This window comes from Pelobates fuscus, chromosome 11 (assembly GCF_036172605.1).
Source record: "Pelobates fuscus isolate aPelFus1 chromosome 11, aPelFus1.pri, whole genome shotgun sequence".
NCBI lineage: Eukaryota > Metazoa > Chordata > Amphibia > Anura > Pelobatidae > Pelobates > Pelobates fuscus.
The window spans coordinates 118,654,368-118,726,456 of NC_086327.1; the positions used below are offsets into that span (position 1 = coordinate 118,654,368).

At 37.0% G+C, this 72,089-nt stretch overlaps 1 protein-coding gene across 1 annotated transcript; it reads right to left on the reverse strand.

Annotated features, from left to right (window-relative positions):
• Nucleotides 1-5,841: 5,841 nt before the first annotated feature.
• On the reverse strand, nucleotides 5,842-35,981 carry LOC134576962 (5-hydroxytryptamine receptor 3A-like). The gene is made up of 10 exons (XM_063435621.1): nucleotides 35,904-35,981; nucleotides 32,915-33,075; nucleotides 28,926-28,970; nucleotides 28,202-28,311; nucleotides 18,511-18,680; nucleotides 15,929-16,077; nucleotides 14,129-14,339; nucleotides 13,429-13,659; nucleotides 9,791-9,992; nucleotides 5,842-5,968 (listed from the first exon to the last, which is right to left on the reverse strand). The coding sequence occupies exons 1-10, from the start codon at nucleotides 35,962-35,964 to the stop codon at nucleotides 5,842-5,844; spliced, it is 1,467 nt and encodes a 488-aa protein (XP_063291691.1). The 5' UTR covers nucleotides 35,965-35,981.
• Nucleotides 35,982-72,089: the final 36,108 nt, after the last annotated feature.

The window sequence follows — 72,089 nt, forward strand, 5'->3', positions numbered from 1 at the left end:
GTTTTTCACTATACTGTAATGTTACATTTATCATTGCAGTTTAGCCTTTAAATGCAGATTCATGACAAATTTAAAGTCTGTTGGCAAGATTAAGGCCCACTTAACTGATCTTGAAATAGCTTAAACCCAGCTATAGACACAGCTTGTCTTTTGTTGCTTAACATTTGCAATTCAGTTTTCAAATCACCATAAAGAAAAAAAAATATTGTGCATTGTATGAACATACCAGTTCAGTCCTTCGATAAAAATACTGAACTTGGAGAGAGATATGTTAAAATATTTCTGGTAATACAAATTGCTAAAATAATACCGCATAGTAAAAAACAAAGATAGCAAATGTATACAAAACATTTGGGCAACTGAGAGATTCATATGAATCTAAATACTGTCCCTTGACTCCTAAATTGTTAAACAGTATGGCCCCTAAGACCTAGCCCCAATATATTTCCAATGGTCTCCACTTCCAAATGTACTCAATGCTCTCGCCAAGTTCTATCAATGACCCACCTGTAATACGTCCATAGATCTTCCCTTTTTGTTCCCATACTGCTGGAATGGGGCTGTGTACATTTGATACTTTGAGCAAATCGAGGGACTTAACTTTGTTAGACAAACTTGATTCACAGCAATTTCTTTACAAAGCAAAGAATCTTTTTATTATTACAAAAAGTGCCGATTTAGGAAGGGAAATAAATACACCTGACTCAGTTCCTGCTAATACATTGTGTGTCCACTGTGCACGTATTTTGGATTTTATTTAGAATGAAAAAGAATAATTTTATTATTACAAAACGTGTTGATAAGTAGTGTAAGGTGAAACCGAGACACACAAGATGCCAGTTTCGCCTAACGCGTTTCGTGCATCCACAGCTCACACGTTTGAACCGTGACAGCTTATCTAGAGTGTGGGAGGGGAAGTGCCAGGCTGATATTTATGATCTCTGCTCTTGACGCAGAGAGACTGACAAAAGCCCCAGCTAAGAAGTGCAAATTATCAGCACAGACCAGCACAGGAGTAAAGGGATAGGTAACTTTGGGGTTTTAGTTCAAGATTTTCCACAAAGATCTGTCTCAGCTGTAAAGTTTTCATTATGCAGATTAAGCAAGTTTCCCTTAGAGACGTAAATTTCCTAATATTTCAGGCAACTAAAATTAATTAAAATGTCCCATAATAAAAATCTGGCCCAGTGGTGCAGTTTTTTTTTTTGTTTTTTTTAATTTGAAAGTTAATGTTCCTCATCACAATGCTTGAAGGGTTATAACATATGCCAGCAATTAATGTGCTGTCTCTGATAACACCTGCGTGTTATAAGCAGTCTCATTACACTTAGTGCTAAGCTTTACTTCTAGTTTAATATGAAAACACCAATTACCATATTTTTTTTATCTGCACATTTTAGTTCACTTGTTTCGTTCTAAAAAAATTGAGTTGTCTCCACTGAGAGTTAACACACGATATTAGCAACATTTCACCTGTAAGTGACTTCAATTTTCACAGACATCATTAATAATCAGTCCCAAAAGGGCATTTCAATTTGTCCTTATCTATTATCAGTTTTTGGACTAGATTGATGGATGGATGAATGGATGGATAGATAGATAGATAGATAGATAGATGGACGGACAGACAGATGGATAACCCACAACGTCATTGGATTGTGTTCAATACTGTCTGTCAAATGTAGATTCGGATGCAAATGCGTACATACTGGCATCATGCAGCAAACTGAAAGAATGTCAGGACCATGAGAGAGTGTCCCGGCAATCCTAACAGTTGGCATAATGTTATAGTCATTAGTGAGCGCCTGCAATCCTTGACATATAACTAGTTTGAAGTCAAGAGTTCTGTATTTTGAGTAATAAATGCATGGCTTAAAATTAAACCAGGTGCTACTACCCAGTCCTTTAAAGTTACTCCCCATTGCAAGCCTGGAGGGCACATGTCACGCTCACAGGGGTGGATTTCTACTCTCCAGGACTGTATTTTCACTCACCACAGTAGCGAGTGGAATTTTTGAGCCCTGATGTCTATATATAATATGGACTTCAAAAAAAAGGATAAGGACACTCCAAAGGTTCAATTTCAGGCAATTTATTGTCAGCAGAATGTGCAAAACAACATTTCGACCAGTGTGGTCTTTATCAAGCTTGATAAAGACCACACTGGTCAAAACATTGTTTTGTTAAAGCTTGATAAAGACCACACTGGTCGAAACGTTGTTTCGCACATTCTGGTGACAATAAATTGCCTGAAATTGAACCTTTGGAGTGCCCTTATCCTTTATTTTTTAGTATTATATTTGGGATTTGGTGCTGAACCCGGATCTGGTTGCACCCTGGTTCTAAGGTTGGAAGATTGAGTGTAGTTCCTGTGTTGCATTATATATAATATGGAAACATGGAAAGCAGGGTTTAATACCAAACACAAAGTGAACTGAAAACAAAATTAGAAAGTATAGGCTACAATGCTAAAGTTGTGTCTGTAACTGAACGTAAGTTGTTTTTTTCAAAATCAGAACTTATGACTAAGGTGCAATTCGTTTTTTTATTGAACTATTATTTATTTAGTGAATATACCGTGTAGTGTTTATTATTATATTGGTAAAATATTGACATGTCATTTGTCTATCTAGCTAAAGAGTAATACAGACAAGGAAAGTGATCTCAAACAGGAAAAAGAACAATGAACAATATCCTTAAAATAAATGGACATAATGATTATTGTGAATGGAGGGATATTAGCTATAACGCAATAATGAAGCCCCCCTTAAAAACCTGCAATTTGTCTAGAATTGTTATATATTTTATTTAGTCAGCTGACTAATAGGCCAATGGGCAAAGCTTTGTACTGCCAAAATTATCTAAGTGAAGTGAGCTTTTGGCTCTCACAGTTCTGGAATGTTTTGACTGTTTTTTAATGAGGGACAATAATAACTAACATGGTTGTATTTTCCACAATATAACCTTAAAGAATGTCATAAAAAAAGTTTTGCTCATTTTAAAATGTGTTCCTGCAAACCCTATTTTAAAACCCATCTGGTTTTGTTTTTTTTCTCCAAATGGTAATCGTTTTTGATGGCAAACAGAAAGATCATCATTTTCATACAATGTCAACAGTGACAGCAGCTTATTACAAAACTGTATGTCCAGAGTTATCGATTAGCAAGAAAACATTTTACTACACAATTATGTTAGGCTCAATACAACAATTTTATTAATGGGAGTTAAAAGCAAGACAATCACTCTTGGAAAATATTATTGATCGGCTAGCTTACATCAGAGTGTGTGTATTTAAATATAAGTAACCCACTGATGCAAAGTGTGCTGCTTTCATATATGTTTGTTAATTGGTGAAGTATCTTACATTTCCAACACTTTCAGTCTCATCCTGTCTTGTGTTATATAAAAGCCTTCCAAATCTCAGATGAAATCACTGAGAAAAGGCATCAACAAATTTCCTGATAGGGTTACCTGTTAGACACATGGTAGATTTTTCTCCTCAAGTTAACACAAATGGCAGGCGCATATGGAATCATATCGGTAAGTATTGATGATGAGTATAGTTTTATGTTTCATGTGGGTAGACATTAAGCTGTATAGTGGTATTAAGGGTAAGTTAATTAACACAAAGGTCTCTATGATTCACACTTGGCCAGTGGAGATCCAACAATTCATGTGCATTACAGTGTGGGTATTATGGGTAATATGGTATTTCCCACATCCTATGTGTTTTGTAGTGTGGGTATTATGGGTAATATGGTAATTCACATATCCTATGTATATTGTAGTGTGGGTATTATGGGTAATATGGTAATTCCTACATCCAATGTGTATTGAAGTGTGGGTATTAAGGGTAATATGGTAATTACCATATCCTATGTGTATTGCAGTGTGGGTATTATGGGTAATATGGTAATTCCCACATCCTATGTGTATTGCAGTGTGGGTATTATGGGAAATATGGTAATTCCCACATCCTATGTGTTTTGTAGTGTGGGTATTATGGGTAATATGGTAATTCCCATATCCTATGTGTATTGCAGTGTTGGTAGTATGGGTAATATGGTAATTTCTACATCCTATGTGTATTGCAATGTGGGTATTATGGATAATATGGTAATTCCCACATCCTATGTGTTTTGTAGAGTGGGTATTATGGGTAATATGCTAATTCCCACATCCTATGTTTATTGCAGTGTAGGTATTATAGGTAATATGGTAATTCCCACATCCTATGTGTATTGCAATGTGGGTATTAGAGGTAATATGGTAATTCCCATATCCTATGTGTATTGCAGTGTGGGTATTATAATTATTCAGATATCTCATGTGCATCGCAATATGTGTAATGTAATGGTAGGACATTCACACTCTCCTTCTCTGCTTACAACTGAGGAAGGAATAATAAGATGGGCCTGATTCCTTGTACCACAGTATTCTATTTTTTATTTTGTTAATTTACATAATATATTTGGCAGCGGGCCCAATTATTTTAAATATTTCAGTTTGCCACAACAGCAAGCATACTGAAATCACCAAATCTGCCTCCTATATAAATTGCTTCAGAGCAGACCAGACCAGATCAAAATCTTATCTGAGAATTTTAAAATGAGTCATTTTCAGCCTTGTTGCATCCATCAAAAAAACAATATTCCATTTCATTTCTTGTGTACGATAACACAACAGGGATATCTGACATTTTGAAGAGAAGTCATTCTGTATAATAGCAGGTAGTGACTGGAGAGAATTCAGTTACATAGCGTATATAAAATCATGATATTCTGGTAGGTTGTATAGTTTGATAGGGACAGGGTTTCTTACGGGTACAAAATGATAATTATAATAGCGGTAAAAATGTAATAGTATTACTATTATTTATTGATGCTTTGTGCTCCTTGCCTACATATTCAGGAATAAAAAAACAAAATTACCAATCTAATGCCACATTGGTGAATGAAAGCCTAATAGGAGAGTGGCTTATACAGGGTGTGGGGGTAATTATTTAGTAACACACTCGGGATAAGACTGCCATATTGGACCTATTTAATAATTGAATAAATCTGAATAAATTGGAGACAGTCACAGTGGGTTTGAAGATGTTTCGAATAGACAGTAGAGAAGATGGAAGGCATGGTCAGAGATGCAGGAGATAAAGAAGAGCAATTAATGTGCATACATGGAATAAGGAAGGGGAGGTCACTCAAGATTCCAGATGAAGGATGGCCAAATTCTAAGCCAAGTGCACTACAGCCATGAACAAAAGTATCAATATCACAGGGAATTTGAATGAAGCTTACCTGCATTCAAGAAAGAGGTATAGCAGAGACACACCAAAATAGATTTGTCTGTTATAAGATTCTTGCCATGGTCAGAAACATGCTGAGCAAGGTGAGCATCCTGTTTGGGACAGAAATGACGAAGGGAGTGCTAGTGGGGTGAAGGTATACCTGGAAGCTTAAATAAAAAGTGCATAGTGTAAGAAGCTAAGGAGGACTAAAGAAACAAGTCAGAAATGTTCTACTGATAGAAGAGGTAAGTGATGTAGAAAAGAAGAGACAAAATCCACCAAACATGACCCAACTGTCCACATTAAGAAGATATGCTACACACCCCAGCATATTCAGGACAGCACTGGCAAGTAGAAAGGCCAATAACTGCTTAATCACATGTGTCCAGGGCTTGTAGACAGTAATATACCATTCTTAACATAAAAATATTATGCATGTAAAAAAAAAACATTGTATACAGAGTCCACAAGGAACAATCCGTCAGTAGGTTAGTGTCATGGATATGATAAAAATTCACCCAAGTCCTTCAATAGTGAGCTATTAGTTATGTCAGTTACAATCCATACCAAAACACTTCATCACAGAAGCTGTCTCCTTTGTCTGTAGCTCTAGTATACTGTTCATAAACCTCTCCTATACTTTCTGGCCACAGCATTCGGGAATCGGGGAAGCCACGGACCCTTAAGAGAATGCAGAGGCTGTCTTAAAATTATGCATATAAACTCTATTTTTCCATGGATTTGTTAAAGCAAGAATGTTTTGTTTGTTTTGACAAATTATGCTGAAGCATTGAATCATGATTAGTTTATTTCTCATAGAATTGAATAGATAACAAAAAGTTTAAGTGAATTAATCATAGTCCCACCAAATAATAAACAGAATAAATTAGCTCTCTAGCAAAAGTGGTATAAAGCACAAAGCAGGCTGATAATGTAACTTCAGCTTCATGAAAAAGATGTTGCCAATGGAGGAATACTTATCAAGAAGCATCAGGTGCTACATGATGACATTATTTGGAGAGCATTCACTCCGGTAATAAAATATTTATCATCAAGCTAAATTATATTTTAACCATAAGCATTAAATCACCAAAATTCAAGGATGCACTGTTTTGTTAAGTAAATCGCTTGTTCACCATACAGTGAGAGCATAAATGAGATTAGAGTGTTTTGTACAATTAACAATAGTACATTGTCACTAATACAGCTGTAAATACCATTCTAGGTAGCAGTGGAACGCTGTAGTGAGTGAGTGAGGGGGGATAGAGCCTGAGGTGGGTAAAGAGGACAATAGAGACTGTAGTAAGTGCAGTAATATTAAGGACTGTAGTGAATACAGGGGAAAGGGACTGTAGTCGGTGCAGGGGGATAGAGGTTGTAGTGGGTACAGGGGGTTAGGCTGTAATGGGTGCAGAGGATATTGGGTCTCTGGTGGGTATAGGTTGTACTGGTTACAGTTAAGGGATAGCAGCTGTAGTTGGTAAATGGAGCATAGGTGCTGTAGTGCATGCAGATGGAAATAGACTGTAGTGGGTGCAGGACGTATAGAGGCTATAGTGGGTGCAGAGGGATAGCAGTGGAACGCTGCAATTGTTTTGTGTCTGTGTGGACCGAATACGGGATGAGGTTTTTTTTTTTTATGTTGTTAAACGACTTTAAAAAATATTTGCTAGGTATGATTCAAAAATGTTTTTTCAGTCGATTTGTGTTTCGTATTGGGACGTTTCGGTTTGGATTAATTTTGACTGTGTGTGTATATAGTGGATGCAGTGTTTGTGTAGTGTATGCAGTGTGCCGTATGTGCAATAGGGAGCCCTTTTTACAAGTGCACTGATGGGGCATTTTTGTGAATTTGATTACAATAGAGTGAAAAAAAGAAGGACCAGTAAAAAAAAACTGTGAATCAAATATCACCAAACAAATTAAATGTCTCATTTATTCCTTGTTTCACTTGTTTTCCGATTCAGTTACATGGAAATTCGGAATTACAGATTTTAGACGAATCTAGTATCATTTAAAATTCGGACAAATCGCTATTCATTTAAAACGAAATGCACACGTCTATTGTTTACTTTATTGAGTTATATTTATGATATTTAACCCCTTATGGACAAAGGCAGTCGTACAAGTTCCAAACCAAAACCTGGAATTTGAGCTATATGTCTGTCCAACCATAATTTGCATAAAGTGCACCCACACTTGTTATATATCATATTGTTCAGAAGAAATAGGGCTTTCATTTATATATATATATATATATGGAACACAATTTAATATGAATAAGATCTAAAAACGTGTGAGAAATTAAGACATTTTATTATTTTCGAAGTGCTGCATGGCATTTTAACTGTGAATGTCATAAAATTGTTAGTTTTTCTGCAATGAAACACTCATATTGTTATGCTGAGATGTCCCACATGTACAATGTCCCCATGTACAGGTTTCATTATATTTTGGAAAGCTACAGGGTCAAATAAAGAGCTTGCCTATTTCAGTTTTTATACATTGAGATTTGTCAGGTTGGTTTGCTGGACCTATGTTGCCTTTGAGACCATATGGCAGCCCAGAAACTCCCCCTATTATGGCAAACCATTTGTAAAAGTAGCTAACCCTGTGTATTCCAAATTGGGTATATCCAGTCGTTTTAGTAGCCACTGAGTCATAAACCATGGCCAAAGTTAGTGTTCATATTTTTTTTTCATTTTTCACAAAAAAATTGTACTTTCACTGATGATATTATCATCATTATTCGTATCACTAATCTAAACCACTCATGTTTGTGTTCAGCAATGTCTCATGAGTACCACAGTACAGCCCATGTATGTATTGATTGTATGTGGTTTTGGAAAGTTACAGGGTCACATGTAGGCTTGTCCATTTCAGTTTGACAGATTGGTTCTCTGGACCCATGTTGCCTTTAAAACTGTATGACAGCCAGTAATGAAAATTAACCCCATCTGGGCATACACAATGTCCAGTCTTTTTTAGAAGCCACTTAATCACAAACCCTGGCCTCCTCTGCATCCACTAGAGTAGTGGTTGCAAGCAACCACTGCACCCACAACAGCCGTTATACCCACTGCACCCACTACTGCCCCTTTTTTCCCAGCATCTACAACAGCCTCTATCCCTCTGCACCCACTATAGCCTCTATATGTCCTGCACCCACTACAGTCTATTTCCATCTGCATGCACTACAGCACCTATGCTCCATTTACAAACTACAGCGGCTATCCCTTAACTGTAACCAGTACAACCTATACCCATTAGAGCCCCAATATCCTCTGCAACCATTACAGCCTAACCCCCTGTACCCACAACAACCTCTATCCCCCTGCACCTACTACAGTCCTTTTCCCCTGTATTCACTACAGTCCTTAATATTACTGCACTTACTACAGTCTATATTGTCCTCTTTACCACATTAATATTTGGTATGTTACAAATTAGATAACTCAAATGTTTTCATTTATTTGAACCATTTTGTTAAATTTAAGTGTATTGCTGTATGAGTGGCTTTCTGATAAGATTGTATTAGTTTTATTTCTACCAAACTGTATAACTATGGGTATGGCTTTCGTGTATAAGTATGTCATTCGTGTTACAAGCACATTCATCTGTATATAGATGCAAGCATTGATTTTGTTAGTTTACATTAGTTTTGTTGACATTAATACGTTCATTTGGTTTCTATCTAACCGAATAGTAGTAATTATTATTTTTTGGGCGCATGCGCTTGTTCCATTCTCTGGATTTAGCCAAACCAAATAACTGAGTGATGCCTTCAGGCATTTGCATGCATTTTGACAGTTATGGGAATTCCATTGTTTAAGATGGTGCTACCTACCATTAGCTATATGTTCGCACGTGTGAATTTGTGATAATTCATGGGGTATTTATTTCCTTACTTTTTAACGTCACAGTTTTTTTACAATTATTTAATTATGAGTTCTTTATAAATGTGATTTGAGGGATATTAGCCAAGCAATGTTGAGCATAATGATGTCATTCTCAGCCTCATTTGGTGGTTACTGTGATGGCCATCAGCTGAAAGGAGGGCTATTTAAAAAACTCCATGCAGGATTGGTAAATGTGATTATCCCTTGAGAAAGGCACTAGAAACTGTGCCGAAAAATTGGGGTCTGTTTGGTACATGTGCCCAGCCCTTTTGAGGTAATATGCTAGTGAGCTTCTTTGCCTTTAGTGAATTATGCTATATAGCCTCTACCACTGATTCTTAAAGGATTGTAATATTGTCATTACTGTTACTTGTTTTTGTCTTGTTTATTATGTGTATATAATAAAGCGATTTGACTTATTAACTAAGGTGTACATCTTTTTGTATATAGTTAAATGTATTAGCGTATACATTAATTTTAAGAATAATGGAATTCATGCAAGATATATTCTTAAGTCAGTTGATTCCCCGAATGTTAGGCCAGCTGCCATCGGGACCAAATTAATAACAAAGATAACAGATACGCTAACACAGCCAAAAGGTACACACGAAACATAAATACATCTAGGATATATGCAACCAGTAGCCACTCCCTGGTGACAGCATTTTTGTCTTTCTTCTCTAGGTTACTTCTGATGAATGCTATCTCTTTGAGGATTTTATCCAGAATTCCAGGATTTGCTTCTTTTTGCAGAATCTCTTCATTTGAATCTTCTGCATTCACTTCGTTAAGATTAGATAGTTTCTCTATATAAAGTAAAATCAGAATCGAATAATGAGCTTTCGAATATATTGGTATTGTGAAATTAGCCACACATTTTGATGTTTTTGACCTCTTTCAATTGACAAATAACAGCAAATTGATGGGCATAGTGTAGCATTTAAATGAGCAAGTTGGGATCAAAGGTAAAACTGTTGCTGATTGCCTTGGAAGTCCAAAATTGCTATTATGAATTGAACTTATGACAATTACAAAACATGCCCAAATTAGCTCTGAAATTGCTCAGCTATGCATTCTTAAACTAATCAGCTCTCTTCATTATAAAATCAATAAATACATAAATAAATGAATAAATAAATGAACAAATAAATACCGTATATACTCGAGTATAAGCCGACCCGAATATAAGCCGAGGCTCCTAATTTTACCCCCAAAAACTGGGAAAACTTATTGACTCGAGTATAAGACTAGGGTGGGAAATGCAGCAGCTACTGGTAAATTTCTAAATAAAATTAGATCCTAAAAAATTATATTAATTGAATATTTATTTACAGTGTGTGTATATAATGAATGCAGTGTGTGCGTATGAATGCAGTGTGTGCGTATGAGTGCAGTGTGTGTGTATGAGTGCAGTGTGAGTGCAGTGTGTGCAGTGTGTGTGTGTGTATGAGTGCAGTGTGAGTGCAGTGTGTGTGTGTGTGTGTGTGTGTGTGTGTGTGTGTGAGTGCAGTGTGTGTGTATGAGTGCATTGTGTGTGTATGAGTGCATTGTGTGTGTGTATATATTCATTGAATATTTATTTACAGTGTGTGTATATAATGAATGCAGTGTGTGCGTATGAATGCAGTGTGTGCGTATGAGTGCAGTGCGTGTATGAGTGCAGTGTGTATGAGTGCAGTGCGTGTATGTATGAGTGCAGTGTGTGTGTGTATGAGTGCAGTGTGTGTGTGTGTATGAGTGCAGTGTGTGTGTGTATGAGTGCAGTGTGTGTGTATGAGTGCAGTGTGTGTATGAATGCAGTGTGTGAGTGCAGTGTGTGTGTATGAGTGCAGTGTGTGTATGAGTGCAGTGTGTGTGTATGAGTGCAGTGTGTGTGTGTGTATGAGTGCAGTGTTTGTATGAGTGCAGTGTGTGTATGAGTGCAGTGTGTATGAGTGCAGTGTGTGTGTATGAATGCAGTGTGTGAGTGCAGTGTGTGTGAGTGCAGTGTGTGTATATGAATGAAGTGTGAGTGTGTGTGATGCAGTGTGTGTATGTGTATGTGTTGGTGGGGGTGGGTATTTTGATTGTTATATTATTAATTATTTTATTAATTATTATTTTATTTTTTTATATTATTATTTTTTTTATTATTATAATTTTTTTCGTCCCCCCTCCCTGTTTGCTAGCTGGCCAGGGAGGGGGGCTCTTACTCCCTGGTGGTCCAGTGGCATTGGCAGCTCAGTGGGGGCTGTGGGGGCTGTCAGAGCTGTAACTTACCTGTCCTGCAGCTCCTGTCAGCTCCCTCCTCCTCCGCTCCGTCCGGTCAGCTCTTCTGTCAGCTCCCACTGTAAGTCTCGCGAGAGCCACGGCTCCCGCGAGATTTACACTGGGAGCTGACCGAGGTGCTGAACCGACGGAGCGGAGGAGGAGGGAGCTGACAGGAGCTGCAGGACAGGTAAGTTACAGCTCTGACAGCCCCCACAGCCCCCCAGTCTGTATTATGGCAATGCAAATTGCCATAATACAGACTATTGACTCGAGTATAAGCCAAGTTGGGGTTTTTCAGCACAAAAAATGTGCTGAAAAACTCGGCTTATACTCGAGTATATACGGTAAATATGTATTTTAAAATATTGTAGGGTTATTGGGATCCCCCAAAAAGCTAGGAGTGGCCCAGTATGTGTCCCTTTATCCTTCTCCACCCTATGGGCTTTGGGGTGGAGAGGAATGCAATATGAGGGCCAAGAGGTTGCCTGGTCTCCTAAGCCCAGTATTCTTTTTATTTTATTTATTTGTTTGACAATTTTTATATACCACCTTATTGACAGTGCTTTACATAGATTAACAAATTATACATTGAGCGAAAATAACACTTTCATACATTCATAGCGTTGCTATATAGCTAGGTATAATACTTAGAGGATAAATCATGTTAGACACAAAAACAAATGTGAGGAAGGCTGGATAGTAAGTAGTGGTTAGCTGGTGGAATATAGATGCTGCACGGTTTGGCAGCCTTAGAGCCAAAAGTAAAATGAGGTCAAGGGTGCCACCATGGAGGAGATCAGCAGGAGGGGTCAATAATTAACAATTTTATAGCTAGTGGGCTAGAGAAAGAGAAGATGTGGGCATCAAAGGATGAGAAACAATGCGAGGGTATGGTGGTTAAGTGCAGCAGTCCAGGAGGAAGATGTCAGAACACCAACTTCACTTCCAGATCCAGTTAGGCATGGAGTGTGAAAAAGGAGGAACGTGAGGTGTGAGTTTCAGGTGTTGCAGTATTAATGGGACGAGGTTGTGTTTTGGTTGTTGCCATAAATGCAAGCTGATCATAAAGGAAAAAGTCTAAAGTGAGACTGGTCTTATTGCACAAGGATCTTGCATTCAAAAGCAAGAAGTCCAACTCTACAGTATTAGGGGAGGGACAGGGAGTGGGTCTATGGGAGCTGAAGCTGGAAGAGGTGAAGAAATATTTGGAGGATAAATTAGGATGTTGTAATTAATGTGGTGATATGTAGTGAATGTTTTGGAGAATGTATGGCTAAGATTGAGAGAGATAAACACTGGACTAGAGAATGATGTAAGGATCATGACAGAAGCACTTGGAAATAGATGAGGATTTTTTTATTATTTTTCTTTCTATATTTAAATTTATTACAGTCAGGATAAAAGTGCTAAATGTGTTCTGAGAGGATGAAAGATTTAAACTGTGGTGGAAGTGGGCATTGACATCCTAAGGGATTACTACCCATAACATAAATATGGAGACTGGGATCCCAGGAGATGACCAGCCTCAAGGACACATTATGCAGCTCCAAGAGGTTAAAACCCTGTTTTGGGCATTAAATCATTTAATGATTGGGAGCCCAGGAGACGTGCAGACTTCTGGATTTTGAAGGGGTGAAATGCTTAAAGAATTTAACCTCTTAAATGTCAAAAAGGTGGTCGGGTGTTTCCAAGCCCTTAGCCAACCCCATATCTAACTTTACCTACCTCCTTCCTGACCTTACAATAATGTTTAATTTTTTTTATATGTAAAAAATCCATTTAGAATACACATGTTGGTGTCCTGATTTGAAATATTATTTTCTTCCATCTCTTTCTTTGACCAAAAAAAAAAAAAAAAATCATACATGGACATTGACTATTGATGCCAGGGCATACTGGCATTTTCTTTTTTTTTATAAAAAAGAATATTTAGATATTAATTTCCCTAGTATATATCAGCAAATATAACATCATGCTGTACAGAGACCTTACCGGTAGAAGCGATACCAATTTTCCAGGATACATGGGAGCTGTTATAACATGATTCCACATGTTTTCTAAACTTCTGCCTACACAGCATAGCTGCCATCTTCTCCAGAACTAATTTCTTCACCCAATCAGGAACTTCAGGGTGGATCCTTTCTTCAAAAACTATTCGGACTATGAAAATACTTTCTGCGATGCTGAACAGAAGCAGTGCCATACAGACTATAAAATATACACCTATAAAAAGAAAGGACATTGATGGTATTTTAAAGGACAAAAAACATAAAGATGGACCAAAAATACAAATATTATTTATATATGATTTACAATTTATCTTTTGCAATTTTGAATTTTTTTGAATTTTTTATTTTTTTTCCCTATGACACTATGGCTTCAGCTCAATATTATTGGTGAAATCCAGTGAAACAATATCTGGATTTAGCCAATATTATTTATCAAATTTTGACTGTATTTAACGATGCCAGTGGGTCTAGTGACTGGCACAGCTATTGCTGTTAACTAGCTAGTAACATAAAGTGGGTACCTGTTATATATGTCCCGCAGGTGAAACTTGCAATGGAATATTGTTACATAAAAAAAATACCAAATCTTGGCTTAACTTGTTCCCAACTAAACAACATGGACATAGCAGTCTAGCACCGTTGACCACAAGATCTACATGACATGCATACATTTGTAGTGTTACCTATCAATGGAGTTCCACTAGAAGTTGCAGGCATGTGATCTGAAACGATGATAAGAAATACAGAGTACCCCAAGAGGATTGTAATCTTGCAAGAGATCCTTTCTCCACTCTCCGGTGGCACATAAAAGGCAATGATATCCATAATTATGAGAAACATACTTGGCAAGATCAAATGCACAATGTAGAAGATAGGTCTTCTTTTAAAACATATCTGTAAATGGATACACATAGTCACATGTAATGAAATGCTCAATAATATCAGTATCTCATAGATTTTAAACATTAATTTACAGACACATAGTATGTTCCTTAGTACATTCTCTATTTACAATATCGTTCGTCCCACGTTTGTACCATTCCTTTTTGTTTATGTTGTTTATTTCTAGGACAGGGACATGCATCACATGACAAAAAGATTTTAAACCAGCATGCAAACATTTTTAAAACAAACATACACAGGAAACTAAAGCCCCAAAAACTCATAAACATCTATAAACTTACAATAAACCTGGTCAGATTGCATTGTCGGGCATGCCTCTCTGCAATGGGGAGTTTCTTCAGAGCTGGACTCTGAGTGAGAGTGAATCAAGTGTATGTGTGTGTGTAAAACACCACAATCTACAAAAAATAAAAACTCAAAATAGTGTAACTCTTTTACATAAAAAACTTGATGGGCTTTTATCTAACAGGGTTATAGTATTCTGAGTTTTTATTTTTTGTAGATTGTGGTGTTTTATATGTTTTATGAAGACGAAGAGGAGCCTTTTTTTTTCATCTACAATAGAATAAGGGTTATTACAATTTTTACCCTTGTTTTCTTCCACAGGTGCATTTACAATTTTCTACTTGGTGTGTTTTTTTGTGTGTTTTGTATATGTGTGTGTGTTGTGTGCATATGGTCAGTGTTTGTGTATCTGTATGTGTGGATCTGTGCCTGTATGTCAGTGCATGCATCTGTGCATGTATGTGTATATGTGTGTCAGTGTGCATCTCTTACAGCGTACCTGTGTATGCCATGGTAGTCCCCCCCCCTCCTCAAATACACACACACACACTTTACATTCTGTTCATCCATTCATTCTGCTTTAGAAGTTGTATGAATATATACTCTGTTAGTGTTATTATGTCCCTATTCTGACTTTACAATCTCTAGACTGGTTTGTTTATCCTACCCTCTATTAAGACAGCCCTTTCATCCCTATTTAGGATATTTAATACACCTTCTTGCCAATTGGCTTTTGTTTAATGGACATATTCATGTTTGCTTATTCACAGTTTGTAGGTGGTTTATGTATGTTATGTATATATTTGTTCTTTTCTTTTACTGTGTCATCAATACAGTTTGTTACTTTTAAGTCTTTTATGCAGCTCTGTTCCTTTTCCTTTTCTGCTCCTTAATAGTATATGGTTTTTAGCTAAGTCCTGTCTGCCTTTGATACTCAAATATTCACGGTTACCCACTTCCTACTCTATACAACCCCACCCAAGGCTGTAACTCTCAAATTGAGAGAGAGAGTGTCTTAGCAGATTGGAGGTGGGACATCTGAAATCTCTGTCCAGAAGAGTGCAGTTTAAGGAACAGTTAAGATACTGTTCACAGCCTTCAGAGTCCTAGGTCCGAGAATGAGGAATACACAAAATGCCACCCAAAAAGCATTGTTTTTATTATTATTTTTATATATAGAACTATTTATTATTAATTGAGCATCACAGCCTATTTCAATTATTATTAAACACAATGAAGCATGATGAGCTGACTCCACGTACTGTAAGAGTATTAGGAGAACAACTTTAACTTACATTAATCTTTATCTCAGAATATTTTATTTTGAATGTGTTGTAGTAGGGAAACAATTCCAGAAGATCCCATTCTCCATCACTATGGAAAAAGCTTATGTTCTTATTCATCTCCTCGGGAGTTCTATGTAGGGATACATTAATGTCCTTCACTAGAAACCAGAAAGTTACATAAAGGAAATGCATTAATTGCTGACATATGGAGGAGAAAACCTGCATGCTTCAAAAAATAAATCTGATTTAATATTTAAAATGGTTGTAAACTATCATTATAAGTTGCATTTCCCGTTGAATTTGGGGAAACCACTTGAAGCATTTGTTGTGTTGAGCTATTTCAATTGCTTTAGTTTGATTTGTTCATTGCAAACAGCTGAAGGTCTGTCAATTTTGACAATAAACCTGATTTTCAACAGAGGTTGAATAATTTTGACTACAACTGTAGGTAAAACAAGACAAACAATTCTAATAAAACCCATTAGATATTTGGGAACAGTGGAAGAACTATACAACTATCTTGCAATCTAATATATCTATGTATTAAGCCAATTTATTTTAGACTTGTGACCTCTAATCTTTGCAAATAAATGCAAATTAAATTATATTTTAAAAAAATCTATAATTTTTTGTCTTAAAATAATTAATCAAATCTTATTTTTAGTTCCTATGAAGGTAAAAGGGGTAGTCCTCCTTCCATAGAGTAAGAAATATATTTTTAGGTGAAAGTAGATAAGAATGGGACAGGAAAAAAAAAAAAAGAAATATTGTAAACCATCCAATTTATTAAAAGAGAAAAACGTAGGCTGTGTAGTCCTAAGTTACATAGATATTACAGGAGTTACACTCTGTTTATTGGGTAAAATCACTAAATAGAGCTGCCTGCCAGAAAAGGTTCTGAGCCCACCAATGTTAATTTGTTATTTAAAAACATACAGGTCCACTTACTAAAGTGAATTTTAAAGTAGCCAAACAGAAAGCAAACTGAGTTATAGATGTTTTCCAGTTTGGCTATTTGAGTCTTGAATTTGAAATTAATTTTGGATTCTCACTTTAGCAAATTACACTAAATGTGTAGCATTTGTTATAGTATTTGTTATATTTGATGCAAAGCTGGCACAAGACAAAAAGTACATTTTCATATAGATTGAATCTACAAGAAATTTAAATTAAGCGAATTTAGACATTTTTGCCTAGTGATCCTTTCACAGCATTTTTGGGGGATAACAACATTGAGAAACAATATGGTATCCCTGTGTTTGCTATTATTAAATAAGTAACAACATAAAAGCAGAAATATTTTATAACCTTTACCTACAGTAATAGAGTTAGCCCCATACCTAATGGGGTAAAACCATTGGGGTGCATATGAGGCCATTCGGACTGCAAACTCTGGACATTAGCTGCACTTGAACTAGTGCCAATCCACGCATTGCCTTTTTGGGTTTTTTGGTCCCTATACAAATGGACAGTAGGGAGGATTAGCTATGCACCTTGAAGAAGACCGTAAGGCTGAAACGCGTTGTGCTATTAATTTTGAACTTTTATGCACTGCTTTGTCGCTGCTGTTTCCTGTATTTTGCACTTTATTCTGAAGTTATATACTTCAGATTTCCCTAGCAAGTTGGGAGATGGAGCTACAGGTTCTGAAACTGCAGCAAAACAGCTTTATTTATTGACAAGCCAGCACAGCCAGAGCCTGCTATACATGTCTCTGGGAAGTGTGAGTGACCCATTAACCTCTGTTTCTTATTTTTTTTTTTGCATGATAAAACAGTATTATGCTATGTAAGCTTTTCTGTTTTTCAGAGTGATCAGAGGTATATCATATGTACCAGCAGAAATTTGCTTTAATAAGTATATTTCACCGTGTGTTGGTGGTTATTATTGCGCACCCTGTATCTTGTATTTGTAAACTCTGGATATTGTTCACACAGCAGTGGTGTATTTTGGATTTGTGCTGCCCTAGGCACTACTAAATTCGGGCACCCCCAAAATCTAAATTTGCCCCCCTAATTTGTGTCAAAGCCATTTTTATGGCTGACAGACACATGCCCTCATTGATGCATGCACTGATATACACTCACTGACAGATACACAGTCATTGCCATACACATACAGTCCTTGGCACACACTGTTTAACCAACACACACTTTCACTGACAGACACACACTGACACACCCACTCACTGACAGGCACACACTCTCAGATACACATAAAATGACATACACACACTGACACAAACTCACAGGCACACCCATTCTCACTCATAGACACACACTGACAGCTACACTCACTCACAGTAAGGTGGACAGCCCCAGAACACAAGGCAAGCAAGGCATTTGTCTGGGAGCTTGGGGTGGCATTTTTTGGCATCCCCCCCCTTTCCCCCCTGAAAGTACCGCCCTAGGCAAATGCCTTGTTTGCCTTGTGATAAATACATCCCTGTCACACAGGCAGATTGTTTACCAATCTGAAGAAAGCATTTTTAAGAAGAAGGCACACTGAATCATTGAACAGTAGGCACAAACAACAAAACGGTAAAAAATATATATACAACAAAACGGTTAATATATATATATTTAACATACTTTTGTGAATCCAGCTGGTGAAGGTAAACGTACAGTTTTGCACATCAAACGGGAAGTAGTAGATATTAAGGTTACAGGTGGTCACTATTTGCATGGGTTTGCTATTGAGGACTCTGCCTTCATTGTTGACTGCAACATAAGGGGCTGTTGGGGCCTTTTCAATATCCACACTAAAAACAGAAATCATCATTTTTAAAATATATTTATTCTCTTTATTTTCAACTATAACCACATTGCCAACAATAAACGTGATACATCTATAAGCGAGAATTTAATAAATTGTGTTATTAAGTGCATGAAAGGCAGATAAGAGAGTATCAGCACAGTATTGTTGTAGTTTTGTGGCAAATACAAAAACAAAAACAAATACAAACACAGACATAAAGACGGACTGCAGTACCCAGGGCCCAATGTTGAGTATGGGGAAATAAGTACCCAAGGTTTTTTTTGTCATAGAGTATATTTTACTCATTTTAATAAATAAGCCAAGGATTCCATGCATCTCGGTAAGAGAGACATTTTCCAGAGGAAGCTATAAAATGACTTTCCATTGTATATTGATAATCCAGTTGATTAATTATTTCTTGCCATAATGAAGGATAGCTGGATTTTCAATTACGAGCTATAGATAGCTATAGATATCTTAAGAGCATAGAGAATATGTGTAATTGATATTTATATTTTTTTCTCCATTATAGGGAAAGCAAGATTAAATAGGAAAAGGGAAAGAGTAAGTAATATGGTACCTGGAATTTGACCTGAGATCGGGGAGGATATACAGACTTTAATATAATATCTTTTAATATATGACAGCTATACCATATATGGAGTATCGTGTCAGTCTCTTTTTTACATCTCCGACAAGGAGGTTAATATATTTCATACATTTTATAAAGCTTAGAAGGAACCAAGTACCATCTATATATAATCTTTAAATGTAGTTCCAACAAAGAGATACAATGAATATTTTTTTTAATTGGATAGTAGTTTGGTACCATTTGAAAGGGGTATAAGATAAATTGAGATCCTTTTCCCATTTGACAAAGGAAGGATTTTTTGAATGTCAAACTCTCCTTCCAACAGCTTAGAAGATCTAGTGATTAAAAATATATATTTTTTTGCATTTTTATAATTATTATATGTTTATTTATGCTCAAATATATATTTACATGAATGCAATAGCAGAAAACAATACTCAGTTACAACATTAAAACCACTGACAGGTGAAGTGAATAACATTAATTATATCATTACAATGGCACATGTCAAGGGTGAGATATATTAGGCAGCAAGTGAACAGTCAGTTCTTGAATTTCATGTGTTGGAAACAGGGAAAATAGGCAAGCGAAAAAATTTGATTGACTTTGACAAGGGCCATATAGTGATGACTAGACGTCTGAGTCAGAGCTTCTATTAAACGGCAAGTCTTATGGGGTGTTCCTGGTATGCAGTCGTTATTCCTACTAAAAGTGGTGCAAGGAAGAACAACTGGTCATGGGCCATGGGCACTTAAGGCTCATTGATGCACGTCAGGAGCCAAAGCTAGCCCATCAGGTCTGATCACACAAAATAACTACTGTAGCTAAAATTTCTGAAAAACCTAATTCGGGTCATGATAGAATGGTGTCAGAACATACAACGTGCATGTGGAGCTGCGTAGCCGCAGACCGGTCAGAGTGCCTATGATGACCCCGGTGTATTACCAATAGCGCATTCAATGGAAATATGAGTGTCAGAAATGGACCAAGAAGCAATAGAGGAAGGTTGCCTGATAAATCACATTTTCTTTTAGATCATGTAAATGGCCAGGTGTGTGTTGTTTACCTAAGGAAGAGATAACAGCAGGAAACATGTCAGACTTACAGAGACTGTCTTATGCTGTGGGCAATGTTCTGCTGGGGAACTTTGGGCCCTAGCATTCATGTGGATGTTGATTTGACACATAACGCCTACTTAGGGATTGTTGCAGACCACATACACACCTTCATAACAATGGTGTTCACTGATGGCAGTGGCCTCTTTCAACAAGATAATGCACCCAGCCATGCTGCTAAAATTGTTCAAGAATGGTTTGAGGAACATGACAAAGAGTTCAAGGTGTGGCCTTGGCCTCCAAATTCCCTAGATCTCAATCTGATTGAGCATCTGTGGAATGTGCTGGAACACCAAATCTGATTCAGAGGTATTATAGAATCCATGTCTTGATGTATCGGAGCTGTTTTGGCAGCAGGAAGATGACCTACATGATTTTAGTCGGGTGTTTTTAATGTTGTGGCTGATCAGTGTAATGTTCTATTTTAAATGCAAAATATAGATATATGCACCAAATATATTTATATACTGTGTTCACTATAGATTTTTTGTTTATTAATGAAGATACACAGAAACAAAATCCAAAGCACCTATCACCAAAAATGTTAAAGTAAAAACAACAGACAAAAACTTTCAGTTACCCAGTGTGGAACTGTTGAGTATGCGGTCAACTCAAAGTATAATAGAAGTTTGATAGCTGCTATGATACTTGACAGTTATAACTTTCACAGACAACTTTACAGGCAACCTTGCCTTTACTGTCTAAGTCACTAATGATATGGCATCAAACACCGGCCTCAATTTAACAAGATTTTCAAATGATACAATACTGTTAGAAAAACTTTCAAAACTATGTATCTATACATATTCATGAAGAATCTTATTGAATTAGACAGCTTTTTTCTAACAACCATGAATCATTGAGAAAGCTTTTTAAATAAAGGCCAAAATTACTTTCAAGTTGTTTTTAAATTAGCAGCTCTTCATCACTGGCACTGTGCAAGGACTTTTCATACGAAGATATGGATTCATTCACAAAAGAAACTTCACTCTGTGTCATACCACACTCTGCAGCAGTATCCTTGAAGTTTGGGAGCGTGCACCACTCCATTTCATGCTTAGTGTAGCGGGCTCTGCTAACTCTAACTCAAAGGCCTCACAACTGTCACTAGCTCCCAGTGAAGGACGTGTTCTGCACGTTAATGGCCTTAATAATGTTGCCAGGTTATTACAACTTTTTGCCGTTTAGAGTAGTCCTTAAGGTTGTACTACCCTATAATACTAAGTCTATTTATTGATAGTTTATTTCAGGTCATATTATTGGAAACACATCAGACTCCCTTCTCAAGTCACACCTCTTTGTTAACTGCAGGCAAGAAATTAATTACAGATTTTTGGAAGGTAACACTTAGAGACGTTTTAAAAGTAGAATCCATTAGAGTCATGGAAGAGATACATTTTGCCTTGTCTTATAACTATCAAGTCTGTTTTTCTATGCAGAGGCGGAACTACCACCAATGCCACCTGTGCGGCTGCACCAGGGTACTCAAGCTTATGAGGGCCCATCAGGTGGCTCATGCACTTAGCGCCACCTGAGGGCCATCTCTGATTAGGGTCCCAGCCAGGCACCACAGCCCTTTAACAGCACAACCAGGCCACCTGCTCTGTGTAAAGTCACTGTGCTGGTAGAAAGTGAGAATAAGTCACTTCCACCCAGCTTACCAATGAGCTGCGAGGGAGAGGAGGTGAGGAGGGAGAGCCAGGACCAGAGAAGAGAAGAGCTTCCTACTTACATTGTGCTCAATTTAATTAATTTGAAGCAAAGTCAGAAATAATTCCAATCTGTTGGGGAAAAAAAGCTTTTCAAATTATTTATCTACACGAGTCACCATTAAGGTCTATGGGCATTTTTGTAAATTAATAATTTTAAACATTCTGATGTTTATTAAAACAAAGTAAATCAAGGCCATATTATGGTTACGGTAGTCTGTATCACCCAACCAACTTTGGCTTTTGCTTTGTTTCTTCCTATTTGATGTAATTATACCTAATTGTTGTTTACTTTACTTTCTCCATGGCTCTCTAGATTACCTGATCCAAGGATTGGTCAACGAAATTGACCTTTTGAACATATTTGCAACAATTTCCTTGATTTTTTGCATACATTTTTATTTTATTGTTGGGTACCATTTTGTGTCCTACTGTTTTAATATATATTTTTTTAAATAGACACTCAAAAAATTAGCTACTATCCGAGTTCCTGTAAAATGGAAATGTTTAATATAAGTTTAATAAAATTCAGTATCTACGATGCGTGGTACTACATATCAGTTATTTTATTGCATTAACATGCACTGACTACTTATTTATTTTATATATTTTTTCTATTTTACTATATGTTTTCACTAGCCTTGTATTAATAGAATACAAGGCTAGTGATCTACTTCTTATTGTCATGGATTTTTTGACTTGCTAATTTATTTGTAGTTGTAGTCCAGCAAATTATTGAAACCTGTATTCATTTTTCTGCACATAGCCCGGGAACAGTAAGATTTTCACAACAAAGCATGCAATGGACCCTTGTCTAGCAATGGACTCTTGTCTATAGGACCACCTGGGGCAGTACCCACCAGTACAATTCTAAAATTCTGGAGGGGAGGATGGTAAGTCAAATAATATAAAAAAATTTTGTCTCTTTAAATCCGCAATAGGTTTCAAACATGAGAGCATTTAGGCATTTCAAAAAATGGGGCTGGTGTGAAGTCTGCCCTGTTTCAGCAGGTTTTGCTCATGCCTTGTGACCTTTAAGAAGGAATTTCAGGAATTTCTATTGAGTTGCCATTCAGGTAGCAGGACCAGTTACCCATAAGTGAAGGCATGCTATGCCCTTTATTCAGGGACCATCATTGGCTCATAGCAGCAGGGGGTATGGTTACAATGCTCACAGGAGAGAGATGCAAAAAGTCATCTTGGAAGTAACAAAGCATAGCAGCAACATCTCCTGGCCCCTGCCAAATGTAAGTGTATAATATTAGCTTTTTCTCTCTCCCAATAGTCTAAGTGACTGCCTGAGGGCTGATTAAGCAATTTACTCAAATATATAATTATAATATATAAAGACAGGGAAGCACAGGGGTGACAAGGGGAGGAGGCATTTCTGACAAACAGCACTGTGCTGTCTGTCACTAATAATTGTAATAACTCCTAATGCACATACCCACCATCTTCTTTAAACTGCTTAGTCACTCTACAGCTGAGACCTAAGACACTCATGCTGTGGCTAGTTAATCATTTGTAAATCTACAAACTGTAGGACGGGGGCTGGGACTCTGAGGACTGATCTAAATTTTGATTTCAATCTGTTTTAATCTGTAATGATTGTTGTGCCCAGTTTGTTTTATTGTATTAACATCTCTGTATTATACTCAGCTCTCTGTAATGTTTAAGCATCTCTGCCCTGTATAGGGAGGAGTAAAATTCTGGGGAAGGAGTCAAGCGCCCACCATCTTAAAACTTCACCAGCCACCACTGCATTTGTTTGTTGGTTTTCAATGCAAACATTTAGCTATGGTTGTACTACTTAGCTATATCAACTAGTGAATAGCATTTTGACATAAAAGATTATGCTGTTTTCTGTTGCCACCAACTACTACATGGAGTCCAGTGTGAAATGTAAGGTAATTCTAAGGCAGGTATGAAACATTTGGATCCTGTTTAGTGGAACATTGGATCTCTTATACACTTATTACACTGAAGATTTTTAAGAAATCATTTTCAACTTAATTTCCAGACAATAGATGAAAATAAATTAACAGTTTAACCTTTATAAAAGCATATATTATAAAAGCATATATCAAAACTACAAAGTATAAAAATGTGATTTAATTATTTTCCTTTTATTAAAAAACTATGAATAGTGTGCAAATGTGCTTTCCACTCTTAAGTCCATCCTTTAAACACCATAAATAAATAACCACAAATTTAGTGTAGTGATTCAATATAAGAAAATATAAAACAAATGACTTTGAGTTGCATAAAGTGCTAACCAGTTATGTAATAATGTAAGGAATGTGCTGAAAAACAGCAAAAAGTTTTTGAATGCACAGAAAATGTTAGTGCCACCTATAAAGTGCCAGTACAAAAATAGCTAAAATTAGCACAATAGTGAAAAATGTATGGTACAATGAAAATATATATTCCACCACAAAAAAATTCCTTATAGCTGTCCACTCACATGGACTAGAGCCTGGAATTCAGCTGTACTTTTGCACCTTGGAGTCTTTATGAGAGACTACTCACCTCTTGGCTGTAGTTATGTGTTCCTCAGGAATAAAAGCATATAAAAGTGGGGCAGGGCTTGGTACCAAAGCTGAACTGATACCATCTATGTTGGTTCCCAACTTCGATATACATAATCTGCTGATATCGCGTAACTCATCCACCATCCGGTCCAGATTAAGACCACACACTGGCCCAGGGCACTCAGAGGAGCAGATAGATGCCTTTCTTTCAAGTCCAGTAAGGTCAAATGCAAAAGCAGGGCCTACCCCCTGCCTTCCATACATAACCTTGAGACTCACCTCGGAGGCACTCGGGTGTATGATGACCTAGACACAGAGGAGGAAGACACCTCCACACTTAATGACACCTCCACAACAATGAGGCTCTGCACACAGAAGTTGGAGCTGGGCTCAACAGCTGAACAACCAGATATTGGAGTGCTGCTGCATCAACAGGCCTTACCTGCCCAAGCGTGGCCTACTCCACAAGCCCACTCACCGGCACCATGGGTAGAAGGGAACACAACACCATGCTCCCAGCCTTTAAAGAACCAGGGGATCAGACCTTTGCCACAAAACATGACCTCCAACGATGGATGAAAAAACTCCAGGACTTGCTTGCCACGTATATCAGCACCCTGAAGGCGGATGTTCGCCAAACCACCGAAAGGGTAAGCGTCGTGGAGGAGAACATTCTCAAATTAAACAGCAGTGTGTCTAACCTCACAGACACACTGCAAACATTACAAGCAGCCCACCAGGCACTATCGGTACAGGTGTCCACCCAAGAGGATCGATAGCACCGCAACCACATTAAGCTCTGTGGTGTACCTGCAGTGATCACATTAGTTGAACTGCCACACTTTCTCAGGAGACTAATGGCCACCATCCTGTCTCCGTCAGTTACCCGGAAAATATCTCTGGAGGGCATGTGCCACTTACCAGCAGGGCCCAACTCACCATCCACAGAAGCTTGGGATGTTATTCCGTGCTGTGCCACATCGCAAGACAAATCTACCATAATCACGGTGGTGAGAGGCAAGACACCCCTGGAATTTTAAAATGCCCAATTGCTCTTCTTTCAGGACTTAACAAGGGCCATGCTGCACTGGCGGAAAACAATGTACCACCTTACCAGCCGCCTGAGAACAGCAGGCATACAATATCGCTGGGGGCTTTGATTACTCTTGCCAAACAACTAAATGCAGCCTGTGCTTAACACATGTTCCCTAGAGTGGTAAATATCTGCTGAGGTGGCTCACTGTTGCACTAGTGGAGTCTCAACTTGTTTACCTCCTTTTTTTACCTTTCATTTTACTTAACTTTATTTTGCAACAACAGCTTAAACATTAAGTTTCAACCTCAAAGGATGTAATATTGCATGTTGGCTAAACTCCTAAAGGGGTCATAAGCCTGGGAGTACCGGCTTGCACTGCTACCAGTTCTTGTACCATGACATGTTAAAAAATAAAAAAATGCGTGCAGTTCCACTTGACAAGTTATGTGATTCCTCTAAACCTGTATTATGCCATGATGCATATTTCACTGTAACTCATGATATGTCAACATGCACTTTCAAAAATTTTAAAAAATATATTGGAAAAGGAGAAACTGAAAGAGCGTTGGGAGAGATAGGAAGAGGACCATGGGGCTGTGTTACAGAGACCAAGAGATTGAAGAGTTAGAAGAAGGAGGCCATGATCAACAGTGTCAAAGGTAGCAGAGAGGTCAATAAGAATTAGTATGGAGTAGTGGTCTTTGGATTAAGCTGCAATTAGATTGTTTGTAACTTGAATAAGAGCAGTCTCTGTGGAGTGGAGGGGGCAGAATACAGACCGAAGAGGGTCAAAGAGAGAGTTGGAATTGAGGAAGCAAGTCAGATGGGTAAAATGCTTAGAGGAAAAAGGAAGCAGGGTTATGGGACGATAGTTGGAATGGGAAGTTGGATCAAGAGATGGCTTTTTGAGGTCAGGTACAATAGTAGCATGATTAAGGATAGCTGGGACAACACCAGAAGAAAGAGAGCAGCTGAAGATGTGCGTTACCGACTGCACCAGACAAGGGGTGAGAGATCTGATGAGGTAGGATGGTATGGGATCAAGTGGACATGTGGTGGGATGAGAGGAAAGGAGAAGCACAGCCACCTCCTGTTTAGTAACTGGAGAGAAGTCTTGGAGGGTAGGGATGGTATGGTCCAAGTGAGGTTGAGATAGAGAGGGAATAAGGGAGGAGAATTCATTCCTTAACTATTTAATCTTGTCAGTAAAGTAACATGCAAAACTATCAGCTGAAAGATTAGTTTGTCGGGTGGCCACATCAGGGCGAAGAAGAGAGATAAAGGTATTAAAATGATGCCTTGGATTGCAGGAGCATGAACTAATGAGAGAGGAAAAGTAGTATTGTTTAGCAAGGGTGAGGGCTGTGCTGTATTAATGCAAAACAAATGTATAATGTAGAAAGTCTGACAAGGTGCAAGACTTCCTCCAGCACCTGCGGTATATTCTGCAATGCCACTGCCGCCAACCATGGAATGTGTGTTGCAAGTTTATGTCCATCACCACAAACCACCAATAAATTTAAAGTTGTAGTATAGCAGAAAAAACGCCAACAAATTGGATTGTACCTAAACAGGTGGACATGTATAATTAAAGGGTTGGGAATCCCGAATTTGCTATGATTGGCCCAATACCACATGAGACCTAAGAGGAGGATCCATAGGATATATAAAAAGTAAGATTCTCTGAGATTTTCACAGCTGACTGAAGAAGCTCAGGGAAGGAGCGAAACATTCATGTGGACAGTATTTATTTATTTATTTTACTGTTTTTTTGTTTTTGTTAATTGATACTAGTATTTTTAAGAATCCTTTGAAGCCTTCATTGAGGAAGTGCCATCCCCTCTATAGTGGCACCATACCTGTATACCTTAGAACCTGGATTTTAAGACTCTTAAAAAGGTGACCACAATACCTTATTTATACTTTTAGAGGTTTTTATACTGGATATACTATTTATTGGATTCTTTTTCCTCCTATCTCCACCCGAGGGAATATCTTAATTAGGAAGTGGTGTAATGCTGCCCTAAGAGCATAGCAGCCATATACACAGGCTCCATTACATGTGAGTGTCCCAATTTTAAGGAATAAATACACCATTGTTGTTCATTACCATCTGCACTAGATATTGTTTTTTTCTGTTTGTATGTGCTGGACATCATCTTCTGTACATACAATTATGCACACATGGTAAGCTACCCCTTTTGTTTATTGATTCGCTCCACTGTTGGTATAGGTGTATCTTATACCATTGGAGTAAATAAAACGTTTTTTTAACCCTTTATTTGCCGGAGGGGGAGGGCGCAAGGGAGGAAGGGACCAATGCACTATAGGTTTAGGCATACAGATTTGGATTCCTAACACTGTAGATTCCCTTAAACAAATGTGTCCAATTTGACTTTTTTTGGCCAACAATTCAAAGGGTTCTTGTCAATTCTCTACAATCCTTTGTTTGTAAAAACATCTCATACCCTTAGTTGTGCTATATTTGTTTATTGTTATCGTATACATATGAACAGAAAATGTGTTTTCGTTAAGTACTTACTATTCTACAACAAACATGTCTGGAGTCCAGATCTTTTCTGTTGAATAGGAGATCTCAGTAACATTATCATAGTCCTTAGGATCCCAGGTAAGAAATTCATCTTTCCATATCTAAAGAAGACAAAGATTGAATAACCTGAATTTTAAAGGCATTAAACTTTTACACCTTGAATCTGTATGGTAATTTCTATGGTAAGTATAACATTGGAATAAAACATTGAAAATGCCCTCTGACATGTGGTAACCTTGTCAGGTGATATCCCATTTCCTTTTAAAATCCATAAAATTTAGCAAATAACATTACATTCTACTTCAGTGCAGGCACAGCCAAGGAACGCAATACAAATGAGGAGAAGAATCTAAACACTGTTTTATGTCTCCTCTTTTTACAGCAATGATTAACAGGAAGCTAAGATGGAGATGTCCAGTTCCAGGATTGATGTGTAGTCTTCTACATTTACTTTTAGTTTTCAGTCCTTAGAAAAACCTATTTGGTAAATATGGTGGATTGGTAAAGAGAACATCAAAATTCATTCAAAGTTACAGTTTCCACTTCATTTCCCTTAATTTATATTAAAAAAGCAGGTTACATTTTGCTATGGTTATTCTAAGCCAAGCCAATATTTATTCAAGATTTTCACATTTCTAGCAATGCCTTTATGCCAAAAATTAAAGCCTTTAAATGGTTGCATAAGTAGAAAAGCGAATTAGTAAAGGCTACTTACCTGCTTGTACCAAATGTAAGTTGACAGCATTTGTCTCTTTTCATTCTAAAGACAGAAAAAAACAAAAGCTTTCATAAATGTATCTAGCCACACAATAGATCTGCGATACTCAGAACAGATTATAAAGTAATTAAACGTCATATTAAATGTAAACTGAACAGAACCCCTCTTGCCCAATTGTCATGATTTAGAAAAACTACAGTAATAAAGGTTTTCGATGAATGAAACAACTTGAGAACAATTGAGCCTCATCGTTTTTTTTATATTTGCTTATTTCTGGTGAATACAATTCTTAAAGTGAATACTGTGTGAAATACTCCAATGTATAAAAAGTTTATTTCACCATTAATATAAAAATAAAAAATCTGGAATTTCATAAAAGGTCCTGCAACCAGCCCTTATGTAAAATGTCCACATACACTGATCAGTCATAACATTAAAACTGCTGACACGGGTGCAGTGAATAACATTGATTAATCATTACAACGACAACTTTCAATGGGTGGGATATTTTAGGCAGGAAGTGAACAGTCAGTTCTTGAATTTCATGTGTTGGATGCATAAAAAATGGGCAAGTGAAAGATCTGAGTGACTTTAAGAAGGGCCAAATAGTGATGGTTTCACTCGTTGGGGTTATGAAACCCAAAATGCAGTACTTGAAAAACAAGCAACAAAAGTCCAAATAATAAACTCAGTTCGATAATGGGCAAGGCAAGAGCAAGGTCAGGCAATCCATAGTCAAAATCCAGACAGCAAGGTTCACTATTGATAGACAAGGCCAAAGGTCAGGTAAATCCAAGAGAACAGGTAACAAACAACAAGGTAGCAGGGTAGGTTAGCACAGAACAATTGAGCAAAAAGACTCAGCTGTGCCTTGTTTAAATAGGGGGCAAATGTAAAGTCTCCTTAACACTCTATTGGTGTAAGGTTCTGTCCATCATCTATTGCTAGGAGAGTTTAAATTAACTTCTAATGTAGTCCCAGCTGTTTCTACAGGTGAGTATCGGCATGGGATGATTGCACGCGCCTTCTAAGCATCTACCATCGCCTAGGAGACATGATGCGATGAATGTTCATAGGTCGCATCCCGCCCCGAGTATTTGCAAATGCGCAGGTTTGGGCAGTCACGGTAAAGGATCGCTGCTGGAGCAGCAACGGGATGTAGGTAAGTCGTGACAATACCCCTCCTCCTACGACACATCCTCTGGAAGTGTAAGGGGGCAGGACATCCAGCATGACAGAGATGAAATGTTCTGACCAGACGTGGGGCATGGAGATTTGAGGAAGGTTCCCAGGTTCTTCTGGACCATACCCCTTCCAGTGGATAAGATACTGTAGTTTGCCACAATATATATGGAAATCAAAGATTTTGGATACCTCATACTGTTCTTCGCCGTTGACTTGTACTGGTCCTGGTGGAGGAAGAGTTCTGGTAAAATGTATCAGGCACGTAAGGCTTCAATAAGGATATGTGAAATACAGGATGAATGAAAGGAGTAAGGTAACTTTAGACAAACAGTCACAGGAGAGAGAACAGTGTCGATTGTGTATGTGTCACAAACTCCCCCTCTTTCAAGAGTGTGCGTGAAGTAGTTGTGGTGGTGAAAGGGTTAAAGTTCACTATTTGTCTGCACTGGACCGGAAATAATGATAAAACCCCCTTTAACACCACCCCCACCACCCCCACTTAAGCATAATAATATAGATATTGCTATTACTATTTTAACACTGCCACCAACAAGACAATTTATAAATAGGGTGCCTTGGTCCCCGAGGTAACCCAATAATAAAAACCCACCAATTGTAACTTAGCACAATATATATGTAATTTCAAAATACTAATTAGTCTCTTCAGGTATTGTGTTCCATTGCCAGACAAAGGCAGAACTTGATAAATGAATATTTATTATGAGCAAAAAATAGTCACAGTGCATACAAAAATATAGATGGCAATCAAATTTGTTACACCAACAACAGATAAAACAAAAGGGATAAAATAACAGAAGTCCTAATCACTTACTCAGGTTTTCAAAGTAAAACTTTTGCCCCAGGGGGTCTCTAGTAAGAAAAGGTGGTGACTCACTTAGAATTAGATTCTGGCCCCCAGCGAGCATAAAAACACATCTCAGTATCATTGGATATATACCCTGTGGATTACCAGAGGAGGAGTTGTGTTCCAGACCAACATCAATCCAAATGGAAACATTTGGTTCTATCACCTCTTATGTACTTGCCATAGAAATTAAATTGCATCAATGAATTTGTTACCATTTTCCCAATCCATAGATATTTCATATTCCTTACTTGTGACCCAATATAGCAGACATCACAATCCCTTCCCCTATGGTTAAAGTTACGCAAATTATGTTTGGGCTTGATTAGAAGATCGTGCTGGTCACATTCCAAATATAGCAAAAATGAGGCTTAATTATTATTCTGTGGGTAAATATTAATATATCTTTCTTTTGGATATAATACTTGAACACAAGGCTAATGATCATTAACATTTCAAAGAAATTCGTTTATTAATTAAGAGGCAGAGGCCATATGGCTGAAGGCAGTTAGTTTGCAACAGTCCCAGCCTGAGCTTGTGTAACGGCTAATTTACAAATCTCAGACTTCAAAAATACAATCTCCTGCTGCAATATAGAGAATTGTCTACAGATTAGACAGCATCCAAACCTCCAAAAGTGGAACGTGAAACAAATGCATAACAACTATTACACTGAACTAAGTATGCCATTTTAATGAGGTGAAGAATTTAAATCAAAACAAATATTACCTTTTTTCCACTTCCTGTATACCTCAGACTACCTCCAGAATATCTCCAAGTACACTTTGTAGCAGCACTTAGTGGCAGCAGTCAAGCCAAGTTATTCAAGCTAATTTCTACAAGCCCTATATAACTCCTAAATGAACCACCCCCTTTGAATGTTTAACACCTGAGTGGGCCTATGTTTATTAACATTCAATAGTATATTAACAAACAATCAATAGCAATTAGCAAACACCTAACTGCTCAAATCAGATACCTTACCAATTACCAATAGGAAATCAAACCTTGTACAATCAAAAACCTTTTCCTAAAAATGCCTCTTACCTGTATCAGTAAAAAAGAAAGATCTCAGACAGTTGAAGAATCAAATTACTCTTCAGAATATCTCCAAGTACAATTTGTAGAAACACCTAGTAGCAGCAGCCAAGCTAAATTTGTGGGATGTGATGGGACTACAAATCCAATCCATGGAGGCACCACCTCACAACTTGCAGGACTTAGGGGATCTGCTACTATTGTCTTGGAGACAGATACCTTAGGAATAAGTCTAACATAGCCAACCACCTTTGAATTACTTGTCTATCTCGTACGTACATTATTGTTTCTCATAACAGTGTCTACTGCATATTCATTGTTTACTAGTTACAGTATGGTTACTGTAGTGACATGACAATTTACTAGGCTTATGCATTGTGTTCTTTAACTTTTAAAATGTGCAGATAATCATGACATGTATTGTTTTTCCTTCATGCCAAGTCTCTACGAATCAAACTGCATTATATGTCATAATTCTTTTGTGTATATTTTCATTGCACTGAAAAATAAAGAATGATATATATATATATATATATATATATATATATATATATATTTAAAGCCACATTTACAGATGTCTTTTCTTTTCAAATGTATGATGCTCTCTGGGTATTCAGAAATGTAAAGGGGTTAGTCAAATTTATGTAGCTAGTTGTTGTTAGTGTACTAGAATTAAATTAATATTTTCAAGCCATATACAGTATTTTTAGATGACAACATTTTATGGAACTTTTTTTTAATAGTCTCTTGAATTCTACTAGAAAACATTGGGTGCATTACTATTCTGCATCTACTAGATATTAAATTAGAATATATTATCACTTTTGATAATGATAATATCTTGGATATAAAATTACATTGACAAGGAGTATGTATCACAGACAGTTATTTAACTTACCACTCCCAGGATGGCATATAGAATAAAATCTATGTACACAATGGTGGGCTTTCTCCAGTCACGCACTGGTCTAACCTCTTTCTGGTACCCATCCATCAGGTCATATGTGAGACGCGCAACAGCTGATTTGGAGTACTTCAAAGTCTTGTTCTCCTGGGTTGCTAAAGGGAATTCAATATGTTAAAGAGATAATAAATGTTTCTTTTTTCATATGCCTTTCAGGGATAGGCAACATTTGGTATTCCAGATGTTGTGGACTACATCTCCCATAATGCTCTCACAGCCATAATGCAGGCAGAACATTAGAGGAGATCTGAATGTTGCCTACCATTACTCTAGTGTATATCATTTGGTTTTATTCTAAGAAGGAATATGTTTCTGTAAGCATTAAAGGGGAACTGTCAATTCTCTAGAATTTACACTGATCAGCCTCAACATTAAAACCACCTGCCTAAAATCATGTAAGTCCCCCTCATGCTGTGAAAACAGCTCTGATGCATCGAGGCATGGACTACACAAGATCTCTGAATTTGTCCTGTGGTGTCTGGCATAAAGACCTTAGCAGCAGATCCTATAAGTCCTGCAAGTTGTGAGGTAGGGCCCCAATGGATCATATGTGTTGTTATAGCACATTCCACACATTTTCAATCGGAGATCTGAGGAATTTAGGTCGTATTTGTCAAAGGAACATCCCTATGAATGCCAGGATCCAGAGTTTTCCAGCAGAACATTACCCAGAGCATAACACTGCCTCCACAAGCCTGTCTTATTTCCTAGATAAACAATGCACACATACATGGTCACCCATCTAATATAAAAGAAAAAACAACCTTCCAGTTTCGAAGCTCACTGAATGAACTTTTTGTGGGGGACATGGGTCATCATGGGCACTCTGACCAGTCTGCAGAGATACAGCCACATACACAGCAAACTGCAAAGCACTGTTTGTTTTGACACCTTTCTAACATGGCCAGCATCACATTTTCAACAATTTGAGCTTTGGACTGGCCTTCACTCCCAATGTACATCAATGAGCCTTGTGCACACATGACCATGATGGCGGTTCACTGTTGGCCGCACTTACGCCACTTTTGGTAAGTACTAGCCACTGCATACTGGGAACACCCCACAAGACTTGCCGTTTTGTTGATGCTCTGACTGAGTCATCTAGCCATCACTATTTGGTCCTTGTCAAAGTAACTCAGAACATTTAACTTGCATTTAATTTTTCCTGCTTTCAACATGTGGAATTCAAGAACTGACTGTTCCTATCCCATAGATTTCCTATCCCTTGACTGGTGCCATTGTAATTATATAACCAATGTCATTCACTTCACCTGTCAGTGGTCGTAATGTTGTGGCTGTTCAGTGTATGCCATTGAATAAAATATTGAAAACGGCCTATAACTTTTTTTTTCATGTGATGTTCAATTTCCTTTTTTAGATTTATATTAAAGATTTAGCAAATTACATCCCAATCCAGGTCAGTCCTGACACAGCAAATACTGAGGATGAGAAATATAAACATTGTTTAATCTATTTTCTTCTTTTTATATAAGAGAAAAAAAAAGGTCCACCTCTCCCTGTAACTTTCAGGTAGTGAATGAAACTGAATGAAACTTGCAGGATACTTATCTGATTTATCCCACCGTTGTTACCATATTATTATTTGTTATTAGAACAATGTTATCATTTATACCTCTAGTCTCCACAGTAATTTTCAATTTTTTATACATGCAGTTTTTTTATTGTTTTTTTATTTCTCAGTAAATGTATTTTACCAATATTTCATGTACATAATTGTTAATATTGTGGCTCATAGAATTTGGATGGCACACCTTTCAATTATAACAACACATGTTTGTTTGTTCCTCCCCTCTCCACCCCTTTTCCCTTCTACCAATAAACACAATTTATGTTCCTTAGGCCTCAGTCCGGAAGCCCAACAAACAAAAGAAAAACTCAGTTTCCACTAAGCATTTCCAACTTGCCCACCCTGGTTCCATCTAACTTTGTAGCCAGGCTTCCCCAACTGCTTGCTCTCTCATTCAAATGCCTCCTCATTTCCATTTACATGTTGCCTGTAGCTCCATTTATCCTTTAATTCTCTCTGGCCCTTAACTACAGATTACCCATACTAGTTTGGTCTCAACTTCCTTTTTAACCTTCAGATTGTAAGCTCACAGCCTATCTAGCTAAATAATTTGTATGAAACAGTTTCCGTGACATTCCGTGCATCTTTTGTATCGGTCTGTGTATATTGTATTGTCCTTTTCCCCAATTGTACAGTGCTGTATAATATGTTGCCACTTTATTAATGCTAATAATCAGGGCTCAAAATCTCAGATCGCACTAGCCATTGGCGAGTTGAAATTTAGCCCTGGTGAGTAGAAATTCACCCTTACCTTTTGAGGGTGAATGGCTTGCAATGGTGAGCAACCTTTAAGGCCTATCTAGTAGTGTAGGGCTTCAAATTTTAAGCCCTGGCTATTAATAATTATACTTTCTATCTACTGACTGCCAGGTGTAAATACAGGGCACATTACAATCACTGACAGAGTACTACGATGGTGGTACCCAGTTGCAGGATAAAGAGTTGTGTCTTATTCTGACTTTTTTTCTCAGAAAAAAATCCAAGGAAGTGAGTTAATGTTTATATATATTTAGTTATCACAATAGTGTGTGACTAGTTGTTAGATCACAAAGCAATTTAATTTTGAAGCTGTTCCCTAACCATCAACTATCTTTTCCCATCAATCAACATTTTCTTTTATTTGATAACATGGGCAAAACTCCAAATCACGGATCATATGGCATTCCAAAGTTGTGCAGCTTGGACAATTCATTTGAAACCAAAAGTTCAAGTCTGGTACATACTTGAAATATTTGTTGTAAGACAAAGTTACATTTTCTATATCCATTGCAGTAACATGTTCAGCGTTTCAACATTTTAATATATACAAACTTATAAACACATTTATAAACTAACCTGCATAGCTAATGGGTAGAGACCATAAACCGAAGTAGATCCAGGCAGTCACTGGTAACATTGTAGCTTGTAATCTGAGGGTTTTCGTTCTGAAACAATTTGTTTGTTGTAGATTTTAGAAGTTCCTCTTTATAGCTCCTTAGATCCTTATGAATAAGTTTGGCTTTTCTGTACACTTATGTTTAGAACCCACTGTTTCTTAAAGATCCCAGTTGAGATATTCTACAGACCCAGATTAAATGTAGCAACGCTGCCTTATGCTCTATCCTTAATGTCTCTAATAACAAGAGAAACTGCTAATGATTGGTTTGGATTAGAATCAACTTCTAATGTATTCCAGGCAATTTAGCCCATTAAAAACTAATTGTCCAATGACTTCATTGAATAAGTCTATTACATTTATTCCCACAAAGAGCTGTATCATTTACATTACTGTTCCCTTTCTTCTAAACTGTTTTAAATCATTTTGGGTTTTTTCCTCACCTCCTTTGCAAGGGCATACATTTGTTCTTCTGTAGATCTTCATTGTTCAGTGACCATACTGGATTTAGCAACTTACAACTTCTGCCTCCACCGTTATGATTTCAATCAAGTCTTTAGTGCTCTCTCTCACTCTTTCATTCCATTAATGCATTTATTTCTAATTGATGGTTATCACTCGAACAAATTGTTTCTCATAGAACAATTAATGTTAGCATAGCACATCCTCTTTCAGGAACTGTACAAATGCAAAAGCTGCAAAAGTACATTCGTGATATGTCTACGGCTCAGTATCTTAATATTCCTTTCATTTTTTTGAACAAATGCAGTTTTGTGTCTTTGAAGAATTTTGAATCTATAATATGCACAAACATTTTTCATTCAATAGCAGGATGAAGAAGTCCTTGGATAAGCAGAAACAAATATGATAGATGATAGACAGATAAATATGCAGACAATTAAATACAGTGCAAGTTAACCATTTAGTAAAATCACTCAGACAGATCACTCAGACAGATACTGTAGGTGCTTCTTGGGTCAGTGTTGCAAAGTATGCATGCAACACTGACATTCGGGGTCTCCACGCTCTGCATGGAGGCGCAGAAAGTTCCCTCATAGAGATACATTGACTCACTGCACCTCTACGAGTAGTTGGTGATTGGCACGGCATTTTGCTGTGCATGCACAATAGTCTCCAAATACTTTCTAAGGGAAAGCATTTGATTGGCTGAGATTGTCAAATTTGATGATATCAGCCATGGAGCCAAGGCCAGTCGGGGCAAAACTCAGCGAGGGATAAAAGATAAGTAAACTCACCTTGTAACTCCACAGATAGGAGTCTGGTTACCTACACAGCTAATTTAATACTATAGTGCTAGTATTCCTGACTCTATAGTGTTTGTATTGCTGACTCTATAGTGTTTTCTTAAGTAAATGGTCTACAAACTCTGATATATTGAACAAGTGTTCTATACTACTATAAAGACCTAAATGTTACTCACCACCACATGCTATGACACATTCATCAGTCTTAAATCTCTAATTACCTGGTCTGAATGTTCAATCACCAAGGGCTAGTGGTTCGGAGTGGAAATACATTTTGAGGCCTGCTAAAAGGACTCAATCAGTACATGCACTTCACATCAAATACTTCTTGGTATTTTCACTAAATTCTGGGTGTTGGTTGCTAGGCAACATCCATCACATCATTCTCTAGGTTTATTTGGGTTTCTGGAGGGCCTGTTCTCATAAAGCAGTTATATAATTCCTTGTTTCTTTTTGGTTGGATGCTGTGAGAATATATTTGGTGTAATAAAATATTAACAATTATATTTTTATAAAAATTATCAAAAATGTATTCATCATTTGTATTAATATCAAAAATCTATATTATGGAAATGTAACCCGTTATTAATTAACTCTAAGAGCTAAATCACTCATTTTAATTCTTTTAGAACCTCGAATATGTTTATTAGTGAATTTAGATTTCACACCATCATTCACAAAATCTATAAACATATAAGTTTATTGTGATAGTTAATTAAATAAACATTTGTGTATGAGTGAATATTTGCAACAACAATATAAGGCAGAATATGGCAATATTATGATTACAAAACCCCCAAAAAGATAATTTCTAAATCACTATATATTAGACAAGATATGAGACTAGTTAGTAGTTAATAAAATAAATTATCTACTAGTAGGGGGCAGCATACATAGCAAGTAATTTAAAGGTTTTAGTACACAGATAATGCCATCAGCTTGTTATCTCCTATGGAACAAAGATCCAGGAATACCCATTTAATTTCTAAAGGGATTATGCCAATTTAAACACACATCATTCATTAAGAAATCAACATATGAAATAACTCAATGTGTTCTTTTTATAATGAACGATGTCTTTTAAACATTGGACACTTAAAAATTGTAGCAGACAGAGTACACAGAATACGGCAATAGGCAACTAAACAGATGCTGACAGGCAGATAAGGTAAATAATCCGTTAGGTTGTTTCTCCGTGCAACACTAATTAACTCTCTCACTACTGGCACCAATTTTCACCGAGCAAACACTTTAAAACATTGGACAAGCATGGTACAATGTTTCAATACCTTTGCGTTATTTCAACACAGTTAGTTAAATGAACTAGTATCTTTACCACCCAGAAACAAAAACAATCTCAAGCAGTTTAAAATCTCTCACTATTACAGAATTTAATAATTTTAAATTACTGAATAATACAAGAAACTATTTGTAATTTCACGGGTAACGGGCATCAAAATTAAAACATATCCCTTTAGCGATGGTTTCTGTCTTAACCAATTAAAAGAATGTAGTATCACAATGTTATGATCAAACCTATAAAATAATTCCGGTCTGTTGTTCCCTAAAGATAAGTATTAAAAGAATAAGTCTTAAAATATTTGGATTTACAATTTAGAATAGTATTAAGGCCAATGCCCGAATATTGTATTTTAAAATGAGTGCTGCTGAAACCCATTTCAAGATACAGACTATATTTCGTATTATGGAATAGTATTCTCTTTTAATATTTGGACACAAGAGAATCCCATCTTTCTCCCTGGCTTGCTATTTTTAAAAGGGATTAATTACCTCCTTCATTTCTGCCTATTATTATTATTATGATATTTATATAGTGCCGTCAAATTCCGCAGCGCTTTACAATGGGTGGACGAACAGACATGTAGTTGTAACCAGACAAGTTGGATGCACAGGAACAGAGGGGTTGAGGGCCCTGCTCAATGAGCTTACATGCTAGAGGGAGTGGGGTAAAATGACACAAAAAGGTAAGGATAGTATTAGACTAGTGATTGTGTGAAATCTATTAGCCTACTTTCTTTATCTACCAATTAAATATTGGGGTGTGTTTTATGATAATGAGTTTGTGATGTTACTATTAAGCAATTAAGTCATGATGAGTTAATTTATTTAGATGATGCTTTTTGCGTCATAGCCTGGTCAGTTTATGGCCAGTCCATCATGGCATTAGTGTTACATCAAAGATTGAATCCAGACTTTGAGTCGGAGAGTTGGGTATAGTTTTACTCATATAAAAGCGGTACACACAAAAATAACACAACAAAATTATAAAAGAAAGCAGCTCCAAACCCACTCTAGCGACTTGATGAGTTATACACTCAGAAATAGAAAATTGGGTGTGTGCGCTCATAAATATAAACCTAGACAAATAAAATAAAATAATTCACAAATCCTAAGCAGGGGTCTGATTCCAATCTCCACTGTTAAATCTAACCAGACAAAAAATCATAACAATAAATTCAAATGTATCACAAAATAGAGCAACAATATGAATAACTAAATGTATCCACTAACTAACTACACTAAATTGTAGTAATTAAAGGTGAAAACCCTCAATGGAAAATTAAAGATCAATGACTTAGTGGAGATAGAGTGGACACAGCAAATAGCGTAATGAAAAACACAAAAAATCTAAATACCAGTATAAACAATAATAATAATAATAATAATAAATATAAATATAAAAGTACCTGACCTCGGTGTGGGCCCCCACCAGAGGTAAATATAACCAGAAGAAAAAAAAAAAATGTCCAGAAGACTAACCTGGGTCGGCAAGATGTAAACACTACCAGGCAGATCTAAATAGCAGCCACATGAACCCAACACGGGGGGACTCCAACTCCCTCACACCGCGGTCAGGATCTTCAAAAAAGACCGCAATGGAAATGGAGTAGCAAAGATGAATGGATGCAAAGCAGTGAGATAAAGTTTTACTCAACTGTAAAGGGGCATATCTGTCCTTAGATTCACCTCAAAGTATGAATAGATTCTTGCAGAAATATCTGTAGTAAGTGTAGACACTTTTACATAATAAGTAATAGCTTAAAAGATGGGTATATAGCTTATGAGACAATCATTTTATATTATCTCAGTATATCTAGATTTGTGTTACTCTGTGACGTTATTGTTAGAATATAGATATATGTGTATTAGTAATATGGTTTTAACATTTTAATATATAGTGTTAGAATAATTACAAAAAATTAATAGATTTGTATTTTTTTTCTCAATCACAGTACTGCGGAATAATCAGTAATCATCTTGAGAATAATCTTTGAAAGAAAGGAGTATTTTTTATCTGTTTCAAATAAGTAGGCTCTAGACAGGGCAAACTCCCCAATACCAAAAGATCCAAAAGGAGTAAGAGTGCATGTAAAATCAAATTTAAATAATATATTCTTAATTATAGATTATTCTTTTTTTTTATTTTTTTTTACATCAGAAGTTGGTATTACATATTTTGTGATTGCTCGCCTGTCTAGGTAGACAAAGTAAAAAACCAAAATCATCATTTGTTGTTTCTAATCCTTTATCTTTTTAAATACTATATATAATAATCTATTGTTAGTGTAGTAATCATTATGGGTTATTCTTTTTTTTTTCTTTAGAATGTAGGTTTGTACAATGAAATGTAAGTTGATCTAATAGATCTGAATGTTTTCTTAGACACATTTTGAGTTCTACGGCTTAGTCTCTGAATAAGATGGACATGAGCCTCAAATCTTCTCTGAATGAATAGAATTTGGAAAAAATAATGTATTTTCACATTCTCCCAGCAAGCAAGATGGAGTCACAGTTGCTTAACCGTGAATTGTACTATAAGATTGATTTCAATCAGAGACTGCCCTTATCAAAGTTACTAACGACCTAATCGCAGCTAAATCCAAAGGCCACTACTCCATACTAATTCTTCTTGACCTCTCAGCGGCCTTTGACACCGTTGATCATGCTCTCCTTCTTCAAACTCTTCAATCGCTTGGTCTCTGTGACTCTGTCCTCTCGTGGTTTTCCTCTTATCTCTCCCAACGCTCATTCAGTGTCTCCTTTTCTAATGATACCTCCTCCCCTCGCCCTGTCTCGGTTGGAGTCCCCCAAGGCTCCGTCCTTGGTCCCCTTCTATTTTCTCTTTATACTGCCTCTCTTGGCAAACTTATTACCTCTTTTGGATTCCACTACCACCTGTATGCTGATGACACCCAGCTATATCTCTCCTCCCCGGACCTCTCTCCTGCCGTCCTGCAACGTGTCACTGCTTGCCTTTCTTCCATCTCTGACTGGATGTCCTCCCGCTTTCTGAAACTCAATCTCTCAAAAACTGAGCTCCTTGTCTTTCCTCCTCCTAATACTGATCCTCCTCTTTCGCTCTCCCTTCAATTTTGTGGTACCAACATCAGTCCATCCTTGCAAGCGCGCTGTCTTGGCATCATACTTGACTCTGGTCTCACCTTTGAGCCTCACATCCAGCATGTTGCCAAATCCTGTAGATTCCATCTTAAAAACATAGCCCGCATCCGCCCATTTCTTGCACCAGATACTACCAAGGAGCTTGTCCATGCTCTAGTAATTTCCCGCATGGATTATTGTAACCCTCTCCTGATTGGTCTTCCCAATAGCCATACTGCACCCCTACAGTCCTTAATGAACACTGCTGCTAGATTGATTTTCCTCTCTAGTCATTTCTCTCACACCTCACCCCTCTGCCAGTCCTTACATTGGCTTCCTGTATGCTATAGGAGTCAATTTAAGGTACTAACTCACACTTATAAAGCACTGAACAACTCTAGCCCCTCACATATATCTCCTCACAGATCCATAGGTATGTCCCTTCTCGGTCTCTCCGCTCTGCCCGTGACCACCTCCTGTCCGTTGTCCACACTCGTACGGCCAACTCGCGCTTGCAGGACTTCTCGCGGGCGGCTCCCTTCCTATAGAATAGCCTGCCTACCGCCATTAGACTCTCCCCTAGTCTTGCATCTTTTAAGAAGTGCCTTAAAACCCATCTCTTTAGGAAAGCTTATGGCCTCCAAGACTAACCCCTACCTCACATACGTGTCTCTTGCCCTCTCCTAAAGGGCAGCCCACCTTATTTGATTGCAAATTCCTGTCCTAATGTGTTTTACACCCCACCTCCTATAGAATATAAGCTCGATTGAGCAGGGTCCTCTTCAACCTATTGTTCCTGTAAGTTTATTTGTAATTGTCCTATTTATAGTTAAATCCCCTCTCATAATATTGTAAAGCGCTACGGAATCTGTTGGCGCTATATAAATGGCAATAATAATAATAATAATAATCACAAAATGTCCCACTCTGAGATGCCACATGCACATTTGGTAGCTCTTTCATACATTTGTCATTGTGTATTATGTTTTGGGGGAATTTTTGATCTTGATATAGAGCTGTTTTTTTTTTTTGCAGCATGAATCTTTTTTTGTTTGTTTGTTTGCTTCATTTAATTAAAACTACTATGTGGAAATAAAAAAACCTGCAAGAATGTATCTACTCATTTGTTTGTATATGTATATGTGAGTGTACATGGCTGTGTATCTGGGCAGCTGGTGAATAAATGAGGCAGGAAGCACATTGTTCAACTAGACACAGGTCAAGTTAGACATCACATTTCATCGGATGCTGATGCATGCCATTGAGTTTTGGTACAATTTAAAAGACAATGTGTATATATATATACGCTCAAAGAAAACATGCATGTATTTTGTTTCCTGCATGTTTCTTTAGGTGTAAAAGCCAGCTTGAAAAAATTGTAAACCTGTTGTCCACAGCCTTTGCAAGCTCTCCCTTCTTTTCCCAACACAGACAGTCTGTGCCGGGTAACACACCAATCAGTGGTTTATCATTAAGAATCCTCAGTGCTGAAGCCGCGAGTGCACCCATGTGCAGATGATTGTATCTTTCCTTTGCTACTCAATAAGTTGTAGAACAACTCATTGAGAAGAGTGAGGGAGGAGCAGGGCCGGCCTTAGGGGTGTGCGAGCTGTGCGGCCGCACAGGGCGCCATGGAGCAGGGGGCGCCCTACGGCCGCATAGCTCACACGGCAGGGACATTTTAGCCGCGAGGCAAACAAGGCATTTGCCTTGGGCGGCATTTTCCAGGGGGTCGGCAAAAAAGCCACCCCCAAATGCCTTGCGGCTAACAGACATGCTGGGCGGTCGGGCGGCACTGGTGGGCGGCTGGCGAGGGAGCACTTCCTCTGAGCTGTCTGCTCAGCTCCCTCACGCGCCGCAGAGTGAGGCTGGGAGCCGGAATATGATGTCATATTCCGGCTCCCAGCCTCACTCTGAGGTGCGCGAGGGAGCTGAGCAGACAGCTCAGAGGAAGTGCTCCCTCGCCAGCTGCCCGCCCGCCAGCCAGCCAGTGCCGCTCGCCCAGCAGCCACTGGACCACCAGGGAGGAAGAGACCCCCCCCCCAGCATTCCCAAAGGTAAGGAGGCTGGGGGGGCGGTGTGTTTAAATACATTTTTAAAAATGTGCTAATGTGGGTGAGTGTGTGTGTGTGTGTGTCTGTTAGTGTGTGTCTGTGACTGTTAGTGTGTGTGTCTGTTAGTGTGTGTCTGTGACTGTTAGTGTGTGTGTCTGTTAGTGTGTGTCTGTTAGTGTGTGTCTGTTAGTGTGTGTCTGTGACTGTTAGTGTGTGTGTCTGTTAGTGTGTGTCTGTTAGTGTGTTTCTGTTAGTGTGTTTCTGTTAGTGTGTTTGCCTGTGAGTGTGTGTGTATGTTAGTGAGTGTGTGTGTGTCTGACTGTGTGTGTGTGTGGCTGTCTGCCTGTGTGTGTGTGTGACTGTCTGCGTGTGCGTGTGCATGTGTGTGTGTGACTGTCTGCGTGTGCGTGTGTGTGTGTGTGGCTGTCTGCCGGTGTGTGTTTGACTGTTTGTCTGTGTGTGTGACTGTCTGTCTGTGTGTGTGTGTGTGTGTGTGTGACTGTGTGTGTGGCTTTTTGCCTCTGTGTGTTTGGCTGTTTGCCTCTGTGTGTTTGTGTGTGGCTGTCTGTGTGTGACTGCCAGCCTGTGTGTGTGGCTGTCTGCCTGTGTGTGTTTGTGTGTGTGGCTGTCTGCCTGTGTGTGTGTTTGTGTGTGTGACTGCCTATGTGTTACTGTCTGGCCAGACTAGATCGGCCGAATGGTTCTTATCTGCCATCACATTCTATGTCTGTGTTTGTGTGTGTGTGTGTGTGTGTGTGTGTTTGTGTGTGGCTGTCTGTGTATGACTGCCTGAGTGTGTCTGTGTGTGTGTGTATGGCTGTCTGACTGTGTGTGTGTGACAGGGTGTGTGGGAAGGGGGAAGGAGTGGGGGAGGGGGGGATGGGAAGGGGGGGGGCGCTGTGAAGATTTTTCGCACAGGGTGCCCAAATGCCTAAGGCCGGCCCTGGGGAGGAGGCAGGCGCACTCTAGCTTAGCACACCTGCCTTTTCCGCTTACCTTATCTGGGGGCTGGCCGGGGTCCACAGCTCGAGCAAAGCACGGCTCAAGCACTCCTGCCTCCACATGAGCGGCGTGTGGCTAGATTTCCTCTTCTGAGTGGAACACGTGCACTGACCGCAATGAGTGGTCACGTGGCATGCCTGGCACTAGGAGCGCTGCTCGTGTCACAAGCGCACTTTTAAAGGGGCAGTGGGAGCCAAAAGTGGATTTAGGCTCCCATTGACCCACTTCATTCTTGCACCCCCCACACACAAATTTAAGGATATTTAAACTTCCCTATCCCTATCCACTTTGCCCTATCATGGTTTCTGTTTCAGTACCTTCTAGTGCATTCCTTGATCTATTGTGTTTATTCTGGTATTGACCTTCGCTTTGTATCTGACTCTGAGTTTATCTTTAACCCTTTCCTGTCTTGTTTGCTCAACTGACTGATTACCGTGTACCTGACTTAGGCTAGTTCTTGTTTTCGCTGTCTCTCCATTACCCTGACCTCGGCTCGTCTCTGATTATGCTTTATCTCTGTCTGACATTTAGTCTGGACATTCTAAGGCTGGTAATACATTATATACTAGTCTTGTCCCTAGCTATCCTAAACTCTTGGGGTAATAAACCATGACACTGAGCCAGTGACCAGTTTTTAGTCTGCTCGAAAAGTGAACAGTTTATTTGCACTTTCAGAGCAATTTAAATGTAATAATTTGATCCAAGCAGATAGACACCTGAAGAGAGCTAAGTAGAGTTAAATCCAAGTAGGATAAGGGGTACCAACATATGTATTTAAGGAGTCTACTTTGATAGCACTGCAAAATCTAAATTCCATTGTGCCTTTAAATGTCAAGAGGTCTACACGTGGACATCATCTGCATAATGATCATGCCATAGCTACATCTAAAACATTCCTCTTATATGAAAATAAGAAGCAAACTGTAATATTGTTGGGGGAAAAAATCAGCAAAACATGGGACAAAGACCCTCTGGTTGATGGATGGATGGATACCGACCCACCCTCTCGGAATGTTCCGGGAACGAGTGAGGAGACAGAGATGCTGTCCAAACAAGTTCAATATTTTATTATTCACAAGCTGTATTTATACCTACTTTATCATGCTACGGCGTGAAACAGGATGTAACAGGAAGCAGCTGCTCATGAGAGATAACAACTATGTTGATATACACAAATATGCTGATTTACACAAAATACTACAAATACCGAAAACAAGAACATTTGACCTAAGCGGTAATATTTTCAGAGAAATTAAATAAATGAACAACTGTTTCAAGTTACCCTTAAGTTTCAAACTGCCCTATAATATAAACAGAAAAAAATAGAAATAATGAAATGGATATTCTATCCTTCCAATATCTTATGACCAGGCAATGCATTGATATGGAATACATAACATACGTAGGCCAGTTTATTAAAAGCAATTAAAACTGGTTTGATACTTTAATCCCAATGATCTCTGAGAGTTTAGTAAAGTAATTACTATTGTTTACCTGTTTTACCAGGTAAAACCTTATTAACCCCTTAAGGACACATGACATGTGTGACATGTCATGATTCCCTTTTATTCCAGAAGTTTGGTCCTTAAGGGGTTAAAGTAGTATGAAGGTGTAATATAAAAGCAGCAAGGTGCAAATAGTGACAGTTTTTTTTTTCTTCAAAGTTAACAATGCTCTTAGCTAGGTTTTTTCTTCATCTTCAATTGGTAAGGTGGTTAGCTGTTACATTTCAGCTGAATAGTATGCGGTAGGAGTGTGTGCGGAATATCAAAGTAGCACATCTTTGTATTGCCTTGAATGAATGGACTTGTGGTCAGCAAAGTGTTAAACTGGAACTAGCTACAAAACAACAGCAGATGGAACTAGCAGTAATGCTGATTCAAAACCACTATAGCACTTACGAATGGCCGGTGGAATCTATCCCAGAAAGCAAAAAGCCCTGTAATGTACTGCGAAATGATAGCAATCACAGTTTATAGTGATAATAATGTACACTTTCTAAGGTACTTTCCATTCCACTGAGTGATTTCTACACATTCTATTTTATTAGATTATAACTCTAAATAAAATATAAATAAGCTGCAATAATTAATGAGACCTTTTTGTTTTTTTTCACATGGTCATTATGAGCTACAATCCTATTTACTAAATTCCAGCTCGATTCCTATGAAAAAAATATTTTAAATTAATTTTGCTTTTCTCGAAGTTTGGTTTTCTTGCAAATTATTTTTTTTTCCAAATATTGTCGTATTTAAAATGAATTATAGTTAATAAAAAAAAAAAAAGACAACATGTTTATAAAACATGCGAACATGTAGTTTAAAAAAGTACAAAACTAACTGAGATCAGTTGGGCAATCTGAGAAAATATGATAGAATTAAACCAATAATACCTATTTTGCTACCTTCAAGCCCCATAGGGTGGACAAAATTTTACATGAACTCCTCCTTCTTTTGTATCTTTTGGTATTGGGGACTCTGCCAAGTCTAGAGCCCTTTTCAACATTTATAGCCTACTTATCTGAAACAGATAGAAAGTACCAATTTCTTTCAGATCATTGGCAATATATCTGATTTAACACATCATTGCTCTGCTTCTGTGGGAACGTAAGAAACAATAAGAATTAATTCTCAACACAACGTGATGGCAAGGTATGTGCTTCACCCCTAGTGCCACGTTCTGTGGATTTAATCCTGACAACTTATATTGGGGATATAAATCATAGGAGGGTTCGCTATTACATTGATGGTGAAACTATGGGATAATCTTCCTGTAATCGCTGCGGGTCCAAAGATAATCAATCATATCTCCTTTACCCCAAACACCTCTCATTCGCATTCATGTTACTGTTTCATGTGCTTATTCCAATCACGACAAATAAATATAAATCACTTATTTTCTAAATATATTGACTAAATACAGCCAGGTCCCTTGTAACGTTGCGCTGGCGGTCATATTTACACTGCTCAGTGAGAGATTGGATGAAAGCGGTTGAGCAGATGAGATCATTTGAGATGCTGGCCACATTTCTCTGCTGCACCGACTTTCGAGATAGTGTATGTCATCTGATAAATGCCAGACGCCCGAAATTCGCAGTCACATCCCAATGCCATGCCCCACCTTGAGAGTTGTGCAACCGTTATATTAACCGTATCACTTCTATTTGTCTCTTTTATGTCTCTCTCCTTAGAACTTTCCAGGGTCTGCAGTTAATCTTTTCATGCTGTTTATATTTATATTATTTTTATATTTTAATGGTCCAGGCTTCACTTCATCCTCATAATGTTTTCATGCTTAGAAGTTTTATAGAGATCGATATTCTATTCAGTATTTAACATGTAGTACTTTATCGATATGCTGATGAAAACAAAAAATAAGGATATGAAAAGTAAATATTAAAAAATTGAAAAAAAAAATCATTTTTTCTGCCATCACCTGAATATTGATTATCTGTAGCCCCATGCTGTGCAGCCACTGTAATTATTTCTTCTAAATTGGATCTCCTTTTTTCTCCAAACATGAAATTCTCAATCATATATAGGATAAATGTCAATGCTAAGATAACAGAAACAAAGAGCTTTAACAATTGTATTTATTCTGTGTCTAGGTATTACATAAGACAATTGCAATATCATACATTTATTTATTTTTAAGTTTTGTTTTAACACTCACATTCTTTTCTTTGATTAACTCCTACAGATATGTTAACTTGTATTTTAAGAGAATGTATTTGTGCATGCAAATCGAGAGTGGCAGAGGAGGAGCGGGGGTGGACCAGCATCTCATATGATCACCACAAAGGAGCAGAGGACAAGGTAAGTGGCTACCGATTTCTTTTAACCTTTATTGCAGTAAAATAATGTTGCATATAAAAAATATTGGTATGCTTTTTATATTGTGGACAAAAGTGACTTAAAATGTGTCTAACAGGATGGATCAGTAATGCTCAGCCAGCATTATAGCAGAGAATAAATGGGCAGTTTAGGCACCAGAACCAGTACAGGATGGTGCAGGTCTAATTGTTGAGAAGAGTCACATTGTTTTTGAACAGTTTGACACTTTTCTGAGTCTCTTGCAGTTGGTGACATTTTAACATGATAGGGTGCTAGGCTCCATCACCTAGAGCGCTAAGAGACAGGCCAGTACACAGGTCTGTCATTTAGGGTGTGCATAGTTTGCTGCTTGAAAAAGAAGGCATTTGGGACATATTTTTTCATAACATTTAATCAAATCTTGGTCATTTTTTTCAAAAATTACCTAAAATATGGTTTGGGGTTTAGTTTAGTTTTTTTGGGGGGAGGGGGATTCTAGCAGCATTAGCATTCCATTTTTTAATTTTAATTTTTTTTTTTTGGGGGGGGGAACTGTAGTCCTAATAATAAAGGACATAAACAAAACATAAAACAGACTTATCTAATATGTAGACAAAATGTAATTTAATTATAACCCCACCAAAAAAATGAATTATAGTGTTTACATTTTTAGTTTTATTGTAGCAAAACCTGGTGTGGCGCTGCCCCAGCTGCCTCTATGGATGAGCCTCCACTGGTCTCTTGGTGCCTTCAGTCTGGTCCCTCTTCACGATATTACTAAAGTAAAAATCTATTCAGTCTGCTAGGAAGGAATTCAAATAACTGCATCCAAAGTTTGACAAGACTGATATTTCTCAAGTGGCAGTAGGAACTTCTACTTTGGCAATCTCTGTGAAGTAGAGATGGAGCAAGGGTGCCCGAGGACCCAAGCGTTTGTCAACACATTACAAAATAGTTTAGCAGTGCTTAGAGTGCCCCTTTAAAGTCATAATTTAAATAGAATGTGAAATAACTAAAGAAACAATTTCAAATTAGGTATTATTATTATTATTTTTATTAACAATAACAGGGTTTCTTGAAATGGTAGCATGTGAATAGATGAAAACTCACTAATGAAAAAGTACCCCAAACATATAAAGCACTTCAACTTTCTGAAGTGCTTTATGTGTGTCCTCTTTTTTTTAATTATTTTTACAAAAAAGTGAAGATAGAATAGAAATTGTCACTTTTATAATTAACCTTGTTACACCCCTGGATGTCAATCAAACAACTGATCATGATACTTCCTGTTTGTTTTTTTTAATCTCTGTGAAGCTAAATTCAAGATTCAAGCAAAAATTCAAGTAGCAATTTCTCCGAGCATCTGCCTTGCAAACACATCATTAAGCTGCATTGGAGAGCACAAGAGTATAGGCTGGCAAAGAAGTGAAGGGCTTGCAAAGGCTGCAGACAAGAAATCTGTAGCTTTTGTCAGGTGTTTTTAGTTACACTCCTAATAATCTACTAAATATTGATTTTATTTTGTATTTGGGTAGTGGTGTGTCCCTTTAACACCCTTCTACATGCTGATGTCTGTGGTCAAACAATTATTCTCCAGAAAGGGAATGTAAGGTCTTCTGAATTCAGTAACAACAACATGTATAAATTAGGGGAGGGGGGAAATCCAGGACAAAAATTCTAAAGCAAGGTCTATAGTCGTAATACCATAGTACATGTATATGGTAACAGACCTTATAAAGAACCCTCTTATTGAATAGCTTTTATGCTTTGTTTCTATAGTTCAGAAACCAAGAAAGAAATAATGACGAACACAATAACATTTTCACTCAAACAACAGTCATGCACAATATGAGCCGCAAAGTAATTGAAACTATCAAGAAAAACACTGCGCCATTTCACGAACAAATAAATTGTCTAAATAAAACCTGAACATCGGACAATAACATACTAGAAAAAATACATAGGCATGTCAACAAGATTACAAGGTTACAATGCAACAACAAAGGGTTTTCAATGTCCCAAAATCCACTGAAAACAAAGTATCATCTATAGAATGAATAGGCTATTCTACCATTTAAAGTGCCTATATGACATGATATCTAGTCAATATGACATGATATCTATTGGTAAAATAGTAAAAAAGAAAATATCAATATCTTAATGAATACCTATTCATTATGATATACGTCCAATTGAAAATTGTAAGTATATTAAAATATATGAATTTTAAATATATATTTTTTTTAAATAATAAATTCAGCTAATCTATAGATTAAAAATAGAAATCTACTGAGACTGAAAGAAGTATTTTCAGTCCCATTTTTGAACCATGTTTTACCCATTTTTGACTTATCAAGAAACTGCACATGGAATTTCCAAACAGTGAAATCAAATTAAACTTAAATAGATAAATCATTGAAAACACATACCTTTTTAATATACATATTTGTATAATTATACTATATCATATCTCGGGTACACACAGCTTTCACTTGAAGTTAGACTGCTTATGTTTGTTGGATTTATGTTTTTTTATTTTATGAATACATTAAAACTATCACTATAAAGCAGAGTTAATATAAAATAAATAATTGAGATGAAAAATAAACTGGTACATTAATAACTAATGAAGAATCTAGCAAAACTTAATTTGAAATTAAATTACAATAGAAATATTTGAACTTACTAAATGGAACCAGTAAAATAATTGCCAAACAATTAAATATACACAAATAATTGCTGAAAAAAAAAAAAAAAAAGCTAGTGGGAATAGAAAAAAATAAGTGGAACAAATGCTAAATTTAAAGGAACACTCCATTGCCCAAATGCAATATAAATAAAAATCATTGTTGAGTAGATATACCCAAATTGAAACCTTTAATTATGCATTTTTAATTGGGGGCATATCTAAAAACAGTTTGCAAAACCTGCAGATCTCTTGTCTGCTGCCTTTGCAAGCCCTCCCCTTCTACACCCACCTACACTTTCTGTGGCTGTCCAATCACAGCATTCCCAATGCAGCTCAATGAGAAGTCTTTGCAAGGCAGGCGCTCTGAGCAATTTCTGCCTCTGGAGTTTAGCTCCACTGAGCTAACCTGACCAGGAAGTAACAGGACCTGGTGTCAGTTTTAAAGCCAAGCGGGTGTAACCAAGTTAATTTAAAAAAAAGTGTTAATTTCTATTGAAATCTGCACTTTTTGCAAAATGAAAAAAAGGGCAGACTCTTCACACAGAAAGCTTTTCAGCATAATAAAGTGATTTAGGGGTCTGGAGTGTTCCTTTAATAGAAATGAGGTTCTTCATATTCAAATAATCAGGCAAGAGACAGGACTGACCTCAACTCCTTCAACCCATTTAAATCAATATTGAAACGAGATGCACAGTTGTAGCTTAGTTGAGTAGAAAATGTATAAATATAAAAATATAAAAGTGATGGTTACAACACAATAAACTTGAAAAAATTACAATGCACATCAAAATGTATCTGTACCCAGGAGAGGCATGCAGGTTTTGACTCTGCAGGGAGCATTGGAAAACTGAATTGCCAGATCTCTTTCATGTGGAAGAAAAAAACGCTTCAATCCACATATAAAGATAAATAAACTACCTTTCTAAAAGTTAAGTAGATCTACGACCAGAGCATACAGGGGGAGTATAAAAATCACCACTGATGCATTTCATGCATCACTGGCACTTCATCAGATACTCTCTATGATGGTCTGCCAGTGAGGCGCAAAACGCATCAGTCTCCTTCACTTAACTAAAGGTAATTTCTTTATCCTTATGTTTGGATGAAAGCATTTTTTCATTCCATGGAATGTCCCCCACAAGGTATGATTTACTTACCTTATATCCCACGGCATGCTGGTGGCTGTACTCCTCAGCTCTGCATCCTCAGCTGAGATCATCAAGATTGATAATCGTAGCCAATCCAATGATTTCCCGTAAGGAAACATTGGGAGGCTATTTATAAACATAGCACAGGTTATCACTACCTGTTTATAGTTTATTTGACTGTCTGCACCCAGGTTGTGAATTAAAAAAGCAAGTTACGCGGTGCAATTTGAGCTGGCAAAAAAAAAAAAACACGTATATTAATGAGGCCAAATGAGGCCAAATCTGTCAAATATATTCAAGTTGCATTGATGCCTGGAGTGTCCCTTCAAGGCCAAAAATAGCTCATATTAAAAAATGTATGCAAGTCAGCTATGCTTTCAGTCTAGCTACTCTGGTCCTAAATTTGATATTCACGTTGAATTCACTTTGAATTCTCACTTTACTAAATACCCTGTTAATGTTGTGTTAATATTTTACATTTAGGGTATCATAAGAAAACTCTTCTTGTCCTCTGAAAAAAATATACACATAATAGATATAAATGCACTAAAATAAAAAGTATGAAATTACAGTAAAACAAATACATTGTAAAAATTCATGGACCCATGAAGTATTCCCATCAGAAAACATCAGATTGAGATCTGGGAAATTTGGAGGCAAAAGCAACACCTTGAACTCTTTGTCATCTTACTCAAACCATTCCTGAACAGTTTGCAGTGTGGCAAGGTGCATTATCCTGCTGAAAGAGACCACTGTCATCGGGTAACACCATTGCCAGAAAGAGATGTACATGCTCTGCAACAATCTCTAGGTAAGTGGAACGTGTCAAAGATAACATCCACATGAATGTCAGTACCCAAGGTTTCCAAAGCAGAACATTGCCCAAAGCAAAACACTGCCTCCTCCAGCCTACCTTCCATAGTGCATCCTGCTACCATCTCTTCCCCAGGTAAACAACGCAATGTTCTGCTGAAAAACCTTGGGTCCTAGTATGCATCCATCCATCCACCTGATCTAAAAGACAAAAATCATGAGACCAGTCAACCTTCTCATTGCGCCATGGTCCATTTCTGATGTTCATGCCTCCATTGAAGGCACTTTATGCTGTGGGCAGGGTTTATCACGGGCACTCTGGCTGGTCACTGACTGGTTCTGACACCTTTCCAGCATTAGGTTTTTCTGCAATTTGAGCTACAATAGCTAATCTGTGTGATTGTACCAGACAGGCTAGCATTCGCTTCCCACATGCAACAATGAGTCTTGGGCTCATTGACCCTGATGCCGGTTCACTGGTTGTCCTTCGTTGCACCACTTTTGGTAGGTACTAACCACTGTAGACTGGGATACCCCCACTAGACTTGCCATTTTGTAGATGCTCTGACCAAGTTGTCTATTCATCACTATTTGGCTTTTGTCAAAGTCACTCAGATCTTTTTGCTTGCCCATTTTTCTGCTTCCAACACAATTTCAAGAACCGACTGTTCCCTTGATGCCTAATATATTCCACCCCTTGACATGTGCCATTGTAACAATATAATCAATGTTATTGACAATAGGTCAATGTCTACCTATTCAAAATCTGCTATTGTAAAATTAAAATAAAACAAAACAACTGTCAATGTTCTGTTTTCCCATTTATTACACAATTCAATGCTCATATGGATATTTCTGACAATACATTTGCTTTTTGTTTTTTGTGTGTTTGTTTGTGTGCGTGCTATGCTTCCAGCTTCTTTGTGATTGGTTGCTTAGGTCATCCTTTCTATAATCCTTATTGTGTTGGATAACTGGTGCAGGAAACAGTAAATATGATCTTGAAAACCCCAACAGACCATTTTTATGCTCTAACTGATTTATTCATAGTATTGATCAGATTTGTAATAATGTACTGTTATTTGCAAAAAGATAAACAAAATAACTATTTATAATTCCCTTTCCTTTTCTAATATGGGTTCTATGACTAATGCAGAGTGCGGTTTAAATCTAACATGTGATTTATACTTCTAATTGTTTTCTCGGAGGTCTGGGCCATTACTATACATCATTGATTGAGATTTTAGCCAATTATAGGACTGGCTGTAATGGGTTATATTTTTTCTCAGAAACAATTACTGAAGACACAGTGGTTATGTGTTAAAGTGCCCTAATGTAGTAAAAGAATGTACCATAATGAATTGCAAATACATTGTATTCTGGCCCTTTCATATCTTCATGAAGAGTAAGAAATTCTACTCGAATAGTCCATTGTAGCGTAACTTCTGAGCAGAGGCAGGACTAATGTAGAGAAGATCTTGGTGTAAGACATTTTTTGTAGTGTTTGCATTTGAATACAAGTCTGTGCTTGTTTGTAGTGTTGGTGTCTAAATACAGATGAACATGTGTGTGTAGTGTTGGCATTTGACCGCAGGGGTGTATTTTGTGTGTAGAGTTGGCGGTTGATTGCAGGGGAGTGTTTGTGTATAGTGCTGACTATTGAACACTGAGAAACGCTTCCATACCCACATTTAGCTGACACATATATGCATTTTATACCTGAAATAAAATGTGAAAATAACTTACAAAACAAATAGTAACCAAAACATGTATGATAGCCATACCTATAACTTTCTTGGTGGTTTTCTACTGGAAACAAAAGTGCAAAAATATCATAAGTAGGCATCTTAGACCTTCTTTGAAACATCATATAACATGATCTCCTATCCTATCAACACCATCTCCTATCTCCAGGAAGCTACCATCCCAAAGATTCTACTCAATTTGGTGTCAGTTTCAGCAATGATGAAAGGGTTTATGGTAACTAAACCCAAATCAGAAAATAATTATACGGGTGGTTGAATGGGTGGGTTTTGAGTACCAGGGAGACTTGTTTTGTTTGTCAAACAGCTTTCAAATAATTTAATAATACCAGGAGTAATCATATCCATAGCTTCATTACTACTACAGTAAACTTCGGTGTCAGTTTAACTTTATGGCAGCAAAGAAGTAGGAAATCTATTAATTTAAGCAACAGGACTGTTGAGTAGCAATAGGTCATCCGACAATGAGCCCAATTTAATTTTCCATAATTATTACCCAAGATATAATTCAAACATAAGCACTGTTTCTCTTTTGTTTATAGTTTAGAAAACAAAGTCTTTAACACATACAAAATATCAGACATTTCAGATTCACTAATTGAATCTCAAATGGCTTGAGCAGCAGGGGTTGTGATTCAAAAACCCATGGTTAATTAACTTTTTCTCTTTTCACTTCAGATGATTGAATTTTAAGTTGGAAATAAATCACCTAGTCTCTGCTATTATGATATTCAATTACAGTTGTGCACATTAAGGACTCTGCTTGCCCTAAAAATGTATCTATAGCTCAGATAAGTAATACAACATTAATAGAGAACCAGGCAGAATATACTGTGAATTTAAATTTTATTCTCACCTTTTTTAATTTAGTTTTTTTTAAACAGAACTGTCATCATCTTTGTTTTACATAATTCAATAAACTCTGTTGAAATAATTAAATTGGGTGAAAAAGTAGAAAGTACAACCACACTTTACCTCGCTCCATATCTAAGTGAACATGTATAGTGATTAACTAGTTTAATACATTTGAAATGCCAAGTGTGTACCATGGTAAAATTAAAAATGTAGTCATTTCATTTCCACGTTGTTACGGCAAACTGCAGTCAATTCGAAGGGGATGGATTATTTACAAGGAATTACACAATAAAAATACATATTCCCAAAAATTATAATTACAAAAAAATACTTAAAAGTAATAGAGGATTTTAACATTAAAGTACTTTACTAAGTATTCAGAGATGATGTAAAAAAAAAAATCAAATACATATATTTTAAATTCTATTAAAAAAAAAAAAACATTACCGGTCTAATAAGACATACTAACTAACTATTTTTAATAGAGAAAGGAAATTAACAGGGTTATTTACTAAAGTGAGAATTCAAAGTGAATATCAAATGTAAGGCCAAATGTAGCCAAACTGGAAGGATAGGTGACTTAGAGAATGGTTCCAGCTTTGGTTATTTTGACTTTAAATTCACAGATTTTACTATTAACATGACGTAAAGTCATGATTTTATTAACTACACGGAGGCTAGTATTATGCTGCACTCTTTCTTTATTTCCCTCAGCAGCAAAGAAAAAATATAGCATAAACAGTATGGTAACAATAAAAAGTCTGAGAGGTACAGCTTCCTAGTGACAGGTACAGCCAATCTGACTCCACTCTCCAGCATAATAGGCGGTGTCTAGTAAACTGTTTCCTCTTTTTTTGCGATCTCGAACAAGGACAACCATCCAGCAGAAAAGGGAACACCAACAAAGAGAATGCCAATAAGGATAAAATACCAAAGTAACAAATACCAAATCGGACCAGATGGCACCAGTAGAGACATTTCCACAGCGAGCACCCCAACCGTGTAAACTCACATCGGATTATATTATTAAATCTGGTGTGGCGCTGAAAATGGCGCGACCATTCCACGCTCCCATGTGAGGAATCCACCATTTCAGTTCATCTTTCGCCTCCGAGTCCAGAGTGACCATATTTGTGTAGGATATGCTGTCCTTCAGATTGGAGGTCTGTAATCGTTGAAGGGCTCGATAGTGACGAGGGCCCGGAAAAATGGAAGCTGCCAGGAGAACAATCATTCTCGTCAATAGTTTGAGAGTAAGTTGAGGGGCTGCCAGCGTGTGCCTGATTTCCTTCTTCAAACTTGTCAGTTTTGTCATTGGAAGATGCAGGGACTAAAGAGCAGAATCTACATTGAGACCCCAAAATTCTATGTGTGGCGTGGAACCAAGATGGACTTTTCTCTGGAACAGAATGAGAGTCCAGTTAAGATGGGTCTTGATAAGTTGAATAGATTGAGCCAGGATGAGAATGTTGTCCAAGTGTATTATGAGACATACTCCTCGACTCCGTAGTAGAGTGATCATGGGCTTCATGAGTTTGATGAATCACAATGGGGCTGAAGACAGTCCGAATGGGAGGCATGTGAACCTCAATTTCCTTCCTTGCCACATGAACTGCAGGAAGTCTTGGTGTTGTAATGCAAACGGCACTGTGAGATAGGCATCTTGTAGATCTAACTTCTCCATCCAGTCCGATGGTTGGAGAAGATCTCGTAAACAATTTATTCTTTCCAACTTGAAATGGTTGTAGGTTACATAAGTGTTGAGTTGCCTCACATTTATCACTGGTTCGTATGAGGTGTCCTATGTGTTTGCGGGAAAACTCCCGAACAGGATAACTTAACGAAACGCACATGCGCCTGTTCGAAACCAGTGAATGGCGGTTGGACGGTTAAAAGTGAGGAAAGATGGCGCGAAAGCACCGAACAGGGCACCAGAACTCCCTGCAGACATCTCTTAGTCCTATTAATAAACACTGGGCCCAGGGAAGTCAAAAAACAAAATTATATATATACATATATAACAATGAAATGTAAGAAATAATCATAAAATCAAATAGTAATACTGAAATAGCTAAATAAAATATAAGAAAGATAAAACTCCACAATATAATACTGTAAGAAATATGTAATAATAATTAAGAAAATTAAGAATATTATGTAGAAGAAGATCCCACAGTTAAGAAACCGTGGGACCTGGCGTTACTTAACTGGGAGCAGCAAAGAAAGAGGAAACAGTTTACTAGACACCACCTATTATGCTGAAGAGTGGAATCTGATTGGATGTTCCTGTTGCTAGGAAGATGTACCCCTCAGACTATTTATTGTTACCAAACTGTTTATGTTATATTTTTTCTTTGCTGCTGTGGGAAATAAAAGTGCAGCATAGTAGGAGCCTCCGTGTCTTAATAAAAGTTGAAATTGACTTTGAATTCTCACTTTAGTGAATGAATAACCCTGTCATTGCTGTGTTATGTTTACAAATAGAGTATCAGAAGGTAGCTCCAGTAACTTTTCACAATTGTTGCAAATAACGAGAATTAAGAAATGTTCTAGTAACTCGGTGCAAACTATTTTAATCAAGACTATGTTCATATCTAAATATGTCATGTCCATGCTGTTTCATTACACGTAAGAATAATGCATTAATAATACTACCTTCTATTTATGAAAATAACGCATAGTGAACCACTTTTCATTAATAGATATATTTTCAATATTTTGCTTATTACTAATTAAATCAGTATACTCAATGCTGTGTTGTTTTGGTACAATTTTTTTATGTTTTGATGGACAAGTGCATCCCCTGTCACCAAAATCTAACTCTAACCTTTGCTAGACTGGCATACTGATGCTTTATTTGACTGAAGACAGCAGACTCTGAACGTGAATGATAATGGGATAGCTCTATGGCAATTCATTCTCCATCCAGTCTTTACAAAGGCAAAAGTCGATGTAGACAATGTCAAAAATGGTCAAATTAATGTATTTAAACCTGCAAGGAAAAAAAACCTCTGGATACTACATACAAGAATCAGAAAGATTTTACATTTTGATCTAAAGAAAATTTTGTTTATAATAATCATATATTTATAAATGCGTTGTGTGTATATATACTTTATTTGAAAGAGAGAGAAAGTGAAGCATTTATTATGGAACAAAATATCTGGAAACATAATAATGGACAAACTAAAGCTGTACACGTGAAAAACTACAGATTCGGGTAACAAAATGAATAAGGAAATTGGAAGATTTTGCAATGAAGAGGGGCTAGAAAACTTCAAATTGCTTACTTTAGAAAAAAATTGCATTATACAAACATGTACAGAGGCAAGACATGGAACTCTTTTATTAACCTGCTTATTAACATGGCTGTACGAAGATAAAGAGGTCATCCTTTGAGAATTGAAGAAAGGAGAATTCACCTAAAGTAGAGAAAATGTTTTGTTTTGCTTTCTTGCATCCTTGCTTTATATTATACATTTTCATGTACATACAAAAGAAAACACATGCAGATCACAATACTCACAAAAATATTATATATCACAAAAAGAAAAAACAAATTACACAATATACACATCAACATATATAGTTGTGGATTAGAATAGACTGACAGTTATTTTTTATTTTTTAGCAAAACTATCTTATTTTTGTCAGGTAATGAGGGGAAAAAAACAACCTTATTGAATAGACTACTTCACCGTCTCTCCTTATATATTTCTCTTTCGTGTGTCTCTTGAACAAATAAAATATCTATTTTATCTTCCCTAATGGTTTCATGTAACAACTGTCTATTAAAACAGAATTTTAGCCACTGCTCATGCACTGATAGAAACTGAATCATTTTACTTAATAGGAAAACAATCAATAATGACTTAAATCCCATCGACAACTACTAAACACATTCATAAAAAACAAACACTCATAAAATCTCCCCCTCAGAGCCATCACATAAAAATGAAGCATCCTCGATCTCATAGGGACTATCCCAAACCCTTTATAGGATGTAGCTAGAGATATAACCACGCACAAAAAAGAAGACAATACCAAAAGCAGTATAAATCTCTAGCGGAAGTTGACAGCTAACCAAGTGATATTCAAAAGAAAGAAAAGGGAGAAAAGATGCATCTAGATAGCATCTAATTAAAAAAAAGTGTGTATCAAACTAAATCCATAAAAATCATTAAATTCAAATGTCCACAAAACACACGATGTGAAAAAAGATAGAATTAAACTTTACTATATTTTTGTAGTATTGTATATTGCTCGAAATCCTTATCTACATGAGTTGCAATGTATAAAAAAAATTTAAACCTTGCTAGATGTTTGTAATATTGTGTATTACATATATAATAATAACAACTTATTTTTGCAAAACTGGTATTCATTGCTTTTTTACTTGGGACATTTTTATTTACCAGTCTTTTATATATATGTGTATTGTACTGACAGTATTGATGTGCCAATAAAATCTTTTATATTAAGCACTCTGTCTGCTACACTATATAATTGACACCATTTTAAGGATTTTAACCCCTAGTGGAGCATAAGTCACTTATTTTTTTTACTTATTTTATTAAGTTTACAGTTTGTATCGGTTCTTTAATATTGGTGTTTTAGAACCCTTACTAGATTATTTCTTCAGCGATTTCGGATTTTCCCTACCCTTCTATATGGGAGGTATTGATCCGACCAGCTGATACATTTATATCCTATTATTTATTCAATATATTTTGACAATCTTATTTTTGTCCTGCAATTACTATTGATTAACTTAATAGGCACCTAATACTTGCGTAATAACATGTATTGCGTTTAAAAAAACGCCCAAACTGTTATTTTATCCCCAGCGGTAACATGAACTGTTTTTTTTACAGTAAGAATCATAAATATGTGAAATTATGTGCCAGTAGAGGTAGTTTTATCAGATTCTGCAAATTGTTTGAAAACTTTTCTATGTGATAATCTAGAACAAAATCTGATTTCCAATCTGGAGCCAAGATGAATCGTTCCCCATGTTGTGTCACAATTTAAAATGGCTCATTTTTTTCCATTCTTTTGGATTAAAATCGCAATAAAAAAATCATTTTAGAAAAATATTCTCATCAGTTGTTGTAACCACTTCTTTGGCAGAAACTGGACGTAGCTTGACCTTCTGATAGTGAATCAAAGATAAACAAAATATCCAGCTAAATGTAGGAAGTGTTGCCCTGCCTATTCACCAAATACCCAAGCATATACGCGAAGTGAATGTGCTTTATAATTATCCCTAATTATAGCCCTATTCACTCGCTGGTGTAAATCTAACTGCTTTAGTCTTTTTACGCCACCATTAGATATGTGTCGCTTTTGTATTTGAGTAAAGTGCATCTCTGTGTGCAAGAAAATATTTGTAATTTTTTTTTTTTTTTTTTTACATGTCATATATACATTCTGGCAATTTTGATTTCATGATTTATTCTGTCTCCGGAGATGTTCTACATATAAGAAAAAATAAAGCTCAAATCTGAAGATTAAAAATATATCTATATAATATGTGGGAGTACACTGAATAAGAAAGAAGAAAGTCAAGTTTAACCCCTTAAGGACCAAACTTCTGCAATAAAAGGGAATCATGACATGTCACATATGCCATGTGTCCTTAAGGGGTTAAAGAAAGATGTACCTGCCTGCTTTGGATGCTGGTAAGTCCTAATGCAACAACATAATGATCCCTGTTCTACCTAATTTTGCTCACTAGTTTCTTTTAATATTGTCTTAAAGTCAATTGGTCTTCCCCATTAAGACACCAAAGCATTGTTCCCTTGCTTGCCAAGCTTTTCATGCTTTTTGATTCAAGTGTTTTCGGCTTAGATAAAGTGGTAATAGCTTACATAATTGAAACGGTTAGCAATTAGCAAATAAATTCAAACATTCTTACCTTCCTCAAACTATAGACTTTTTACCTTTTCCCAAAAGGACTATAAAGTGTACTAATGGCTTTAAAGTCAAGTTATCAAAGAAAATGCTCTGCAGCAAAAAATACAATCAACTTCAGAATAATCAGAAATTATACAACCATTATTTTCAGGGGTTACTTTGAGTATCAAAAATCTAAAAAAAAAATAGCAGAAAGTATGCACTAGAAAAGTGGAATAAATTCACAGCAAATTACTTAAAGGAACACTATAGTCACCTAAATTATTTTTGCTAAATAAAGCAGTTTTAGTGTGTAGATCATTCCCCTGCAATTTCACTGCTCAATTCACTGTCGTTTAGGAGTTAAATCACTTTGTTTCTGTTTATGCAGCCCTAACCACACCTCCCCTGGCTATGATTGACAGAGCCTGCATGAAAAAAAAACTGGTTTCACTTTCAAACAGATGTAATTTACCTTAAATAATTGTATCTTGATTTCTAAATTGAACTTTAATCACATACAGGAGGCTCTTGCAGGGTCTAGCAAGCTATTAACATAGCAGGGGATAAGAAAATCTTAATTAAACAGAACTTGCAATAAAGAGAGCCTAAATATGGCTCTTTACAGGAAGTGTTTATGGAAGGCTGTGCAAGTCACATGCAGGGAGGTGTGACTAAGGTTCATAAACAAAGGGATTTAACTCCTAAATGGCAGAGGATTGAGCAGTGAGGCTGCAGGGGCATGTTCTATACACCAAAACTGCTTCATTAAGCTAAAGTTGTTCAGGTGACTATAGTGTCCCTTTAACAAAAAAAAATATATCTATCTATCTATCTATCTATCTATCTTGATTCATTAAAGGACCACTATAGTGCTAGGAAAACAAACTCGTTTTCCTGGCTCTATAGGGTCTTTGAGTCCCCCCTACCCGCTGGGTCCCCCTCCCGCCGGGCTGAAGGGGGAGGAAGGGGTTAAATTCTTACCTCTCTCCGGATTCTCCTCCCTCTTCCGACGTCATCAATGCTTTCCTATGGACGCTGGCATCTTCTCACTGTGAAAATCACAGTGAAAAGCGTGGAAGCGCCTCTAGTGGCTGTCAATGAGACAGTCGCTAGAGGCTGGATTAACCCTAATGTAAACATAGCAGTTTCTCTGTTTACAGCTGCAGGGTTAACCCTAGATGGACCTGGTACCCAGACCACTTAATTGAGCTGAAGTGGTCTGGTTGCCCTCACAAACAGAGGACATGAGGTCCCATGTTTACACTGGAAGAAAGAAGATTTAGTCTAAGGCAAAGGAAAGGTTTTTTGGGGGGGGGTTTTACCATCGGCAGGTCAAGAAGGATATTTTTTCTAGTTTGTTGCAAAATTGGAAGTGCTTTAAACTGTATTTTTTCCTTCTGTTGGATCAACAGCAAGAAACAGTAGTGATAAAAGCTGAACTTGATGGACACATGTCTCTTTTCAGCCTAGGTAACTATATAACTATGCTATGGTTTAGCATTTCTGAGATGTAAAACTTTACCAGAAGTCATCCTGCCACTACTTTCTGCCACCCCTACCATTGCCAAGGAGCCAGGAAGTCCTAAGCAGGAACTTTTGTTCACTCTCCTGAGCTCATCCCTCCAAAGATATGAGGGGAGGTTCATCAAGGCAAAATACAATATTCTGGGACAAAGTTCTAAAACAGTAACAATGGAAGCAAATTTAATATTTCCCAATTTTTAGCAATTTTCATTTAAAATTGTACCTGTTTTGCCTGAAATAATCTCTTCTACTTTTTTCATGAGTTATCTCACGAGTTAATCTTTCTGGAAGTTTTCTAAACGTTAAGAAGGTAAAAATTACAAAAGTGAAAAATTGTTCTAAATAAAATTATTCCATGGTAATATAAGGAACTATGTTGTATAGATATGGAATAACAGGTGTGTTTAATATTTGCTACTTTAGTTATATGCATGAGCCGACAGGGGAGATCCTCCCTGCCGGTCTCAACCCCGTGCGCACAACTATGGATACAGAACATACCAGCAAATACAAGATAAGGTACAGTCGGACCCAATTGCTTGTCCAATTTGGAACATTTTATTGTTACTGTATTATAATTTATTTAAATTTGAGATACAAGGAATGGTATACGCCATGTTTCTTTGAATACCTAAAACATCTTAATTATTTTTGGGGCTTGTAGTCTTGCTATCCAGAGCAGCAGGGATGTCTGTGGCAAAACTGGGATTTGTAAAGGATTGACAAGGGACTTTCACATTTTTGTTGTTGAACAAGCAAGCCAAATTGAAGACATCCCAATCGGTTATCTTTCCTACAAAAAAAAAAGGATAAATCTAAGTATCATCTTTTAATGCCAGTGTGCTGACTACCACAACATGTCGCTTACTTCTATGGCAATGAAAATGTTAAATATTGAAACTGATCTATTTATTATTGTGTAACAATGTCTCTTGGAAGTAGTTAATTGTATGTTTTTTCGGTATGTCTTATTGACAGCTGGGCAGAAATCCTATTACACTTCAGGCTGCTAAAACACCATCTTTAGCTCTGATTGAGACAGTCATGGTTCACTGCTATTGTGCGCCTTCTCTATTTACAGCACATCGACAGGCTGCATTGATATATTGTTTTGCCAAAGAGACTGTCTTCTTTTTTTCCTTCTTAACAGCATACAAAATTATAGCTCTCTGAACAAAATTTCCAAAACTTTCATGAGGTTTGTTTTTTTTCACAGTAAAAAATCCAGTCTCATCCCTCTCATTCTACAATTTGTCACATATCACAATAGCTAGCATTAAAATATATATTCAATGCTTGAAGCAAAGTTTCATCTTAAAATACAAATGATCTACTTGGAACGCAGTCATATCTCGATGAGACGTGCATAAATAAATTAATGCATCAACTTATATACGTATGCAGATATTGATCAGCATTGTATCTGCATGCCATTCATGTGCTTGTGTTTAATACACCACCTTTACTTTGATCTGAGATTAAGTATAGCTCACACTAAGTGTAATACAATTTGACTTCAGTGGAGTGCCTTAGGATCTAATGAAACTGATTATGTCTTATGAATAATTCATTAAAGCATCCTGTAAGCCTTCTGAAGTTCTGATACAGCTCTTAGAAGTTTGAACAATGTAGGATTACAGATTTAGCACAAAAATATCTATAAAAGAACAAATTGAACAACTCTAAACAACGGTACCGAAAGACGAACTTGAAATTTGTTTTACACTTTTTTGGTGTTATGATTTATTTTTCTGAGTAAAACTCATTGATGTGTTTATTATTTTCATTTAGTTTTACAATATCAATAAAAAAAAAAAAGTATATCAGCTAAAGTCAAGGACAGTGGTGGAACTACCGCCGGTGCAGCCAGGGGGCCAACATGTTCGGGGCTATCATTGCATACATACATAACCCTGCATTCAAATGCAAACACTGAATCCTTATATTTGTCCGCTGAGAGAGGTGATTTTAAGTAGCCTTATAAAATTTACTTCTGTATTTTTATGTGTACGCTGTTCATAAAGTTTCCAAATGTTTGGTCGGCAAATGTTTATAAAAGTTCTATACCAAAGACTGTAGTAAGCCTATTAAAATTCATTTCTCTTTAAAGGGACACTATAGTCACCTGAACAACTTTAGCTTAATGAAGCAGTTTTGGTGTATAGAACATGCCCCTGCAGCCTCACTGCTCAATCCTCTGCCATTTAGGAGTTAAATCCCTATGTTTATGAACCCTAGTCACACCTCCCTGCATGTGACTTGCACAGGCTTCCATAAACACTTCCTGTAAAGAGAGCCCTATTTAGGCTTTCTTTATTGTAAGTTCTGTTTAATTAAGATTTTCTTATCCCCTGCTTTGTTAATAGCTTGCTAGATCCTGCAAGAGGCTCCTGTATGTGATTAAAGTTCAATTTAGAGATTGAGATACAATTATTTAAGGTAAATGACATCTGTTTGAAAGTGAAACCAGTTTTTTTTTTCATGCAGGCTCTGTCAATCATAGCCGGGGGGGTGTGGCTAGGGCTGCATAAACAGAAACAAAGTGATTTAACTCCTAAATGACAGTGAATTGAGCAGTGAAATTGCAGGGGAATGATCTATACACTAAAACTGCTTTATTTAGCTAAAGTAATTTAGGTGACTATAGTGTTCCTTTAACCCCTTAAGGACCAAACTTCTGGAATAAAAGGGACTCATGACATGTCACACATGTCATGTGTCCTTAAGGGGTTAAGTATGCAGTTGGTTTGGAAAATCACGTTTTAATAGAAGATTATGTCCATTTTTCAAGACACAATAATTTGTTACATTCTTACCATTATTTTTATGTGTGCTCTGTTCCTTAACCTGTATTATGTATACATTTTGGTCTCAACGGCAGCACCATTTATGACAAATGCATATTCCTATTCATATTGTTTTGTCCCCATTCCTTTTTTTTTGTCTTTACTAAACACTTGGCAACTGGCTGGCGAAGGATTTTGAGAATTATAATTCACAAACTGCTTATTGTCTGTTTGTAAGATTTATCGGTTGACTATTTCTTCTAAGCTTTAAATCGGAAGTGGTTAGCAGAGACTCGGGAATGTATACTAATGGTAGGATAAAGGGTAATGGCATAAACATCTAGAGAATTTAGTGAAAATAAAATTTCAATATTTTTGATTTACATTTTTTTATTTATTAAACATAATGCAAATCTATTCATGTATGTACACTTGCAATGGACATGTAAGATAAAATACATATGTCATATAGTGGCTTCATTCTAAATAAAAAGGAGAAAAATCAACATTAAAATATGCGCTTCTGTTTTCTGGTTTTTTTTCTGGTATTATTGATTCTCTGCAGTGTAATGCATTATATTGCTTGTTTGTGTGTTTTCTAGATTAGGTCACCCCTAAGTTGTAGACTTGAGTGCTTATTTCTAGATTTCGGACGATGTCATTTGGTTTTCAGTTACATTTACTGAAAGTTATAAGCGGATCACTTTGTTAAAGGCAATAATGAAAATGTGCAAAGTGCAGAAATGGAAGAAAGACAGTGCCATAGAAATAATGTAGCTGACATAGATAACAATTAAACTGCAAACATATCAGAAATATTAAAAATAAAGTAACGGCGTAACTAGGAACTGCAGAACCCTGGTGTAAAAATACAAAGAATGGCCCTCCCTTAACATCCCAAGTGTAAATGAATGTGATATAAACGTGTGGAGTTGGCTGAGTGTGTTTGTGTGTATGTGCGGGAGTTGCTGAATATGATTGTGTGCGAGTGCTGGCTGATTGTGATTTGTGTTGGGGGTTAGCTGAGTGTGAGTGTTTGTGAGTTGTGAGTGTAATTTTATAGTATTAATATCTACCGTATATACTCGAGTATAAGTCGAGTTTTTCAGCACATTTTTTGTGCTGAAAAACCCTCACTCGACTTATACTCGAGTTAATGTCTGTATTATGGCAACTTACATTGCCATAATACAGACAAGGACCGCCGGGCTCATTAGAAGCCCGGCGGTCCTGTTGGGGGGCTGGCAGAGAGCATTAACTTACCTTCCTGCAGCTCCTGTCAGCTCCCTTCTCCTCCGTGCAGCTCCTCTGTCAGCTCCCACTGTAAGTCTCGCGAGAGCCGCGGGGTCCGCGGCTCTCGCGAGACTTACAGTGGGAGCTGACAGAGGAGCTGCACGGAGGAGAAGGGAGCTGACAGGAGCTGCAGGAAGGTAAGTTAATGCTCTCTGCCAGCCCCCCCTCCTACACAGCCCATACACTGGACCACCAGGGAGTGAGAGCCCCCCTCCCTGGCAAGCTAACAAGCAGGGAGGGGGGACGAAAATTAAATCAAACATTAAAAAAAAAAAAAAAAAGATATATATATTAAAATAAAATAAAAAACTTAAAATATTAAAATAAAAAATGTATAATAAAAATGCCCTCCTCCCACCCAGTTCTCTCTCACACACACACACACACACACACACACACACACACACACACACACACACACACACACACAATCTGCATTCTACACACACTCATACAAACACACACTCTGCATTATATACACACACACTCATACAAACAATCTGCATTCTACACACACACTTATACAAACACACACACTCTGCATTATATACACACACACACTCGTACAAACAATCTGCATTCTACACACACTCATACAAACACACACACACTGTATTATATACACACACACTCGTACAAACAATCTGCATTCTACACACACTCATACAAACACACACACTCTGCATTATATACACACACACTCATACAAACAATCTGCATTCTACACACACTCATACAAACAAACACACACTGCATTATATACACACACACTCGTACAAACACACACACTCTGCATTATATACACACACACTCATACAAACAATCTGCATTCTACACACATTCATACAAACAAACACACACTGCATTATATACACACACACTCGTACAAACACACACACTCTGCATTATATACACACACACTCATACAAACAATCTGCATTCTACACACACTCATACAAACACACACTCTGCATTATATACACACACACTCGTACAAACACACACACTCTGCATTATATACACACACACTCATACAAACAATCTGCATTCTACACACACTCATACAAACACACACTCTGCATTATATACACACACACTTATACAAACACACACTCTGCATTATACACACACACACTCATACAAACAATCTGCATTCTACACACACTTATACAAACACACACACTCTGCATTATATACACACACACACTCGTACAAACAATCTGCATTCTACACACACTCATACAAACACACACACACTGTATTATATACACACACACTCGTACAAACAATCTGCATTCTACACACACTCATACAAACACACACACTCTGCATTATATACACACACACTCATACAAACAATCTGCATTCTACACACACTCATACAAACAAACACACACTGCATTATATACACACACACTCGTACAAACACACACACTCTGCATTATATACACACACACTCATACAAACAATCTGCATTCTACACACATTCATACAAACAAACACACACTGCATTATATACACACACACTCGTACAAACACACACACTCTGCATTATATGCACACACACTCATACAAACAATCTGCATTCTACACACACTCATACAAACACACACTCTGCATTATATACACACACACTTATACAAACACACACTCTGCATTATACACACACACACTCATACAAACAATCTGCATTCTACACACACTCATACAAACACACACACACACACTGCATTATATACACACAGTGTGTGCGTATATAATGCAGAGTGTGTGTGTGTAGAATGCAGATTGTTTGTATGAGTGTGTGTGTGTATAATGCAGAGTGTGTTTGTATGAGTGTGTATATAATTCTAAAAATCACAGAATATCATAGCCCCAAGTTTTACCCTCGACTTATCCACGAGGCATAGCATATTTCACAATTGTTGGTCACAAAACTGCCCTCGACTTATACATGAGATCGACTTATACACGAGTATATACGGTAATTATAATTACAAAACAGACACAGGTATACACACACATTCACAGGTAGGCACATGCAGTGACAGGTACATATGGGTACATACAGGCATCGACAAACACATAGTTACATAGTTACATAGGCTGGAAAGAGACATATGTCCATCAAGTTCAGCTTTTCTCACAGCTGTTGTTTTGCTATTGATCCAAAAGAAGGCAAAAAAAAAACCAGTTTGTAGCACTTCCAATTTTGCAACAAACTAGGAAGAAAATTCCTTCTTGACCCCAAAATGGCAGTCAGATTTATCCTTGAGAAGCTATTATCCTACAGTTGATAAATTATATCCTTGAATATTATGTTTTTGCAGCTATGCATTTAGTTGCTGCTTAAACATCTATACATACTCTGATAAAACCACTTCTTCAAGCAGAGAATTTCACATCCTTATTGTTCTTACAGTAAAAAAAAAAAACTTTTATTTGCAATAAATCTTCTTTCTTCCAGTCTAAACGCATGACGTTGTGTCCTGCGTATAGTCTTGTTTGTGAATAGGTTTCCACACAATGGTTTGTATTGGCCCCTGCTATATTTGTATAATGATATCATATCCCCTCTGAGGCGACGTTTGTCTAAACTAAAGAGGTTACAATTTGTTATCCTCTCTCCATATCTAAAATGTTCCATTCCTTTTGTTAATTTTGTAGCCCGCCTCTGCACTCTTTCCAGTGCAATAATATCCTTCTTTAGAAAAGGTGCCCAAAAGTGCACAGCATATTCTAGATGTGGCCTTACCAGTGATTTATAGAGAAGCTAGATTATATTCTCATCCCGAGAATGAATGCCCTTTTTTATAAGTTGCGTGTGCATTCTTTACCTCGAAGTGCATAACTTGCATTTTTCTACATTACATTTAATCTGCCATTTGAGTGCCCAGTCCCCCAGTCTATCTAAATCCCTCTGCAGCAAAGTAATATCTTGCTCACATTGTATTACTTTACAGAGTTTTGTGTAACATGGCTTTTAATACTTTTAATACTTTTTTCAAGATCATTTATAAACATGTTAATAGAAGGGGACCCAGAACAGACCCCTGAGGGACACCACTCACCAACTAGGTCCAGCTTGAAAATGTACCATTAATGACAACTCTTTGAAGCCAATGTTCTACCCATGAAGAATTTTCATCTAGACCAGTTTCTTTGTAGGAACACTAATCTATTGGGTGGAACTGTATCAAACGGCTTAGCAAAATCCAAATAGATCACATCCATTGCAACAGCTTGATCTATACTTCTACTTGCTTCTTCATAGAATGCAATTAAGTTAGTTGGGCATGACTTATGCTTCATTAAACAATGCAGATTTTTGCTGATAACCACATTCTTCTCAATAAATTCTTGAATATCATCCCTTAATAACCTTTCAACTACCTTCCTAGCCACAGAACTTAAGCTCAAAGGTCTATAATTTCCAGGAAAGGATTTTGAAACCTTTTTGAATATAGGAACCACATCTGCCTTCCTCCAATCCGCTGACACAATTCCTGAAATAAAATAATGTTAAAAGTGAAAACACTTAGTTCCTTAAGGAGTCATGGGTGGATACCATCAGGCCCTGGAGCTTTGTTTATATTAACTTTCTTTAGTTGCTGCAGCACCTTGTCTTGAGTCATCCAAACATAATTTTTCTGCAAGTTTTTTTGCAGCAATCATTTGCTTATCTATAGCCATAGGTTCTTCCTTAATATATACTACAGTGAAATAGTTATTTAAAATGTTTGGTCTTCATTAACCATCACCCATCCCTGTTTTTAGTGTACCTACACGTTCATTTTTTATTTTTTCTATAATTTATGTACATAAAAATGCTTTGGGGTTGTTTTTTCTCTCATTGGTTATCACTTTCTCATTTTGTAGTTTAGCTAATCTAATTGCCTTTTTGCATGCATTATTGACTTCCTTGGATCTAATACATGATGCCTCTGATTTGTCCAATTTAAAGGCTTTAAATGCCCTTTTCTTATTTTTAATTTCTTGATTCACTTTCCCACTAACCCACATTGGTTTTAATTTGTTTCTTTTGTATTTATTACCCAATGGTACATACTGAGAAATGCACTTTTCTAATATTTGTTTGAAGATATTCCATTTATACTCAGTGTTCTTTTCACTGAAGAGTTTATGCCAGTCAATATATTGTAAAGCTCCCCTTAACTTATTGAAGTTGAACTTACAGAAAGGATACACAGGCAGTAGCAGACAGGCTTATACATTCACAGGCATACACACAGAGGCACATGAAGGCATACAAACACACATAGTGCTTGTCAAAGAATGAAATAAGAATTTGATTCCCTATCAATCAGCAAGATTTCTGGCTCCCAGGTGTCTTTTATACAGGTAACGAGCTGAGATTAGGAGCACTCTCTTAAAGGGAGTGCTCCAAATCTCAGCTCATTACCTGTATAAAAGACACCTGTCCACAGAAGCAAGCAATCAATCAGATTCCAAACTCTCCACCATGACCAAGACCAAAGAGCTGTCCAAGGATGTCAGGGACAAGATTGTAAACCTACACAGGGCTAGAATGGACGACAAGACCATTCTTTTAAAACGAGCAGCAGCAACGTTTAAAGCATCAAGACCAAGTGTCACGTATGAGATTAAAATTTATTTATTTATTTATTTATTAAAAATTCTTAAGAAACGCAGTCTTATTACCCATAGGGTCTCGATGTGCATACCAGCAATAAAACAGACAAAACAATATCCAGCAAACAACAGCATTATAATCACATGCATTTGAACCAGGTTAAAAGTTTCATGTCATCCCATACGCCTGAGCAAATAAAACTGTTTTTAAGCTCCGGCGAAACTTCAG

What these genes read in the sequence shown, in the direction of transcription:
- LOC134576962 (XM_063435621.1), bottom strand. Translation starts at nt 35,964, where the DNA reads ATGTTACCAGTGACTGCCTGGATCTACTTCGGTTTATGGTCTCTACCC. An exon ending in TCTACCCATTAGCTATGCAG is followed by an intron (nt 33,076 to 35,903) that starts GTTAGTTTATAA and finishes AATTCCCTTTAG; the next exon opens with CAACCCAGGAGAACAAGACT. An exon ending in CACCAGCTGGATTCACAAAA is followed by an intron (nt 16,078 to 18,510) that starts GTATGTTAAATA and finishes TCTGGTTTCTAG; the next exon opens with TGAAGGACATTAATGTATCC.